The sequence below is a fragment of the Amblyomma mixtum genome, chromosome 7 (assembly GCF_055824585.1).
Source record: "Amblyomma mixtum isolate Tamu chromosome 7, ASM5582458v1, whole genome shotgun sequence".
NCBI classification, from domain to species: domain Eukaryota; kingdom Metazoa; phylum Arthropoda; class Arachnida; order Ixodida; family Ixodidae; genus Amblyomma; species Amblyomma mixtum.
The window spans coordinates 65,110,221-65,181,703 of record NC_143018.1 but is presented as its reverse complement, the minus strand read 5'-3'; the positions used below and the strand labels follow the sequence as shown (position 1 = coordinate 65,181,703).

At 47.4% G+C, this 71,483-nt stretch overlaps 3 protein-coding genes across 3 annotated transcripts in view; all 3 read left to right on the top strand.

The window, feature by feature from the left end:
- The window catches only part of LOC149336333 (uncharacterized), a 6,325-nt gene extending 5,157 nt beyond the window's left edge, over positions 1-1,168 (top strand). The window contains exon 3 of the mRNA XM_089554129.1: positions 1,024-1,168. Coding sequence (XP_089410255.1) covers positions 1,024-1,168 — 145 coding nt within the window. The remainder of the gene's footprint in view (positions 1-1,023) is intronic.
- Positions 1,169-3,661: 2,493 nt separating this feature from the next.
- On the top strand, positions 3,662-31,967 carry LOC149336332 (uncharacterized). Its single transcript, XM_089554698.1, has 6 exons — positions 3,662-3,863; positions 15,776-16,055; positions 18,567-18,727; positions 22,723-23,072; positions 27,684-28,026; positions 30,347-31,967. The coding sequence occupies exons 1-6, from the start codon at positions 3,699-3,701 to the stop codon at positions 30,671-30,673; spliced, it is 1,626 nt and encodes a 541-aa protein (XP_089410824.1). The 5' UTR covers positions 3,662-3,698; the 3' UTR covers positions 30,674-31,967.
- A 13,032-nt stretch (positions 31,968-44,999) lies between these two features.
- LOC149336331 (uncharacterized) lies at positions 45,000-69,098 on the top strand. Its single transcript, XM_089554128.1, has 10 exons — positions 45,000-45,216; positions 46,840-47,095; positions 50,574-50,709; positions 50,891-51,061; positions 52,553-52,705; positions 56,329-56,608; positions 58,318-58,478; positions 62,496-62,842; positions 66,343-66,688; positions 67,439-69,098. The coding sequence occupies exons 1-10, from the start codon at positions 45,000-45,002 to the stop codon at positions 67,763-67,765; spliced, it is 2,394 nt and encodes a 797-aa protein (XP_089410254.1). The 3' UTR covers positions 67,766-69,098.
- Positions 69,099-71,483: the final 2,385 nt, after the last annotated feature.

Below are 71,483 nucleotides of genomic sequence, written 5' to 3'. Positions count from 1 at the left end.
AAAAACGCCCGCTGACACAGCAACATGAAAACAATACAAGACATTGTCAAGTTTGGCTAGGCTGTGGTTCCTCATTCTCGTTAGAGTCGTGACTGCGAGGCACGCTTGAGTATTCGCGCATTCCTATTTATTAGCATGTCGCTCTGTTGCATCTTGACAGCACTGCAATGCAATAAGGCACTAATGAGCGGTCACTTCTTTTGGGAGAAAAGGCAATGCGAAAAAACTGAGGGCGCTGCCGTAAGTCATTAACCGTATGCCTAAGGCGCACAGCACCTCCGGTTCCATTGGCAATGTGTGCGCTTTAGCTTGTTCCTGTAGCCTACAGCATCAGAAACCGTCTATTCAAGACCCACAGCGACCAGTCAACTGAAACTTCCGGCATAGGTATTTTAACGAAAAATGATTGGTCATCCGTTAGAAAGCGCACGAACAGCGGTGTAAATTTGGTTATTGGGAGCCAGGATAAGACAAAAGACGATACGTAGTAATGCGCTTCGACCTGTCATCCTTTCCTGTTTTTTAAGGCGAAAGCCTTTCATGGCTCATCGGTTTTAGTCCGTCCGTCCGCAAAAACTATAGCTATATTTGTCACACTATAGCTGCCAATCATACTGAGGACATCATTAGTGGTGTAATACGCCTTAACCAAAAATTATTGAATTCATCGTGGCATAGTATGTCGTAACTATTGATTAATAATTGGCCATTAATTAGTAGTTAGTCATTAGCCATTTCCAGACTGGAATTCAGCGAAGATACGTCAGCGGAATGATTCAGTCAAATGCGTCAGTGGAATGATAAAAATTGGCGACAGAAGCGCAGTCTTTCATGCGCAAACAGCGCGCAATCAGCAACCGAGGCAGTCTAATCGGCGCGAAAAGGCTTTCGCCTCGCTCACTTTAGGTCGTCACCTATTTTTTCTCGTACTGATGCCTTTTCACTACGCCTAACAACGATCTCAACAGCAAGCATTCAAGTTATTTTATTCTTCATATTTGGTTTTTCTGGACGGTGTTTCAGGTGTGTGACCAGGGTCGTGATGAACGTACCTTTCACGAACATCGAAATGTCCATCTTCTGGCATGCCCTGCAGAACGGCGGCGAGGGAGTGCGCTACTTCGAGTTCACTTCTTCAGTGAGCTTTCAACTCAGCCTGGTGAGCTGAAAATTGCCAGTAGATACGTACATGTATCAGAGCGTCCCCACATACCCCAAGCGGCACAGCTAATCGGCCCAATATAGGAAACGTATTGACAAAGACCGGCCCAACAAAGGACCAGAGTGAAACCGTTCATTTGCAATACTGGACCGATTACCTTTGCTGCTTGAGACCGCGGCATCCAACCGCCAACAGCGCATGCGCAGATAGGTTCTATACGCCAGATGCTCCACGCCTGGTTCCTCGGTGGCCTCTGCGTATGCCCTCTAGGCGGCTGGCAGTATTCGATGACGCTACGATAGAACTGTGGTAATCCTGGTGGAGAACGACCCATTCTAATTTTTTTCCTTCTTTCCCTTTTGTCTTCACTTTAATTAGCTAGAGTGGATGGGCATGGAGTTGTGGTCGCATTCGGTGGTCTGCCTCCCTGCCCTGCACTCCCTGCACTTATCGCGCGTCCTCTTCAACGAAGAAGTGGCTCGCATGCTGAGCGCCTACTTAGTGTGCACCACTACTCTCAAGTCCATCGCCATTCACGACGTGGAGGTAACGTACCCATGTTGTAATCGTATTTTGTTGCTGCGATGATCTGCTATTTTGCAGTCTGCAAGCCCAGATAAGGAAGCATCTTGTCGTTTTAACTGGGGTTTGTTTTACTTCTGCATATACATCGATTTGTCTTTTAAATGTGACCCCTACTCAATGCCATTGAGTTGTGGACGGAGGGTCAACAAAATGGCATGCTGTAAGATTCGAGTAAACTGGTGGGTGCATGAATTAAAGGTACCCTGACATGTTTTTGAGGGGCATATTCTAGTGCAACAGATATGTAGAGGCGGTCTTTGTGGGTTTTCGAGTCAAATTTGAAGCATCTAGCATGCACCCTAAAATTTTGAAATAATTGTTAAAAATCGCTGCTCACAGTAGCTCACAACCGATCAGGGCGACACAACTCACCGCGCGTCGCATACCACGATGACGTCACTGAACAGACGGGGCGAGCGTGAAGGCTGGTCCTTCTGCCCATTGACTTAAGCTTAAGCTGATTGAAGCGGTCGAGAAAGCTGCACGAGACAGTGGAGTCCTAGGCTAAGGAACAATCCCTGCTCTCTGATTAATAGTTTTGTCATTTCCAATAATGGTTTTCAATCAGTCAATCAATAGCCACAGCAGAGAAACTACGAGACGGAGACCAAGGATTCGTTTCTTCCCTCATGAAAATGGCCTCTCAGAATGAGGCTATCGCAGCAAGTTTCTCTTGTGAAACACATTGGGGGTGCCTTCGAAAGTAGTAAATATTAAGCAGTTGTGTTGTAACCCTGAGCCACTGAAAACCGAGAGGAAACAAGTTGCTACTTAGCGTCATTCTGAGGCATGGGCTCAGTTTGAAAAGTGAAATTGACAATTTGTTTTTGAGGAAAGAAAATGGCGCTGTAATGTCACTCATCTCGATGGACATCCGAACCGCGCTGTAAGGGAAGGAAGGAAGGTGAGAGTGAAAAAAGAGGTGTCGTAGAGGAGGTCTCCGGAATAATTTCGACCACCCGAGGTTCTTTAACGTGCACTGAATCGGACAGCACGCGGACGCCTTTGCATTTCGCCTCCATCGAAACAAGGCCACCGCGGCCGGTTTCGAACCCAAGAACTCCGGCTCAGTAGCCGAGTGTCCTAACCATTGAGCTATTGCGGAGGGTACTCAATTCAGCAACGCAAAACATATTTGGGGGAAGCAGCATTTCCTCTTTCATGCACGAAACTATCAGATACAGCTGCCAGGCATTGAAATCTTAATTGAGAGAAACATTTAGAAACGATGTAGACATCGAGCCACCCTAGGAGAAATGGACTCATGGCAGAGCATGTAATTTGGTCATGAACGCAAGAACTGCAATTTCGAGGTCAAGAATGCAGTCCTGAGTCAAAATGGAGGCAGGCTTTCATAATGCAGTTGCGGCGACGTTCCTTGAAAAGGAGCTATTTATTGCATCATTTCGGCCTGTGCAACTGAAGAAAAATGGAATATGCCCCTGAGAGTCTGGCTTAAGTTCTTGTTAATCCGAAATAGAGTCCGATAGTGACCTTAGTGACAAGGCTGACCACGTGCTAGTCAGTGTTCGTGCATGGTAGCGTTGTTTGCACTGTAACAGAACGACGTCCGGGCATCTGGTATTTGAATGCGGTGCGTGTGTTCAAAGAAGTACTGTAGATTTCAGAACCTGTGCTCTCATAACTTTTGCAAGCATTTAGGGAACGCAGCTATCTTTTTTTTTCTGTTAGCACGTTCTCAGAATAGGTACGATATGATAGAAAAAATATGACTGAATAAAATTTGAAATTTTGTGAGCTTTTTCAAGAGGCAGATTTTCCAAGTCCGCTGACCGTTTGCGGTCCTGTTTGCAGGCTAGTCGAGGTACATGTAACATTTCGATGTGCTAACTGCTGCTGAAGGGGTGGAAAAGGGATAAAGCTTTCTGCATTTCTTCCGTGCCACAGCCCACACCTATAAAGGCCTTAATGCCCTGCTCACTACCATTTAATGTTTGCGCAGGTTGAATGTAAAAACGCTACTGTGTTCCTGGACCATCTGGCTCAAAACACGACAGTCACAAGACTCATGCTGCAACAGAACTTCGTGAGGGCACACGGGGGCAAAGCACTTGCTCGTGTCCTGAAAAAACACATCGCCCTTGAGAGCCTCGAGGTAAGGCGTATGGTAGAGTTTTTGTAGAGCGATTATTTGTATATCCCATTCCGCACGCAAAAGCAGTCTATATGCCAGAAGTTTCTTCGCCTCGCCGGTTTTTTCGCCGGAGAGGCGTTCGACATGTTCCGATCCTAATTTAGACAGAGTAGCAGCACTCCATCATTGCAGTGCTATTTGCAATTGATTTGCTTTACTACCTTGTTTTATATCGCACTCCTTGAGCTTAAAGGGGTTGTGAAAAGAAAATGAAGCTACTCGGTTTTAATTTTTACTGCTTCCATAAACATTAGACATGCTGATTCCGAAATATTTCGACTCAATATTGAGTCTGCATTTAATAAAGCCCGTTCGAAATCGCTGCCTTTTTGTGCTCATGAAACGACCATGCGCCGCCGTCGGCTGGCACACGCACTACTCGACTACGTCATTTGAAGATCTTCAGAAACGTACAGATATCTTCAACTTTCGTTTGCCCTAAAATAATACCTTTATGAGAAATTCAGAAAGTGAAACAAAGTTTTCCAATTATTTGCAAGCGTAATAGACGATATGCGAAATGCGCAGCGCCATCTCTCGGCGCTCCGAGAACTAAGTCCTCCATGTTGGTACGGTACAGAAAACGAAACCACTGCCCAGCGTTGGTTTAAAAAGGCTGCGCTTCGTTTGAAAAGTAAAATGCCGATGCAATGTTGCGCTACCCTCTCCACTGTGAAAAGACACTACGATGCGTTCCAGAACTAGGTGCGTTCCAGCTTTTCGCTTTTCTATTTTTTTACTCCGTCCCAACGTTTTAGTAGCACAAAACGCCATGCGAGGTATCATGTGTCAGCACGCGGATCAGTGCGCAGCTTTCGCTTTCTGCGCTGATTTTTGACAAATCTCTCGAGGTGATTTGCGTTTAAATTAAGATAGGGACCACAGCCTTTGTTGTCTCTGATGAAAATTAGAAGCCGATTTCGTGCATTTATCAACTCTCCGGTCGGGCGTGAATATATATAGACGCCTACTTGAACAACGTAATAGAGAAGGTAATTTTTTTGAGCGGGCCAATCGCTCGTGCCCTGGCGAAGTAAGTTCACTCGAAGAACCATATGCCGATTACTGCTTAGTTTGCTACGTGTTCAGTCAAGTTTTTCCCGTGTTCAATTAGTTTTAGAAGGGCGAGCAAACTCTCTGTACCATACGCATATGTTACGCGCGTTAAGGAGTCTTTGTGAAGCAACACACCCTACGTATAAAAACTGAAGTGCGAATCCTTTATTTCTTGAGGATTCCAATACCTTCGATATCTGCGGCGACGAAAATCTATAAAATAAAGAAGCGAATAATATAGCTGCTTTATTATGAAGCAGGGACGCATTTCTAAGCTAGAAAGTACGTGCAACAGTGTTCTGAAAACGCTTCAGGCCATCAGATTTTATTATCGTTGTGGTAAGCTCAAACAGCTTGCTTCGCAACAAATCCATTTTTACAAGTTTGGGAGCAAGCTAGTTAAGTTTCGGAAGCCACCGAACATGCTAATTTCGCCCCTGCACACACAGCTTGACCAGCGTATTGAGTCCGTGCATGCACCTACAGCTGTAGCATCTTTCTCTAATCAAGCCGCCGCGGTGGCTCAGTGTTTATCTGAAAAAAAAAAAAAGCTGCGTCTTTGCTTACAATGTTTTGAATTATATGTGCATGCCTACTTTCCTCTTGTTAATGTCGACTGACTGACTGTGTCTTAAGCAGGACGCGGTTTCAACGAATTGTGGCGAAAATCAACCGACGCCGGGCTCTGAAACGGTGACGTTGAAAACCGCGGGTGCGCATTGCACATTACAGTAAAGGAATCGAATTACTCAGCTGGTCGAGGGTCTTGTGTGATTATACTGCAGTGCACGAAGCTCCTGGTGTCGGCGCGAACGAAAGTTCGCACTGTCACAGAAGTTTGTCAACACACGTGCGCACTCACCGCAAAATAACCGCTCGATACCCTACCAGATGAATTCGTGTCGACCTGGTAACAAAATAGTCATGATAATGCGTGATGCTTGAATTGGTGCTTTAATGCGAGCATTAAAATGACAACAGCACACGGTCACGACTTCCTAACCAACCGCACCTTCCGAGTCCGCCTAGGCGCAACCTTCTCCAACACTTTTATACAAGAAACTGGCGTACCCCAGGGGTGCACCCTCAGCACGACCTTATTCATCATCAAAATGAACTCCATAGGAAAAGTAATCCCAAAATCCATAATGTACTCAGTTTACGTAGATGACCTCCAAATAGCATGCACGTCTTCCAGCATACCTACCTGTGAGCGACAGATACAAATAACAATAAATAAACTGGCCGCCTGGGCAGATAGAAACGGATTTAGATTTTCTCCTCAGAGAACAGTAGCGGTTCTATTCTCTTTGAGACGAGGCCTACAGGCCGACCCCACACTATATCTAAACCAGACCCCATTACCTGTCAAACAAGAGCATAAATTTCTAGGAGTAACTTTCGATAAAAAGCTCACTTTCTTGCCACATATAAATAGCTTAAAGAAAAAATGTTCCCAGGCCCTCAATATACTGAAACTACTGTCAAGAAAACGCTGGGGGTCTGATAGGGCATGCCTGTTACATATATATAGTTCTCTGGTTCGCTCTAAGTTAGACTAGGGGTCCATCGTATATGGCTCAGCAAGACCATCCTACATAAAACGACTGGATCCTATCCACAATCTTGGTTTAAGGTTGTCTTCAGGTGCTTACAGAACTTCACCAATAGCAAGTCTGTATGTGGAAACGAATGAACCTTCCTTAGAAGATCGAAGAACTGCACTAACTTGTACATACATCCTCAAAATCCTTTCTCAGCCCAAACATCTGTTACCCAATTGTGACGAAATGCCCATCCCGAATACTCTTCAATAACAAGCCTCACGCGATTAAGCCGTTGCTCTTGCGCTTCGAAGAAAAATGCCAAGCTCTGAACATACTAAACGAAATTAAAAATATTGCCCCAAGACACGAAGCGCTACCACCGTGCTACACTCTCCCCACAGTGTGTGACGTCACACTAGCACGCTTCAGTAAAAACCTGTACGCCACACGACCATATAATACAAGAATATTTAGCACTACAAGAAAAATACAGAAATTACACTGCGTTTCATACTGACGGGTCAAAAACTCATGCTCATGTAGGAAGCGCAGTAATACAAGGAAAAAATGAAAATGCAGTACGACTGCCCTCATCTGCTACAGTTTTCACCTCGGAGTGTTATGCTATTAGTGTTGCGGTACAGAAAATAACAAATGAAAACATCAAAAACAGCATCATTTATACAGATTCACTGAGCGTCCTTACAGCATTAAACTCCAAAAATGCCACAGAGCCACTGATTGGAAGCATCATACACAATATAGTAAAGGTCACAACACGAAAACATGTTATAAAATTCTGCTGGGTTCTCAGTCACATTGGCATTAGGGACAATGAGAGAGCCGACATGTGTGCTGCACAAACCAGAACCATGGAAATAAAACATGTGAATTTGCCTCCTAGGGATTACATGAAGTTATTGCATAGCAGACTAAGAGCAAAGTGGCAAGCTACTTGGGAAAATGAAGGACACAACAAGCTGCATACCATAAAGCCCATTTTAAAAGAATGGAAATCATGCGCCATAAAGAACGTTTTATCGAAGTAATTTTATGTCGTTTACGCATAGGTCACACATACATCACCCATAACTTCTTATTAACAAAAAAAAGATAAACCTGTGTGTGAAATGTGTGGTGAGGAGCTCACAGTAAATCACATTTTAATTTCTTGTTCACATCTCGAAGAACTTAGAAAAAAAATTTTTACGGTATTTTACAATGAACACATTCCATTTCATCCGGCATTGCTTTTAGGCGAGCAAACACTTGTCGAATTTTCACTTGTTTGTAAGTTTCTAAAGAAAGCCAATGTTTTAAATCTATTATAATGTAACCTCTGTACACTTGACATAACATCATCTAACCTTGTGTTTGGCGCATGATAGCCCTAGTTGCTTATGCGCCATAAAACCCCATATAACTAACATTACAGTAAAGGAATCGAATTACTCAGCTGGTCGAGGGTCTTGTGTGATTATACTGCAGTGCACGAAGCTCCTGGCGTTGGCGCGAACGAAAGTTCGCACTGTCACAGAAGTTTGTCAACACACGTGCGAACTCACCGCAAAATAACCGCTCGCTATCCTACCAGGTGAATTCGTGTCCACCTGGGAATAAAATAGCCATGATAATGCGTGATGCTTGAACTGGTGCTTTAATGCGAGCATTAAAACGACAACAGCACACGGTCAAGGTTCGACTTTCCGACCCAATTTCAACTGCCGATTATTGCGATCATCAGCTGAGGACGCGGTAGTAGTAAGCTGGCGCTTATTGAAAGCACCTACATTTGGTCAAAGATCAGCTGTGAAAACAACGCAGCAGCTGAAGCTTGCCTGTTGAAATTCCACTCGCAAGAAGAAAGCGCGCATAGAAAACGATGCACCAGCTCGACGAGCTTGACCGACCTAAGATGGAAACCGGAAGTTGTGGGCGCGGTGTTGCCAGACCGCCAAGCAATTTCGTATATCGTCTATTCAACTCTGTTAAACTGCAGCGCGTGGTCATACATCAATCACTGACCTGGGACCAGTTTCGGTTTCGGTTCTGCTTCTCCATCCTCGTTGGCTTCAGTATCAGCGGCTCGACATAGCCTTGCTTACGTGAACCTATCTAGGTGGTGTTCCTTGACAGCGGTGGTTTGAGTCAGAGAATCGAGCTGAGCAAGGCCAGCCCATCTCGACGACTCCCTGTTTACATGAACTGGATACGAACGAGTCAGCCATCGCGGCGCGCATCGGCTCCGCGCTTTTGTTCTTTGCTGCAGAAAAATATATTCCGGAAGCGTGAAGAGGGTTAGGCATAATATGCAGATGGGGCTGCGAGTCAACCCACCCCTTGCGATAGAGATGAAGACTCGAGTCCACGACCGGGTTCGGAGGTTCACGGTCGGGGCTCTACAAGATCGCTTTGCACCTACCCAGGAACGCATCAAACGAAAAACTGCTCCAGCTCGGAGTCAGCAACACCTTCGACGAGCTCGCAGAGGCTCAAACGGGTGCACAACTGGTTAGACTCAGAGGCTCCCCCACAGGAAGGGCGCTCCTGAAGAGGTTGGGTCGGAACACCGGTGGTCTGGCTGACAGATACACAGAAGTACCAGACGACCTCAGAAGGACTTTCAATGTAGGGCCATTGCCGAAAAACATGGATCCCAACTTACACGAGGAGAGGCGGAGGGCTAGGGCCGAGCAGATGGACAAAAGGCTAGGCCGATCCGAAAACACACTATATACGGACGCTTCTATGTACGCAAGCGTAGAGAAGCGCACAGCCGCTGTAGTGGTAGTCAATGGTACAGGGGAAATGACCTCCTGCGCTTCAGTGGGAGTGTCGGGGATAGCGGAGGCCGAAGAGATTGCCGTCGCGCTGGCGGTAGCCGAAGGCTATAGAAGAGGCCGCTCCCTGAACATTCTAACGGACTCGAAAGAAACATGCAAGAGTTATACGAAGGGCAACATTAGCGGCATCGCCCTTAGGATCATCGGCGAGGCGGCAGCTTCCGCTGGAAAAACGCCTATACAGCATATCATCTGGGTGCCAGCTCACGCAGGCGTAGCAGGAAACGAAAGGGCGGACAGCCTGGCTCGAGGGCTCACTTACCGAGCAGGCTTATCGGACGCCCCGGAGTTACGGCTACTCACGTGCGAGGGAGGCTACGCAGAGACCCTACAACTTTATAGGGGAACTAGATTGAGGTATCCACCACCACACAGAGCACTGACTAGGGAAGAGGCTGTAGGATGGCGTAGGCTACAGACGAACACTTTTCCTAACCTGTACATATACAGCAAAATGTCACCAACGCAATTCAGAACAGACTGTCCCTGGTGCGGCGGTACACCTACACTCTATCACATTACCTGGGAGTGCGAAAGAAACATAGCATTCCACAATGATCAAACACCGAGTGAGGAGCAATGGGAGAGCTGTCTCTCCAGCAGCGAGCTCGAGGTCCAGAGGGCCTTGGTACAGCACGCTGTTGAAGCGGCACGACTCAGTGGAGCCCTGGACTGAGGGCCCACCCTTGCTCGAAGACTCAAGTCGCCAGCGCCCAAGCAGGACGACCAAGAAGTCTTCATCTCCGCGAATCTCTTGAAAGAGCAATAAAAGTTTTCTCTCTCTCTCTCTCTCCCGCAGGCAGAGGTGTCGCGGGCTCTCGGCATAACTGCTACTTGCCGGGCGCGCGACGTGCCGTTGTGAGCGGCGTAACAACGACTGACAGCAGCTCGCCGCCTGCGCCCAACCGATGTCAATGACAGGCCGCACGCGGCGCGTCGCACTGACAAGGGGCAGAATGCGAGCGCGCAGAGCGCCAGCGTCATAATGACGTGGGGCGCGTTTCTCGGGGCCGGCCTGTCAGCCAGGATGCCGGCCCCCGGAGTCAGAAAAACACGCTAGTATTATTTGTTCACGCTCATAACAAGCACTGGAATAGATGAATGCCAAAAATGAATCATTTTTGAGGATCGTTGGCTGATGCCGAGTTGCTGGCAGTATTTAATTCGGCGATAGAAGCAAATTTCATCCCATGACCGCATTATTTACTGCCTGGTCGCCGCTCGCATAGCTGGCATTTGCTAGCTCCGCTGTCATCGCGGAAATCGAGCATGTCTTTATTTTATTATGGGACAGCTTCACAGTTAAAGGGGTGACGAGAGTAGTAGCTTTTACAGCGCTGACCAGTTCCGAAGCTCCCTCAGCTGCGGTATCGATAGTATCGATGCAAAACCAGGTAGGCTTAGCGACGACCAGGGCCGCCGGCAAGCCTCGCAGTTCATCGCCCGGCGCGTCTGCAGGCGGCGTCGTTGCCGAAAGCTCGGCATGCTGCCACACCTTCCTCCATGTAACAGGCAGCCTTTCTGATAGCATGGCTGTTTTGTCTTTTCTGGTGCGAATGTGAAATAGCTGTGAATGTGAATGCAGGCCGGCCGGCAAACCTGGATCCCGTCCGCTGGCGTCATAAAAATGAGCTAAAGATTTTTCTTCACGTAAATAATAAACTGTGCGAGCAAGAAGTGTGGAAAATAGATCATTTTTAAGGATCGTTGAACAATGCCGAGTTGCTGGTAGAAGCAGCAGCTGTAATACGAGCAAATGTTTTGCCACAACCGCCGCTCAGCTGCCGCTGCCCGGCCGTTGCGGTCCGGCTTGCTCGCCTAGCGTCCGCTATATAGCTCCGCTGCCGAGCGCACCGCAACAATGACCATATTTTTTGTCGTGAGACGATGTTGTTGACAGTAGAGCGATGCCAAAAGCAGGCATTTTATTATAACCCAGGCTGCTTCCGAAGCGCTGTCCACCGCGGCTTCGATGCGAAGCAGGCCTAGCGACGACCAGGGCAGCCAGAGAGCAGTGCAGCTCGTCGCCTGGCGCGCCCGCGTCCAGCGCCGGCCAAGTTTTCGCACCTTGACCACGACCCCCTCTATAAACTTCCGACCTGCTCACTGACGTCACCCCTACGGCGGCGCGCGGACCTAAAAACTGTTGTGTAGGGACCGAAGTTACCGCCAGGTGTCGCCTGGACTAACCCCCACAGCAGACGATGCGATGTCGTGCGCGACGGTCCTGGCTGGTCCTCACGCACTGCAGTGCGCGTTCTTCTGTTTGTTTTTTGTGTTCCTAGCGCGTAGATTGACTGATTCATGGGGTTCAACGTCTCAAAGCAGCACTCGGGCCATGAGAAGCACCGTAGCGGAGGGTTCCGAAATACGATTGACTACCTGATCCAGTGCACGAGCGATTTTGCCGTGGGAACGCATAGGTATGAAAAACAAACAACAGTATTATACAGCGCATGGCCTGGAAAATGCAAGTCTTATATTCCTTTCCTTGCTTCATTTTGTGCAGCAACGCTTCGCTGTCTGGTGCAAAAGTAATTATTCGTGCATGGGTAGCCAATACATTGATCTTGAAAACCATGCAAGTTCCTGCAGCGCGAAAAAAATACAATTAGCGTACACTGTCACCCGTATAAGTCGGTTACCTTTACGACCTGCTCATTCCAGGTTCCGTAAACTTTACCTTTATCATCCTGTCCAGAAGGGAGGATAATAGAGAACGGCAGGGGCGCCCGCGTTTTATGCGTCGGGGTCTAGTAATAGCGACCTTCTAACAACGAAAGCAACACAAGTCGGCGTGCCGCTACGTGCTACAGCGACTATTCGCGCCTACAGTATCTTGAAAATGACCCCTAACAGCGTTAATTCTCGCGGTTATGGCCACTGTTTGAGCGTCGGTGGAGCTTCGCTGGCATTAACTGCCGCGTATCTCGATCGCATCGGAGGTGCCCCGAGCTTTCATTACTGCGGCTACATAGAGCGTTAGGAGGCAAACTGGACTTCATTCAGCAACTCTTGTGAGCGCTTCTCATCCATAGGAATGTTCCAAGCTTTATGTAGTATAGCTATGAAACTCTTGTGCTGAAAAACTTTATTTCCGTAGGATTTTCATCTTGAAAAAGGACATGTGTTCTGGTTGAACACTTTTAGACATCCTGTTGTTTGCAATACTAGATGAACCTGGGTGGTTAATCTTGATAACCACTATTAACATTAGATCCACCTAAAAGCCTCTGCAGAATGAAACTCAGGAACGATATTCTGCTGCAGCGAATGCATTTCTTCTCAAAGTGAAATGCTTAGCGGTTAAATCTCGTTATGACTGCGACAAATTTTCACGATTTTCATGCTCAGTACTAATAGACAAAAATTTGGAATTCCATGCAAGTTCCATGCTGCAAACCTTTTGCACGCGGCTGTATGTAGTAGTTTTGCACTGCACGAAATAGAGGTAAAAAGCAAGCTCACAGTTCAATCAAAGTTTTATTCCCTGAACAGATGGTACATTCTAGCACCAGTACTTGTAGTGACCATTTCTGTTCACAAGCATCACAAATGCAGGAAAATCAGTAATCCGAAACTGAAATGTTCAGACCAGCAGAACATATTTTATTAATGTACCATCATTAACACTGCCAAGTACAACCAGTATACTACCAGTTAAAATTAGGCTGTATGACTAAGGACCTAATCGAATATATACAAGCTCCAACTACCTAGCCCCCAGCAATTTACCGACAGCCCACCAACATCACATCTGAAGCAAGTATACAGGCATCAGTTCCCCACTTCCTCTGGCAGAATAAAATCAACCCTGCTCTAGCGGCTACAACATACTGACCTAGGACGACAAATTCGCAAATGAGACCACACAGAATAATAATAGCTCCTTTAATTTTCATCATGAAGGTGAGGGAGAAAAAGCTGAGAAGCAGCCTGACCAGCTCCGGCTTCCCAGAAATACACACGATCATCTCCGAATGTCACAAAAGCAAACACCTGCGGCACGCAACAACAAGCGGAGCACGCGGAGACAGCCGTGCGGAGAGCGGAGAGCAAAGCCGGCAAGGGGGTAAGTTGCAGCGCCACTGCTTGCGGCGGCAGTTTGGCGAACTAAAAAAAACTAGACAAGCAAAAGCAAATCTGGCGACAGGGGGAGCGTCAGCATGAACAGGTCGGAAGTTTATAGAGGAGGTCGTGCCTTGACAGCTAGCAGCTCCATTCTGAGCAGACGACGGTGTCACATTCGAGTCAATATGCATGTTGTAACCTCGGTCAACTATGGCTAAACAGGCCTCGCTAAGCCGCCATGTTGTGTTGACGACAGAAGCCTCAGATTGGCTTCTTAAAATGACGTTTGCTGTGAGTTGAGGGGGACGCGCGCTGGGAAACCGAAATTTAGTTTTTTTCGCTATTCAATCAACCCAGACGAAGAAACGAACCAAGGTATACTATAGAATGAAGGGTTAGAATTCCAAATACACACGTCGTTCAAAATTTTCGGAAAACATTTCACGACCCCTTTAATGATCGCTAGTGGGCAACCGTTGCAAACAAAAACATGATTCATTGTGCCATAATCAACATTCTAGTGACAGAACAGTCTTGGAAAGTGTTCATAATCGCGTGCGTAATGTACAGAGGGTGAGCAGATCATCGTATGGAACCCTTCACACGCGACCACTCTTGCTGAAGCACGGGAGATATGTCTTGCACACCATTGCACACCATTGTCCTCCGCCACGTGAGAGGAAGCTACGCCAGCAGATTTTCGAATATCGTCCCAAAACATGAGTGTTTGCGCCTGGGAGCTGAGATTCGTTTCCCGTGGTACCAACTCCGTTGCTCTGACAGACCACCGGTTAGCGTCCACTGCACAGTAATCCTGTAAAAGTCAATGTTTCTCATTTTTGTTTCATGCTGCATTTTGAGCAGCGTCTGTTATCAAATCTACGCCATTATCCTTACTTTTACTTCACTTTACCCCTACAGCCCCAGAAACGCAGCTAATAGACCCAATATTGGAAATGCAACGGCAAAGGCTTACAAACGACTAGACTGAAACCATCCATTTCCATACTGGGCCGATTACCTGTGCTGCTTAGGAAGTTTCCTTTCCACTCTAGGCGCGCTCTCGTTTGTATCGTGGCTTTCTCATTACCCTGAAATTTCTTGCCGCCTATACACATAAGAACGGCGAGGACATGGCTACTGTTTTTTTTTTCCGGGCTACCTCTAACCTGTCCACATAGGTTGGAGGCAGTTGCCGAGCGTACACCATACCAATCTATTCACTTACTCTTCTTCGTGGTCAGACGTTGCTGTTACTACCCCGTCTAAATCGATACACCTTTATGCTTCTTCCGCCACCTCGCCACCTCGCCATCTATTCCATTCTATTCTTCCTTTGTAGGTGTCACATGACACTTACATTTTCAAGATTCCTGTTTCACAATGATTGCGAGTGTGTGGCTATCTACTGGAAAATCGCATTGCCATCGAAAAATGCCGTAAAAGGAACCAGCTACTTTCGAGTCCTCTGCTCTGAAGGTGGTTATCAGGTGTTCAAAGATAAGATACATGTTATCTGTGGAATAGCCATTTTCGATGGTGAGCCATTCCATACTGTGTAATTCAGGCTACCTGAACGGTGGGTGCTTTTATAAAAAAATGTTCTACAGCCATCGTCAGTTTGTCGTTTATTTCAAACAATAAAGTGTTTGGGTTTTAATGCGGTTAAACCGCGAAGACGTGCGAAAGCATGTGTTTAGCTTAAATGGCTAACAGTTCTTCTTTTCTTGGTCGTTGGCACATCTGGCGACGATATTATTTCGATAGCTTTAGTTGAAGATGACGACTTGCAATGTACAACGTGAGAGTGTGTATATTAGTTCGACAGTTGATGAAGAAGACAGTGCGAAATGCGCAGTGCGACAGTGTGTTGGAGTTGAACACGAGGCACGACAGGCTGCGGCAATAGGCAAGTGCTCTCGTGCAGTCACCAGTGAAGCTAACCTGTTCGCGCAAACCGATGAGGTGAAAAAAAAAGGCAATGCACTCATGAGCGCTTGTCTGTGCATTCTATTTCTTTGCTTCCTTGTTGGTTTCCGCGGAAATCTAACTGATAGTTCGGTGCTTTCACCAGGGATGATTTGTGGAAAACTTCAAGCGATCATCTTCCCCATTAGTAGCCGAGTTCGTAGTGCTCAGGGTATTTTAGGAGCCGGTATGCCTCCCATTAAATTGTGACGTTTCCTTGAGAGAAAACGACGCCCTGCAGAAAACCAGCTAGCCAGAGTGTCTTCTGGAAAGAAGCGAGCGGGGAACGTCTCTTAGCATTGCCTCTAATTCCTCTCCCATAATAAATATGTTCGTAAACTTCGCCCCAAATTTTATGCATTTTTTTCTTCATTTGTTACGGCGGCAGATCCACGGCAAAGAGGAGTTCTCTCCTTCGGCTGTGCTTCGCGCTGCAGTGAAGAGCTCCACTCTGAAGTCCTTGTCCGTGCACACTTTCGCCATCCGAGTTGAGGACATTGAGACCATGGCCACCGCCCTGACACGACGCCCGCCTTCGTACGCGAGAGTGCCCGGCGCCGCGGAGAAGCCATCAAGGAGAAAGACAAGCCGCCTGGAAAGCCTCGAATTCTTCGACTGTACCAAGTACGAACCGCGCCTGCAGAGGGCCTACGGAACACTCATTGGAGGCAAGGACTGCGTTTCCCCCTTAACGTGGTTTCATTACAAGTTGATGTAGTTCGAAACGACCAAGGAACGAAACAGAGGGCGCAAGTAGAGCAGGTGTTCTGCCGTCTGCCGGCTTTTTCTGTACAGCCTTTACTTGCGCTTGAGTTCAGCGCTTAAAAAACCTCTATTGGACCTCGACTGGCCTAAACTATGATCTTCATGAAAGAGTCGAAGACCTTGTGTAACGACAAGAGGTCGAGGCTTGTGGGAACCAGTGGTAGATTAAGCTTGCGCTGACGAAACCTCGACAGTATTGGGACAAGCACTTTCCCGAGTGTGAGGGACTGGAATAGATAGCACGACGAACAAACTGTGTGCGTTATTGGTTATTTTATCCTGGAATACACGAGATCTATAGTCTCAGCTTGATTGGCAAAAGTTTAAGAACCGGGTGTGTTTGAGAACTGTGCATTGCTGCCATCCAGTGAAATAGGCCGGAGGTGTTTCTATAGAGCAATACTTTAAATCCCTCTAAAGCAAAAAGCGTCCTACAGTCCCCTCCTTGCATATTGCAGATCGCACTGCTAATTGATGTATGTGTTCCTGCATCAGCGCTAATCTCTCATTCACTGCCAAGCTGCCAAGAATTTTGTGCAGAATGAACTATCAGCTGCTAACGAAAATTTCAGGTTAATTTAATTCATGCGTTTTGCGCGACCCTTGTTTAAGCAGTGAGGTTTTAATGCTACAGAACTTGAGGCGAGGGGAGTGTATGTGCTACCGACTCAGAATTAATTTTTTACGCCCTGCATTACCTGCTTCGGTGCACTTGCGTGTGCGCATAGGTTTCAAGTGACTTCAACAAACGACCTTCCAGCTTACGAGTGCCCTTAGTTGCAGATTGTAGTCTGAGGGTCAAGACGAGAGACCTCGCCCGTACCACTAACATTTGAAGGGTAATCTGAGTTACAACCATATTCTACTTTGGCCACTCATGCCTAATTTGTAATAAGGGAATAATTACATCTGAGCATCTACCCAATCGCATCCATACGGCTACAGAGGAGATATGCAACTTTCACAAACTTCACAGCTCAAAAAAATTAGTACTGGCCCGAAGATCGAACTCGGGACCGGAGCCTGTCCGGGGAAGTCGCCCTACAAACTAAGTTAACCGGGACGGAAAGCACGTAGATGGTTGTGCGAAATGGAATTGTTCCTAGTCAGCCATCTCTGTTTGCTTAGTTGGTAGGGCGACTTCCCCAGCTAGGCAGTGGTCCCGAGTTCAATCCCCTGACTAGAACGAATTTAGCTTCCAATAAATAGTTTTCATTTCAGCCGTATAGCGGCGCTTGGGTGGAGCTAATGAGTAAATACTCTCTTATTACAAAGCGGTTCCAACTTAACGGATTCACCCAAAAACATTAGACGAATATTGCTGCCGATTCGACTTGATCAATTCGATCTCGCTCCACCTTACACACGTTCGATGACCTGGTTAGCATGGTTAGTAACAGCGACCGCCTGAGATGGGCAGTGGTACAAGGATTGTTTCCCATACTAGGACGAATTTTGCTTCTAATACGGGATGGAAACCGCGTCTTCTGGTCATCAGCCGGGCATCATAATCACTGAACGACAACGGCATCTTTAAAGTTGAGTTGTCATTACGAATTCTATTGATATATTTTAATAAAAGAAAGGGTGCTGAAACAGAGCTTAGAGGTACCCCTGAACTCTACTGTTGAGGGGTTCCTAATTATTATAAATATATGACCTCAAATTGCAATGCTTCCTCCCTTAATCGGGTCCCTCAGTTACAATGCTTCCTCCTTTAATTTGTTGCCTCCTTTGATTAGGCGTCAGCTGTCGCTCTTGATGTTGGCGACTTGTACGGGTGTCGAACCTTCTCCAGCAGTCAGTGTGAACCGCTTTTCTTCGTCACCCGCGGTTTTTGTAAGACAAAAATGGAAAGCATTCATTCATTCGTTCATGCACTCATTCGTTCATTCAGTTTTCTTAGTGAGAGTGTGTTGTCTGGTGAAACGTTTTATGGATGCCTGGAAGATATCGCAACCCAAATCAGATGACCAAATGTTCCGTATCCTCCAGAGCAACCACTTTGGCGCCTATGCGCTTATATTGCCCTTACGATCAAGACTAGGATCGATAGCATTTTCTGCGTACACAGTGGGAGCTCTGGGCTCCATGGCGCAGTGCAAGAAACCATGCAAAGTTGCTCGACTTGAGAAAAACAATATTTCGCAACATAAGCACGGAACTTTTGAAGGTCCTGTATGAGACGGCGGTTGTTGTGGCACCGCACGAATTTCCGACGAAATGGCAACTAGGTCTCCAATGGCTTGTTTGTCGTTCCAACGACGCAAGTCGCGATCGACTTTAGTGATCATTACTTTAGTGATTTAGGCATCTGCTTCATTTTCTTCAGATCAGCGTTTTACGCAGAACGCGACAACCAGAAGCCATATGTTCACATGTCCTTTTATGTGCGCGCGTCTGTCCCCTCTCAGGTGTCCTGTTGCAGCTCCGGATTAAGGGGTGCCTCTTGGGTGAGGTGTTCGCTGTAGTTGCTGCCTGCCAGCTGCGCACCGACTCTAGGCTACGCGTCCTCGACGTGATGCAAAACGGGCTTCCCGTCTCCGCCGCCCACGCCCTGGTTCAAGCTCTCGAGGTGAGGAAAATTGTTGCTTGAAAGCTTCTCACTTACAGGACAAACCCTTCTATTTTCTTGGCAACAAGCCGAGAGATTTAGGAGCCATCTACCTTCGACAATAACTGAAACTTCACAATAATTAGTATTTTTTTATTTAACAATGTATAGGAGCAGCCATTGGAAATAAAACTGGTTATTTTTTATTTCACAAGCTACTGCTGCGCCTTATCGCTTTGGAGGCTTGAAGCCGTCATAGTTATCGCTGAAGAGACAGCTATGTGACATTTTTCTGGCGGCAGTTACGATCAAAATTTTGTTAACCATTGCTCAAAGTGCCAACCTGATGCCGTATCGTCAGTAAAACTAGCGAAACGACAAAAGGGCAATAAAAGTGCGATGCCAGTGTCAGTCGCAGTTCCAGTTGCCTTCAAAGTCCGGCCGTGCTGAACTTCGCAATCAGTACCCATCAATGGAAGGATGAGCAGGAGGAAAAGGATGCGGTAAAAAAAAAGAAAGATGTAATGTTAGTCATGGATTTTTTTTTGTCAACATTAGAGCAAAAAATGGCTGAGGCTTGACTTGGTTAATCCTGGAGAATGCGAAGCATCATCGTGTCGCGTAATTTGGAGGCGCACAACCACAGCGACGACGCGAGGTGGGCCCCCGTTTCTCCACTGTCGTGACGTCATCAAGTCACGTGGTGTGACGTCATGTATCACGTGATTTGGAGGCGCACAACCACAGCGACGGCGCGAGGTGGGCCCCCGTTTCTCCACTGTCGTGACATCACCGTGTCACGTGGTGTGTCGTCATGTATCACGTGATTTGGAGGCGCACAACCACAGCGACGGCGCGAGGTGGGCCCCCGTTTCTCTACTGTCGTGCCGTCATCGTGTCACGTGGTGTGACGTCATGTATCACGTGATTTGGAGGCGCATAACTATGGTGAAGGGCTGAAGTGGTAGCTAAAGTAGTATGCTTCGCATAAAAAATTACGAGGAACTTTAGCGGCTAAAGTGGTGAAAGGCGAAAGCCTGAGTGCTGCATTCTGCCATGCGATTGTTCACTTCACATTCTGTTGGTTCATTAATTACCTGCCAATTATTGACGCTTAATCTTTGCCTTTAGGAGTGGAACGCGAAAGCGTGTTGTAGCGCTGCCAGAGAGTCCACGAAACGAAACCAGCCGTTCGGCGTGATGCGTTGCCCTTCGAGCGCAGCGCTTTTTGAGGAAAGGAAATGGCGCTGTAATTCTGTCATCTCGGTGGACACCTTAACCACAGCGTACAGGAAGGGAGAAAGTGGAGTGAAAGGAGAAAGAGGGGCCGTAATGAAGAATATGAAAATTGTTAGGAAAGGAAATTACACGGTAACGGTCTCACGTATCTCGGTGGACACCAGTCTAAAATTGTATTTGAGGAAATGAAATTGCACAGCAACTGTCTCACTTATTTCGGCGGACACCCGTCAAAATTCACGCGCAGTGATGTCACGATCATTTCGACCAACCTGAAACGTGGACAAATTTGATAACATGTCTTGGTCACGATAGCATGAGCCATTAAAGGCTTTCGCCTTAATACATTACAAAACCATCCGGAGCCTCCCTTTCACGGCAGATCCGACGCACAGCAATCCCTTTCCAATATCGATAACCGCTTTATTGTAGGCCTCTTAAGAAATAAGAAAAAGAATAGTTTAGTTTAGTTTAGTTTATGGGGTTTAACGTCCCAAAGCGACTAAGGCTATGAGAGACGCCGTAGTGGAGGGCTCCGGAAATTTCGACCACCTGGGGTTCTTTAACGTGCACTGACATCGCACAGTACACGGGCCTCTAGAATTTCTCCTTCAAAGAAATTCTAGCCGCCGCGGCCGGGTTCGAACCCGCGTCTTTCGGGTCAGCAGCCGAGCACCGTAACAACTGAGCCACCGCGGCGGCTAAGAAAAAGAATAAGAATAAAAAGTGGCTGAGGCTTAACTTGGTTAAGCCTGGAGAATGTGAAGCATCATCGTGTCGCGTAATTTGGAGGCGCAAAACCACAGCGACGGCGCGAGGTGGGCCCCCGTTTCTCCACTGTCGTGACGTCATTGTGCCACGTGGTTTGACGTCATGTATCACGTGATTTGGAGGCGCACAACCACAGCGACGGCGCGAGGTGGGCCCCCGTTTCTCCACTGTCGTGACGTCATCGTGTCACGTGGTGTGACGTCATGTATCACGTGATTTGGAGGCGCACAACCACAGCGACGGCGCGAGGTGGACCCCCGTTTCTCCACTGTCGTGACGTCACCGTGTCACGTGGTGTGACGTCATGTATCACGTGATTTGGAGGCGCATAACCACGGTGAAGGGCTGAAGTGGTAGCGAAAGTAGTATGCTTAGCATAAAAAGTGAAAGGAAGCCCGCACCCAACAAGAGGTTATCGCAGGTGAACCAATTGAAAATAAAAGGGGCCAACGTGAGTGCAAACCTGGCCGAGGTGAAGCCATAGTGTGCTCCTGTGTGTAAATTTCTTCTCTGCTAACCTTTATACGCATGCAACAGGGTCCGCGTTGTTTGGACAATGTACTCCTTGAGCCATAAAATTTTTAAAGCACATGATCTCCCAAACACAACAGAAACACTTGAAACAGTCACACTTAGTGTTTCTTTGCTGAGAGCTGCTGTCCATGCGTATGTCCCGAAACAGCTAGGCCGAGGCTGAACATATTCCAGCTGCATAAGGAAAATATAGATTACTTGCGCTTTCTTGACGCTCATTCCACGCATTCGGAGAGGAAGCTTTTGGTGCACAGAAAGCGGAAGCACACCGGGCGCTACGTGGGATTTTTGTCGCGTCCTTAAATCACTCGCTAATAATTGACCATATTTTCAGTGAATACTCAAATCAAACGCGTCTACTCGTCTCAACTCCTATAGGACAATTGAGAGAGATGTGAAGAATAAGCCGCGGACACAACGCTAAGAGCTGTCTTGCTAACATCTGGATCCCGAGTAAATCATACTTTATGTCGGAACGCGTCCAGTGTGTTACCATTCGCATGGCGGGATTAGTTGTGCCCGGAATAGGCGAGGTATTCCGCGTTCTTGCCAAGTATTATCTTCAACGGGCATCCGACTCCTCCAGATACTTGCTGAAACAGGTACTCAACGTGGATCCCGTTCGAATTTATAAAATTTATTACGTTCAATGTAGAATTTTACTCACCCAGTGCAGCGTATCCATTGAATGCGATGAGAAACAAAAATCGTAGTCAAATGATGTTCACACGATTAAACGGACTCGTGAGATGAAACGCTCGACATCAGTATTTAAACGGAATCCTCGTTTTTGCTTGGAGACACCACTGCAACGAAAAGCAGAGAGATAATGATGTGGAAACGAGTTTTCGTACTTCATAGTTGCGACACACGAACAAACCTGCACGCGACTGTTGTGGCAAATGGGAAAACGTTCACACAGATTGCCTGCTTCTGTTCGGATTTCCACTCCCTATGATTAACTCTGAAAAAGGTCCTAATGAGGAAGGAAAAACAGCGCCTACAAAGAGAAACACGGCAGAAGAACGACGCAGGACAACCACTAGTCCTGCTTCCTCCTTCCGCTGTGTGTCTTTGTAGGCTGTGTTGTTTCCAATTCAAGTACTATGCACTGTTTAGACCAAATTAAAGGCCTTAATGAAGTCTACGCATCAAATCTTCAGGCTGGTTGCCATATATATGCAAGCTGCGACCGCTAGTGACTGTACCTCCCCTCTTTGTAATGAAACAGTTCGCTTCAAGGGTTGAGTACATCTAGCGTCAGCTGTAGCTTGCCATAAACCAGCATTCTATCATGCAATGGTTTTCGTAAACATATGGTCCCAACTTTCGCCGCTTATTTTGGAGTTATGATTGGCTATCTCTCTGTGAGCAGCTGCAGGGCATTCATTTTTCTACTTAGACGCACAGGTGTAAACGCTACCGTCTTGTCTTTGGAGACCAGTACGTAATAAACACTTCTGTTTCAACAGGTGAACTCCACGCTGGAGAAGCTGGCCTTCGACTTGTTCGGCCAGCCGCCAGAACCCGATCTAGGCACAATGTTCGACACCATTCGAGAGATCGACGTCCGTTCGCGCATCGAAGTCGACTGGTACGTGCCGAGCCCGTCAGACATCTCCCAAGGTGGACGCTTGTGCAGCATCGCTAGCTTCTTCGCGGAGTTGACGATGTGCAGTCCAGAAGACGTGGCCACCATTTTGGAACCGCTGGCGTCCGGTACCAATGTGATTGCAGCGTGTATTCAGTGTACCAGACCTGTGGAAGACGCTGTCGTCGTTCAGCAGGTGGCCGATGCACTCGGCAAGACCAAATCTTTGAGGTAGGCGCAGTTCGCATTCGTTTCATATCGCCCTCGTTCAGCCGTTTCTCGCGCAGTGTGCGGCAGTGGAGAGCTCGTTGTGCTCTTAAAGTACGGCGAGAGATCAATCAATCTTTAGTTTGCATTTTTAATGCCGATAAATATTCAGGGAGTGGGGACAAAAAGCTGTTCTCAGGCAAGCTTGACTGGTTCCCCACTCCGTTTACATGGCACCTTGTGCAGTAGTTATGCATGAAATGTGGAATGTTAAAAGTGAACAATTTACAGTACATGCGATTTTCGCGCAGGACGGGAATAATGCTGCAAATACAATCTTGTTACAATATAAAAAAAATACAGTAAAATGCAACAAACACTGGCGTGACAGCATTAACACTGACCTGAAAAATGACAATGACTCGCCTGAATATAAGGAGAAAAGAAATAGTAAAGACAAATGGACACAGCTACAGTACTCTGGGTTGAAATGGCGTATGACAAAAGCTCTGGTTTTGGTTATGAAGATGATTGGCACTGGTAAACGCCATGAAACTGGTTGATGAAATGAAGTTTGATATTACTTTTAGTGGCTGTTTGCAAGTTGATTTCCTTCATTAATAATTCGTTCAATAATCTCGGAAGGCGATTTTCGACGCTATCTAGCCCGTGTGCTAGCTTGGTGAATGGCACGTGCCATGTTCTTTTATTCCTAAATACATACCCCCTATCAGGAAGGCTTTTTAAACTACATAAGGAGGGCTGTGTACAGGGGTGTGTCTGTAGCGAATTCCGCAGCGATGGAAATTCGAAATTGCGGTCCTTTTGCGTACATCATTCCCTGAACGGTCTTCGCGAAAAAACGCTCACTGTTTTCGAATGGTAATTCTTTTGGTTAAAAAGCCGACCATAGAGCCCATCAATCCGACCATAGAGCCTGTCACACACTTCACATTCAAAGTGTCTTCCAATGAAGGCTGCGAGAAATATGCCGCACATGAGGGCGCACTCATGCACGATAAGGGCAGTCATCTTTCGCAAAAACGTTTCCTCTCTCTGTCGAATCTTCAGAACTGGTAGCAGTACGCGCTGTTCACTGCTAGATTATCATCAGCAGCAGCCTGACTGCGCCCACTGCAGGGCAAATGCCTCTCCCATGTATCTCCAGTTAACCCTGTCCTTTGCCAAATGCGACCAGCGTATCCCCGCAAACCAGCTAATCTCATCCGCCCGCCCAACTTTCTGCCGCCCTCTGCTACACTTACATTCTTTTGGAATCCACTCGGTCACCCTTAAGAGACAAGCGGTTATCTTGCCTTCGCATTACATGCCCTTGATTTCGTCTAGGATGTCATTTATCCGCTTTGTTCCTCCATCCGCTCTGGCCGCTTCTGGACTCTTAACGTTACATCTGTCGTTTTTCTTTCCATAGCTCGCTAACAAGTCATACAACTGAAAGGTGCTCTATGATGTGGATACTAAAATACTGAGATTGAGTACAAATTGAGTACAGAGGGTACAAACTGAGTACAGATTGAGTACTTCCCATTACATTCCAAGCCCATTTCTTCCTCTTGATTTCAAATAGGATGTCATTAACCCGTGGTTGTTCCCTCACCCACTCCGCCCGCTTCCGGTCTCTAAACGTTACACTTGTCATTTTTCTTTCCGTAGCTCTCTGCGTTGTGTTTAACTTAAGCTGAACCATTTTCGTTACCCTCCATGTTTCTGCCCAATAGGTGAGTACTGGTAAGATATCTGTTTGCTTTTCCCTAGAGGGATATTGCTAAACTGCTATTCATTATCCGAGATAACCTGCCATATGCGCTGCACCCCACTCTTATTCTTCTAGTTATTTCCCCCTCAAAATACAGATGAGCGGTCATTACCTGCCCTAAGTAGGATTACTCCTTTAGCACTTCCACCACCTCGCTACCAAATGTGAACTGCTGTTTCCCTGCTAGACTCTTGAACACTACTTCGGTTTTTTGCATGCTAATTTTTAGACTCACCGTTCTGCTCTGCCTGTCTAACTATTTGACCACTATTTGCAGTTCGTCTCCTGAGTGGCTTAGCTTGGCAATGTCCTCAGAGACTCGCATAATATTTAGGTATTCTCTGTTAACTCTTATCCCCAACTGTTCCAAATTCAGACCTCGGAATACATCCTGTCAACAGGTGGTGAATAGCACTGCAAGGATCGTGTCTCCCTTCCTGACACCTTTCCTGTTTGGAACTTTATTTCTGACTTTATGGAGAGTATGGTGGCTTTGCAGTCGCTATATATAGCTTCCAGTATTTTCACATGATTCTTCTGTACCGATCCCGTAATGCCTGCATGAATGCTGAGGTTTCCACTGAGTAAAATGATTTCTCGTAATCAATAAATGCTATATACAGGGGTTGGTTATATTCTGCGCATTTACCACCCGATTGATAGTGTGAATATGGTCTATTGTGGAGTATCCTTTAAGAAAGCCTGCCTGATCATTTGGTTGATTGAAGTGTAAGGTTGTCCTGACCCTATTAGCGATTACCTTAGTAAATACCTTGTAGGCAATGAACAGTAAGCAGGATTTCAAGTTCAGGAGTTTGTTGTTTTTGTTTGCGAAAAGCTGCATTGCGCAAGTACACCCGCCATCTTCTAAATGCCCTCTCAGTTGTGCAGAGCATGAGCCAGGCGGTTAAAAAAAATGCTTTCAAAGAGACTTATGCGAAGTAAGGTTCTAATCGAGAATTTGTTTTATATCGCAAAAGCATGTATCAATGTTTGCCTGAACGCCGAAAAGTTTTCAGTTAGAAAAAAATCTTCAACCAGCCTTTCCAATAGGCTCCCATCGCCTATTCGTTTCACAGAGCAAAGTGTGAGTAAGGAACTACTCAGGGTGCAGCCCAACGGTGTTTCAGTGTCCTGGCTCCGCTGGGGCAGAGTGCCGATACAAGTTGCAGATACCTCCATCGTGCAGAAATTTCCAGTTTCTTTGATTGCCTAGCGAATGTGTTGAGGCTTAAAGGATGACTTGTTCCCTAGCAGCTTTTTAAACTTCCCGGAGAGCTTATTTCTTGAATATGCAAATTGAGCGGTGTTGAACAGCAGGGATTTAATCAATATTCATTGCACTCTTTGAGAGGTGTAGATTATTACTCTTTCTGCAATTCTTTGCATAGCTGCTCATCCATTAATTAAACTCAATTCCGAAAGGACCCTTGTTATTGTCCAAAAAATTGCTATTTATCGGTGACACCAGGAGCATCCGAAATTTTTTGCATGAGAAGGGTTTGGCGAAGAAATTTCTACTGACCTTCTTTACACGCTTGTTCAAAATCGCAACAGCTTCAGCGAAAAATACCCCAGTAAACCGCACGTTTGACTCCTTTTGAACAGTATGTCTCGAAACCTAACAAGATATTACGAAACTTGAGAAGCGCGCGGGATGACTTTTCTGTTTCTAAATGATGGCTTAGGTAAAACACTGATATTTAAGGAGAACGCTTTGCTTGGATAGTTGGTCCACCCTATCATAAGTAATGCAGCGCAAATGTAGGTGCCCGATTGCGAAACTTAAATGAGACAGGAAAGAGCACTGAACTGACAAATGATTTTTATTCACCGAAACGTGCACAATACATACGAAGGCAGTGGCTGCAGTAATCAGATGCAGTCAACGTCATACGGTACAAAGGTCTGTGAAAGGGACAAGACACAGCAAAGCGAAAAGGTTAAAAGATGATGAAATATTAAAAGGTATGGTACAAGGAAATTAACCCACACTGGATGACTATAACAATGTGACATGGTGTAGAGATTCATGAAATCGATAAGACCTCTATATTAATGCTAGTAAAAATACACACCAGATGATTATAACAAGGTGTAGCTAAAAACTGCAACGACCTTAACAATCAAACCGATGAAACAGTGACTTTCAGTGAATAAGACTTGTGTTGTTCGACATCTAAAGTTTAACAATTCTCTTCTAAAAAGGCTAGTTCACTTCCGTACAATGACTTTGACGCGTCGCTGACATACACTAATCGCTTTCTTTTTACAAAGGCGTCCTTCAAAGAGTTTTAGGAAGCCTACTTTCTGTGCCGTGACATTAACTCTTAAATACTTGTTCAGTGTACATTAACTTTTTGTACAATCGTCTTTTATCCTTACCACCTCGTTGTGCCTTTTATTAGTTTTATGGTCTGTTCCACAAAGTGATGTTGACTGCATCTGATTACCACTGCCTTCTTATATACTGTGCACGTCTCTCTCATTAAGAATCAACTCTCAGTTCAGCGCACTTTCCAGTCTCATCTTCGTTTCGCCTTTGGTAACTTCATTTGAACTTGTTTACTTGTCTCTGAAAAAGTGACCTCGCCCATACGACAAAAGTTCTACAAATGCTAAATAAGAAGCTCCGGAATACGCCACATGAGAATTTTTTAACTGAAAAAAAAAACAACTTTTGTGACTATTTCCTTCCTGTGGTGAAGGGTAAGTTCATGCATTGCACCTTGACCTGCTCTGCTCTGTTTATTTCTTTTTGCTGTCGTGAATTGTCTCAGAAAATATTACTGTGCCACCCGGCTACTAACAGTTAACTGTCCGCTCGCTGCGATGGGATGGCATTACATTATTTTCAGAAGGTTGTCCCTGCTGCTCAAATGGCCTGAAAAGAGCATCATCGAAGTGCTGCGGTCAATAGAACGAAACCGCAGCATCCAGAACCTCCAGATAACGGCAGCCTTCACCAAGAAGTCAGCCAGGGCTCTCTCCCGACTGGTGGAGGAGAACCACACGTTAAATACCATTCACGTGTATCTCGACGAGCAAGACTCCGGCGAGTTCTCGCAGCATCGAGCCGTCTGCACAGCGCTGAAAGAGGCCGTGCGTAGCAACCGCTTCCTGACAAACGTGAACATGATTCTGCGAGATGGGAACCACGCAACAGATTACATCATCATGGAGGCTCTCAGGCGCAACTCGGTGAGGACCGGCTTCGCTCTCTGTGTGCACTCTCACTTCCTCCTGTCGTGATAAATATGGCATTGAAATGTTTGAAATGTTTCTTTCACTTCCTTCTCATCCCTTTTCTCATGGCGCTGGTGAGGTATCGATCGAGAAGTGATAAAGTTTCTGCGCATTCATTTCCTCAAAAACCAATCTTATACCGACCAAGAGAAAGGACAGCTCGCAACGCGTGAAGTTTACAGCGTGCAGCGCTCTTAACCATGAAACATGTGTAGGATGCCACTTATGTCAAAGCCATAGAAACCGCGGGCGTCAACGACTCATTGCACACTAATGTCTCAAAATTGTTTTTCATGGTGTCTTTAAATAGGACTCAAGGCGCCATCCAGCTAAGCCATCCAGCTAAGCCATCCAGCTAAGCCATCCAGCTAAGCCATCCAGCTAAGCCATCCTGGCGCCATCCTGGCGCCAACAAGGCGCCATCCAGCTAAGACAGGATGAAGGCGCCATCAAGGCGCCATCATGGTGCCATGAAGGCACCACCCAGCTAAGACAGGACTGAAGGCAACTGCGATACAAATAATAATGAGCGCCCTTACCGCGCTCCGGCACTGTCAGCATTTTTAGAGGAATGACATTTTTACTGTTACACTTGACACTTTATGTTCGCCGCAGCTCCATCTCCACAAATTTGCTCTTGCCGCGGACCTGGGTTCAATTCCGGTTGTGGCTAAGGCACCCTCCGTGCGTGTTAAATGTCCCTAGGTGGTCAAAATTATTCCGAGATCCTCCACTAATGGACCCCTTTCTTTCTCCTTCCACTCCCACCTTCCTCCGTGCCATTGAAGAGCGGTTGAGGTGTCCTTCAAGTAGTGAGACCGTTCACCGCCTTTCCTCGAAAACCACTAACCGCTACACCCCCCCCCCCCCCGCCCCGCACACACACCCCACTGTGATGCCTCGTTCACTTCCTTCTTTCATTCTTTTTCAACCACACTTCAGTGCGGTTCGAGTGTCCACCGACAAGTAAGACAGCTGCGTGTTTCCTTTCATCAAATGCCATTTGCATGTCTACTCGTAACCGCCTAAAATTATCGAATCTCTCCTCACTTTAGAGACAGTTCAGCTGACGTAAGCAGCATTAGTACCTCAACGAGTTCCCGAAGCTGCGAAGCAATTAGCAAAAACATGGAAGTCGAACACAGTCACGTGTCGGTCTTATCGAGGCACAGAAGCGCCGCGGTGCTCGGGGTAATCCTATTATTAGGTCCAGCTCTTATTTTCGCCGACATGATAATGCGGCGCTGCTGAGGAAATACCGAACACCTGCTGTTACGTACAGCGGCGACAAGCCCTTCTTTATTGGACTGGGTAGTTTTGACCTTCCCAACAATATGACGGCTACCGGGATAGAGTTGCTACGTAGGAGATTCGTATGTACAGGGTCCGTCAAAAGTTCCCAGGCCACAGGGTCTGCTTTCAAGCGGCGTATACTGCCACTTACGATAGCATCAGAGATCAAGGTTCTCAGAGGTGAGAATAGTACTTCTACTATCCTCTACAGTTATATTTGGCTCCAGGGGTGTCGTAGCTGCCCAACTATAGCGCTCTAAAGCAGACCCTGTGGCCTGGGAACTTTTGGACGACCCTGTACATCCCGCTAAAGTATTCTATCAAGCCTTCCGATGGCGCCACTGGCGACGACGGCCGACTTCTCCGTTGCAAGGGTATTTCCCCAGCTAGCTTTTACACTTCCTTTATGAGCTTGTGCCGCCGCGGTGTCTCTGTGGTTATGGCACTCGGCTGCTGACCCTAATGACACGGGCTCGATCTCGACTTCGCCGGTCCCATTTCGATGTAGGCGAAATGTTAGAGGCCCGTGTACTGTGCGATTTATGAACCCCAGGTGGTAGGTTTTTTCCGCAGCGCTCCACTACGGCGTACTACTGTGCAATGGCAGTAGACGTTAAAGAACCCCAGGTGGTCGAAATTTCCAGGGCCCTTCCCTAAGGAGTCTCTCATAGCCTGAGTGGCTTTGGGACGTTAAAGCCGTAAACCAAACCAAACCAAACCACTACGGCGTACCTCATAGCCTCAGTCGTTTTGGAATATTAAACCTCATGAAACGAAACTTCATGCGTTTTTAAATAAACGCCTTTTCCTTTTTGCAAGCATGGGCGTGGCTGTGAGTGCGCTTGTGTGGGAACAGAATTTCTTTACAAACCGTCGATATCCTCTCCTTTATTTAAAGAATGTTGCAGTGCCTTTGTAGCAACGATTAGTCATGTTCCTTGGCAACGTGTGACCTGACAACTTGATCTTTTCTAAAATGCAGATGCTAGTCAATCAAGCGGTGAATTTCGTCAAGGGTTCCAACGACAAAAAGCACGCTCAAGCATTCGAAACTCTGCAGCACTCCAGGACTTTTCTGGAAGACCTCTGCCCGGACGCTCACGATCGCGACGAGGCTCGTGTGAAAAAGCAGATTGACGAGGCCCGAAGGAGGCTGGATGTTAAATACTTCATTTTCACTGGCGTCGTCAAGGCCAGGGTAGTCTGCTACCCGCATCCTAAGAAAAAGGCCAGGTTCGACAAGCTGAGCAAAGATGTGCAGGCTCACATCTGCTCTTACCTCAACCTGACTGACGTCATGGACATCTAAGGCACCACCATTTCTCAAGGAGACCTTGCAGTACAAAAAAACTCGCAACCTCTCTACTATTTATTGAAGGCCTACGATCGGGCGCAAAAGTAAGACCCCCGCTTCCAAGTTCCGACCAGCGTCACACTACGTGGTGGCGCCACATGACAAAACACTTCTGATGTCGAGAACGCCGCAGTGGATCCGTGTGTACACCAGAAGTGCGTTGTCACGTGGCGCCCCTACGCAGAGCGGCACCGGTCGGAACTTGGAGGGGGGGGGGGGGGGGTCTTTTACTTTTGCCCCCGATGGTACCTGCAAGTGCCAGGAATGCTTTCACAAACCATCTCATTGCAACTGAAGAGAGCCCGACATGCCTTCGTAGGTGTACCCTTTACTCATCTCATCATCTCATTGGGTTGTCTGACAATGTCCTCATCCTGAGATCATTTTAGTACGTTTTAAGGACTTTGATCGTTTTAGTTGCCATAATTTTTTGGCGCCTGCAGCAATCCTGTTTTCCCCACGAGTTCTGTCCAGTGGATTCGTTGCTTCGCACTGGAGCGCATTGTCAGCAGGGCCCAAGCCTCATTTTTATCCTGAAATTTCTTGTTTCCATTTTATGACCGAGTAATGCACAAATATTTTATTGCTTACTATTGTAGCGTTACTTCGCGTGTACTATATTAGAGTACTTCATTTTCGAACTGTGAGCCTAAGCATTCACAGCGCTAACTTTTTTCTCATGTACCTCTTTGAATTCCTTTTATGCACCAGGATTTTACATGCCAGTATTTTTTTGTGTACAATTTTACATTGTTAATTGACAACTGTGAGTTTTAGCGCTCAGCGCTGCATTTTGCTAATGTACCTGCATAGAATTCTTTTCACGTACCAGGATTATACATGCCGATATTTTTTTGCATAACCTATCAATTCGTTAGTGAGCCTAAACGTTCACTGCTGCATTTATTTCTGATCTCATTTCATAATGTACCTTTATAGAATTTTTTTTAAGTACCAGGCTTTTACATTTGAATATTTTTCGCGTAGAATTTTACATTGATCACTGACGCAGCAGATTGCGTAGTCTCTGACATAATTCGTACAGCATGGATATCAACGAAACGTATTGCGTTGGCCCGAACTCTACGGCAGCCGTTAACATGTACAAATTTTTTGTCATATCCCAATTTATATCGGAGATGCATGTTCAATTTGTATGCACTTCATTGTCCGAATTTGTGCTGTTTGCTTCAAAAATAAATTACGTCGTGACTACTCTGGCTTTCGCGTGCAAATTTCGGGGCCTCTTTTTGATGTGCACACTACACACTAAACACAAGTCTTCAGTGCGAGGAGTATTACTATTTCAGAGGCAAACATGGCGCTCAAAGGAGAGCGGACCTTGGGGATAATAGCTGCATGAGGCCCAGGGAAGAGAAGGGCTTTCTTATATGGAGAAAGTTTGGATCTTCAGTAAGTTGTCGGTGATGGCTCTGTCCGTAGCACCCCTTTCCTGGTTTTGGGCATACGCGTGCAATGCAGGAATATCCCATGTCTGCACCCTCTTTGGCCACGATTGTTTTCATATTGTTTTTTTTGTTCAGGACGCAGAAGCTCTATTTCGTTTTAGACAGGGTAACTACGGTTTAATATTGTAGAAGGTCTCTTAAAATGCAGATGCAAAGCGACCATCTTTCTTTCAAGCGAAAACTCGGGTGTTTTGTGCTCATACTAAAAGTATGAGGAACGGGAGTGATGAAAATTCCGAAAAAAAAAGTTTTTTGTAATTCGAAATTCCTTTTTTTCTGAACGAGGTCATGGTCACTTCCGGTCAAAGGTAATTTAACTCCAAAAACTACGTGTACTGAAGCTTACTCGGTGACTAACCACGCTCCTTTTATACCTATGCGGGATGCGTAGCTATATTAAATTGCAAATAAACAAAACAAGCCAAATGTTTCTTTCCACTCTTGGAGGGATTGTTAGTCCTTATCAGGGTTGCCTAGAGTTCTTTTTTTTAAACCAAATTTAGCTCCAGACGCTGCCCGAGTTACTTGAAATACAATGTTTGCATTGGCGTTGCTTCAGCGAAATTTCACGACGAACGTCAATTTCTTCGTGATTGAGGCTTCAGGTCCAGAGTCAATAGAATGAGCTGCAGTAAAAGGGAAAGTTGGGCTAGTTTGGATTGTCATATTGATAGAAAAAGCGCTGAAGACAAATAAGTAGACTGTAAATACAAAATGTTCAGGCAACAAGGTACGCATTTTTGCGGATAAACTAAACGCTGAAATTCATTTAGGTTCGTCGAGATACGAGATTCAACAATCATGAATAATAAATGGGGAGTTTACGCAGCTGTCAGAATTTTTGTGGATGAGGCATGGTTCTTTCAATTCTCTTTTAAGGTGTTATTTTTGCTTGTACAACACTGAAGCCATGTCGTGGAAGAAGATTTGGGGCGGTATTTTTATTGCGAAAGCAATACTTGTTGCAATTTCAGCCCGTCGTGTAGTGAGGCCGGTAGCTATCATATTAGCATATTGGATTGGATTGGATTCATTTGGACTGGATTGGATTGGATTGTATAACCGATGCATCACCACAAGTCTAACCGCAAGCGCCACCACCAGCTACACTACCAGCTGAACGAACCATGGCGTAGCTACGGATATTGCTTTCGCAATTACCGGGCTTATCCAAGCTAAGCCACAGCCATTTTTTTTGAAGCAGTGCCATGTTTGAGAACGGGTAGTTATCCAAGGGTTCATGTTCGCGTAAGAGTGTGTTACGACAGGTTTGTTCTATGCGATTTTTCGGCACGTGAAAAGCACTCTGCGAAGAATACCTTGCATGCAAAAAAGAAAATACGCGTCATTCTTAGCACAGAATTCTCTATTGCCTAGAGGCTTTTGCCTTGTCTTAGCTTCTTCTCGAACATGGTACAAAACCTGACTATCATGCTGGATGCAGAGAACAGACTGTCCACACCAAATCTGTGTCTTACGTGTTTAAGATGGTGCAAAAATTCATGAAGGTACGGTACAACTACAATTCACTTCCGCTTTAGCGGTGTCTCAAACAGGCGGAAGTGTACCGTAAAAGTGCATGAATTATTAGTGTGCTTTAGATATTCGTGATGTGAGCTTTTTCTCTAGTGAGATTACAAAAGGCGAACGTCAAAAAAGAAGTTATAGTTTTGCTGCATATTAATTGCTAGACCAATATTAACCTCGCCCAAAATGACAGTATTACTGCATTGCCCCGATATAATTCAGCGAGAATAGGGTCAAATGTTTCGACGAATAGAGTTATCGATCAATTTCGTTAGCGACGCATTATTCGAACAATTAGCCCATCCGGAAGCTTTATAAAGCGTGCGTGAATGCAATCATCGCAAATCACAAAGGAGGACAGAGTGCAACCCCTCCTCCCCTCGTATTCGAATCACCAGGTGAAAACGGAATTATAGTCCGGAACAAACACTCTTTCTTCACCTTTGAGCCAGGTTTCGCTCACAGCTTTAAAGTCAAGATTATTCACCCGTGGTCATGTGTACAAAGAGTCTGTTAGGTGCACTGAATACTTCTCGCATTGGAATAAAAACTTGAAGAAGAGTTTCTATCACGCTTGATTTTTGTCAGCTTGACGAAATTTCGCGCAACGTAAAAGTCATGACAAAATAAACACACAATTTACGCAAAAGAAACTAAACACAGGGAAAACGAGAATCTCGAAACATTCACCAAACCTCCTCACTACTTGCGGGCAGCAAGGAGTTCTTTGTTATGCACATGAAAAGATTTTCATGTGCCCCGGGAAGGGAACAAAATTCCACGAAGTCTCGTGACTCACTTATTCTTTAGCTAGGAGCATTTTATTTTCAGCACAGCGCCGCTCACTAAAATCAGTGGTTCGTTTCTTCCGAAAACAAAAAATTGGCAGAGGCTCAGCTTGGTTAAGCCCGGAAATTGCGAAAGCAACTTCATCCGTTTCATCAGCCCGCATCCGCCGTGTCTACCGCCGCTCTGCGTAGACGGCTGTTGTTTTTGCACCTGAGAGAAGGATGAATAGCTCGCTGCTGCCTCTTATGCGCATTGCGACGAGCTTCCCTAGCGGTAGGTGGCATCGTCGAAGCAGATGTTAAGCCGCCGGCGGAGGCACCGCCACTACTCGCAGACGGCGCGAGATGGTCGCCCAGCTCTTCGGCGTGACGTCACAACACCTGTTGCGCTCCTGACGGACAGCGCGGGAGTTAGGCGGCCGGTGGTGGCACCGCCACTACTCGCCGACGGCGCGAGATGGTCACCCAGCTCTTCGGCGGGACGTCACAACACCTGTTGCGTTCCTGGCGGACAGCGTGGGAGTTAGGCCGCCGGTAGTGGCACCGCCACTACTCGCCGACGGCGCGAGATGGTCACCCAGCTCTTCGGCGGGACGTCACAACACCTGTTGCGCTCCTGACGGACAGCGCGGGAGTTAGGCCGCCGGTAGTGGCACCGCCACTACTCGCCGACGGCGCGAGATGGTCACCCAGCTCTTCGGCGGGACGTCACAACACCTGTTGGGTTCCTGGCGGACAGCGTGGGAGTTAGGCCGCCGGTAGTGGCACCGCCACTACTCGCCGACGGCGCGAGATGGTCACCCAGCTCTTCGGCGGGACGTCACAACACCTGTTGAGCTCCTGACGGACAGCGCGGGAGTTAGGCGGCCGGTAGTGGCACCGCCACTACTCGCCGACGGCGCGAGATTGTCACCCAGCTCTTCGGCGGGACGTCACAACACCTGTCGCGCTCCTGGCGGACAGCGTGGGAGTTAGGCCGCCGGTAGTGGCACCGCCACTACTCGCCGACGGCGCGAGATGGTCACCCAGCTCTTCGGCGGGACGTCACAACACCTGTTGCGCTCCTGACGGACAGCGTGGGAGTTAGGCCGCCGGTAGTGGCACCGCCACTACTCGCCGACGGCGCGAGATGGTCACCCAGCTCTTCGGCGGGACGTCACAACACCTGTTGCGTTCCTGGCGGACAGCGTGGGAGTTAGGCCGCCGGTAGTGGCACCGCCACTACTCGCCGACGGCGCGAGATGGTCACCCAGCTCTTCGGCGGGACGTCACAACACCTGTTGCGCTCCTGGCGGACAGCGTGGGAGTTAGGCCGCCGGTAGTGGCACCGCCACTACTCGCCGACGGCGCGAGATGGTCACCCAGCTCTTCGGCGGGACGTCACAACACCTGTAGCGCTCCTGACGGACAGCGTGGGAGTTAGGCCGCCGGTAGTGGCACCGCCACTACTCGCCGACGGCGCGAGATGGTCACCCAGCTCTTCGGCGGGACGTCACAACACCTGTTGCGCTCCTGGCGGACAGCGTGGGAGTTAGGCCGCCGGTAGTGGCACCGCCACTACTCGCCGACGGCGCGAGATGGTCACCCAGCTCTTCGGCGGGACGTCACAACACCTGTTGCGCTCCTGACGGACAGCGCGGGAGTTAGGCCGCCGGTAGTGGCACCGCCACTACTCGCCGACGGCGCGAGATGGTCACCCAGCTCTTCGGCGGGACGTCACAACACCTGTTGGGTTCCTGGCGGACAGCGTGGGAGTTAGGCCGCCGGTAGTGGCACCGCCACTACTCGCCGACGGCGCGAGATGGTCACCCAGCTCTTCGGCGGGACGTCACAACACCTGTTGCGTTCCTGGCGGACAGCTTGGGAGTTAGGCCGCCGGTAGTGGCACCGCCACTACTCGCCGACGGCGCGAGATGGTCACTCAGCTCTTCGGCGGGACGTCACAACACCTGTTGCGCTCCTGACGGACAGCGCGGGAGTTAGGCGGCCGGTAGTGGCACCGCCACTACTCGCCGACGGCGCGAGATTGTCACCCAGCTCTTCGGCGGGACGTCACAACACCTGTTGCGCTCCTGGCGGACAGCGTGGGAGTTAGGCCGCCGGTAGTGGCACCGCCACTACTCGCCGACGGCGCGAGATGGTCACCCAGCTCTTCGGCGGGACGTCACAACACCTGTTGCGCTCCTGGCGGACAGCGTGAAAGTTAGGCTGCCGGTAGTGGCACCGCCACTACTCGCAGACGGCGCGAGATGGAAGCCCCATAGAGTTTCTTACTATTAACTAGAGGGAAAGCTGGCAAGCCGTCTATTGGAGTTTGCATAGAGGCCCCTCGTGACCACTTCAGCCACCATGGGCGCTCAAAGCATCATGGGGCGGTAAGCTACCGACTGCAGAACTAGAACTTTTGGCCAAAAAATAATAGAAAAATAAAGCTATTCGATAAATACGAATGTCCTAACATTCAATATCCTGTCTGTAAATTGCAACAAACGAGCAGAAAATCCTTTAAGTGCAAATTTTGCCCAAAATAAGAGACGACTCGCTCTCCTATTGGCCAAGTATTGAAAATTATAAAAACTAATATTTCGTGCTCAACAGGCGCGCTTTTAAAAGGAAATATGTTTTCAAAAAAATTTAGTTGCTTAAATACTTCAAAAGGTTTTTTTAATGGCATTTTGGAAAAGCGAAACCTTTTATTGGCGTTGTGTGTCGTTGCGGTTTCACTACTATGGTTTTTACACACTGCATTCGCACGAAAGTCGTCTGCGCACACACGAACAGCGTTTTCGGAATGAAACATCTCAGTAGTGCCACTCCGTGTTCCCGAAAAACTACGACTGTCTCGAAACAAGTAGCTCACCGCTCCATGATGCTTTGAGCGTCCATGTTGGCTCAAGTGCAGCGCCGCCAGCTTTCCCTCTAGGTAAAAGTAAGAAACTCTATGGGTGCCCAGCTCTTCGCCGTGACGTCAGAACACCTGTTGCGCTCCTGGCGAACAGCGCGGGAGTTAGGCCGCCGGTGGTGGCACCGCCACTACTCGCATACAGCGCGAGATGGTCGCCCAGCTCTTCGGCTTGACGTCACACAGAGGTCATGCGAAAGGTCAATGGTGGCACCGCCACGGCACGGCAAAAGGCTTGAAAGTGCAAGTGGTATTGCTTTCGCAATAAAACCACGCTTTCAACTTAGTTATTTTAGCAGCATTCAAGATCTTATTCCGGTCTCATCTTGCAGTAAACTTGAGCACGACATTTTGCATTTCTTTATGTTCTATATCAGCATCAAATTCGGAAAGTCTGACTTCTGGACAAGCAGCCGCTTTCTAGAGTATTGACAAAGTTTAGGTTCGGAACTAACGGGCGCCCTTTGATGCCCTTCCTATGGGACCCATGTTGGGTCAACAAGGAAAAGCCCAAATTGACCTCGCCAACACGTTCCTCAGCCCTAATTGCTGTAGTGGGACTCACAGTTAGCCAACTAAGTGCGCTACCAGTGATGGAGCATAGGGTGGAGAGTCCAAGGGTACAAGAAATGACAAGGTTAAGAAAAAAAATATATTTAGCTTTACGTCGAGGGCGAATAAAGGCTAGGGTTAGAGACACAGGGGCGATGGAAAGAAACGCGAACAGAGCGGAACCTAGGCACTCCGCTGTTCGCATTTATTTTCATCACGCTTTTACTTCTGCGCAAGCAAAAAGATGCTAAGTCATCCGTGACGCATTCTAGGATGATTTAAGACTTTTTTACAACCCAGGGAACAACGCGGTAAAATAATATTCGAACTGCAGAGCGCGTAGCTTTACTCACCGGAGTACAACTTCGAAAAACGCCTCGTGCCAGTACTCTGACCTTCAAGATCAGCCAAGGTCAAAAGGGGACTTCGTCGATTTCGCAACTGTCTAGCCATGTGTCTAAAACAAGTATACGTGAGTTGAGACTATTGGTTAATTATGCAGTTATGTCGACTAATTACTTTTGCGAATTAGCTAGCGTTAGTTAATTGCAATCAAAACCAAACTTTGCGTTATAGCATCGAGTCCTATGCTGTTGAAAAGCTTAGGATGAGTGCAAATTCTCTGTGCCAATTAGCGACCCGAATTATCGTTAATGAGTTAATTGCAGTTAAAACCTAACTTAGTGCAATAGCACCCAGTCATATAACGTTGGAAAGCTTGCGTCAATTGTGAATGCACTGTGCTACCCAGAGAGTCAAATTAATTAGCGTTAATTAGTTAATTGCAATTAAGACCAAAACCAATCATAACCACAGAGCTAACGCTCTACTAACTAGGTTTAACGAAGTTTAACCGTTCCAATTTGTTGTTTGCGTTTCCTTACCCCATTTATCATACAAACAGGCAGGAAACAACATTGAAAGTTTGGTTGGTTGATTGGGATTTAGCGTCCCGAAGCAACTCAGGCTATGAGGGACGCCGTAGTGAAGCGCTCCGTAAATTTCGACCACCTGGGGTTTTTTAACATGCTCTGGTATCGCACAGCACACAGGCCTCTAGAATTTCGCCTTCATCGAAATTCGACCGCCGCGGCCGGGATCGAACCCGCGTCTTTTGGGTCAGCAGCCGAACGCCGTAACCACTGAGCCACCGCGGCGGTCAACATTGAAAGATCTGCAATGTTGTTTTGTTCTTTTCATCTTTCAGATTGCGGATTGCATTAGTTACGCTACAGTCATCCGGTGATATCTTCATCTTCGTCAAGCTTTGCATATTGCTTACAATGCATTAAAGAACCCCGACGCTTGTTGCGCATGCGCAAGTGTGCCGCTGCCTCGAAAGATGCCCGTTTCCTCGAGTAATCTCCCACACGTGTGTCTGTAACAGCACGAAGTGCCTCTTTTTGAAAGGAGACGCCCACCGAAAAACCGTCACCACCTGCACATTCGACGACGTTGCCCTTGCCGGGGCCGGCAGCAGCAAGTTTTCGCTAGGTGCATACACCAGGCAGACATCTATTGGACAAAGGGCTCCGTAGCAGCGCGTCTGAGCACCACAAAACAGCAGAGGTAAGCCTCATTCTGCGATTTTATTTTACATCCTCTAGGAACCTCCTAGTTGCAGTGAAAGCGGCTAGCATGATAACTAAAGGTCTTCAGATTCTGTTGGAGCAGTTCGATCTGGGATCGAAGACAGCTGAGAAAAGGCAGCGAGGCAGAAGACAGCTTCTCGCGCGTTGCCGTTTTGCTGTAGAATTCTAGGCTTTAGTTTTTGTTCTGTGTTACGCACCGGCTATTTTGCCGTCACAGGGGTTTCCACGAGTTCCAGCAATTTCTGTAGGCTACAGCATACCATTTCAAGAGCTTTTGTTATGTGCATATTGCTTTCGTGTATCCCTCCTTCCCACTTAAAGAAATAAGCTCTGACGGGGCTTTGCGCACAGAGCGTGTCAGTTGAAATGGTTGCTTCGTCTCAACTAAGTTTCTCGACTTAATTTCGTTTCGAAGTGGCGGATCTAGATGAATATCCAAATGCGGTGGAACTAAGGTTTCTAAAAAAAATGCCGAAATAGCTCGCTGTACTGGTCGTAGCACAAGTTAGCTGAGTTTGAAACAGTGCCTACTGGTTTTGCAAATAGTGCGTGGGTAGATAGCAGGTGTTCTGCGGTTAGGCAAAGTTCGGTTGAACAAGGTGTGGGCCATAACACATACTTTGCAGCATTCTTAATACTGACGTCTTGAGCACTACTACTGCGTGATATGGGAACGTTTAATCAAAGCGAATCCTGCTTAGGCGGCTATTAGCTACTGTAAACATTCCTCATATAAAGTTTTGCTTCGAGTGAAACCAAAACGCATGTTTAGATCAGCCCCAACATAATGGGCGGCAAGAGAAACTTTACCAAATGCCTCGTGGACAGAATGGAGATTTTAATATGAAGGCGTCAAAAATCGCACACACACAAAGAGAACTGGAAAGAGTGCCACTCACAACTGGTTTATTTTGCAGAGCCCACATTGATATAGATACTCAGCCAGCGCCTGCGCAAGAAACAAATTTAGGCATCAGTTTCTACATGATGAAGATCGATAAAAAAACGGTTCAGTCAGTTTGGCTTTCGTATTGCGGCTTCTGGCAAGGATCCGCACGGCTGAGAAGCATGGCTCACAAAAGCGTGGAGCCGTGCGGATCCTTGCCAGAAGCAGCAATACGAAAACCAGAGAACTGATTGCAGCGTTCTATATCAACAAGAGAGGCAGTTTGTGTGTCAGCGAAACATCTATCTTTGTATCACGCGGAAGTTTTCTGAACGATTGTTATCATGTAGAAATTGATGCGAAAATTTGTTCCTTGCGCAGGCTCTGCCTGAGTGTGTATATGTATGTGTGTTGTGCAAAATAAACCAGTTTTGAGTGGTGCTCTGTCCCGTTCTCTTGTCTTGTGTGTGTGTGTGATTTTTGGCGCCTTCATATTGCAATGAATTACCAACTAGCCCAACATGAAGTTCTCTTAAGAATGGAGATAACTGATTGAATTAAACACCGACAGCAACTTAGATATATATAGGGGAATATACTCCTAACACAGTGTGCATTCATTGCTTCCTTTGCGAAACCGTATTACATTTGAGTTGCATCACTATTTTGTTAATGCGGATGCGGCAAAAGCAGAATATGCTTTTCAGAGTTTTTTTTTGTGCAAGAAGAGCGTTCGCAGGACAGAACGACGTGAGAGCATAGAACCATAGTTTCTGCGGTCGTTCCGGCTTTTATATTGTGCCGTGGACTTGTGCACAGAGTGAAGAACTTTACCACATGCTCGTTTGTTGTACTTTAACCATAATTCAATCATCGGATATTTTCACTCGTTTTAATTTTTGTTGTATTTATTTCTTGCGGTGGTCCCTTTTCGACTCTCCCCAAACCTTTCTCCCACACAGAGCAAGATGTCAACGCTATATCAACGCTAGGCAAATTTTCTGCGTTTCATTAGAGAGATGTCTGAGCATCCGCCTCGCGTGCGGAAGATGCGGGGGTTCGATCTCCAGAGCTGTCGGGTACCCAGAGGTGGTACAATTGGTAAAAGCTTTACGCTGGCCGTAAATCGTCGGAAAATGAGCCTTTGGCCCCTTCCTTGTGCAAAACTAAAATTTGGCAGACACCTTAAGGGTATGACTAAATAACACCGATGAGTCTCCTCAGCGACTACAATATATCTCATTAGCATATTACGTGATCACATGCTGTGCTACTGTTACCAGATCACGTGACACACCCGTGTAACGTGACATAGCTGTACAGTGGCTCAGAAACTCATCCCTCACTGACCTGAGCTCTTCTATTGCCTAATTGCTACTCTCTTAATTAGTGGCCCTGTAATCGGTTTGGTTTGGTTTAGTTTATGGGGTTTAACGTCCCAAAGCGACTAAGGCTATGAGAGACGCCGTAGTGGAGGACTCCGGAAATTTCGACTACCTGGGGTTCTTTAACGTGCACTTACATCGCACAGTACGCGGGCCTCTAGAATTTCTCCTCCAAAGAAATTCCAGCCGCTGCTGCCGGGATCGAACCCGCGCCTTTTGGGTCAGCAGCCGAGCACCATAGCCACTGAGCCACCGCGGCGGCGGTAGTGGCCCTGTAATCATACACCGCATTAGCATACAGTCGTAAGCTACCACGTTATATGTAAGGCCACTCGACATATGTACGAAACTCCGCTTTAACCAAAACGTACGAACTTGTCTGCTTGGCCTAAGGGTAGTTTTCTTTTCAGCACTATTCTTTCCCTTTATATACTTACATGTCGTAATGACCTTTGAGGCATGTTGCATACATGCATCAAAATATATGAGCTTTTTTAATCACTTTTCAATACCGCTGCTGCTCGTGTGACGTGAAACCTTTTCGACCAATCGGGAGTTTCGTAATTTAACAACGCCGGACGCCGAAAGGACGACGCCGAGTTTTGCGCTGAACGGGAGCCTAAAGCGTTAAAGCCTCGGGTTCGATCACGGTCGCGGCGGTCGCATTTAGATGAAGGCGAAATTCTAGAGGGCCGTGTGCTGTGCAATGTCAGTGCACGTTAAAAAAACCCCAGGTCGTCGAAATTATCCGGAGCCCTCCACTACGGCGTCCCTCATAGCTTAAATCGCTTTAGGAAGTTAAAGCCCACAAAACCAAAACCAGATCTAAATCTATCGTATTCCACACAGGGTGCGTTCCGGTCCTTTGAGGGGTAGAGTTTGGCCAAAGGCCATTTTTCCAAGCATGGCACCCCACAAGAGCCGAAAACCAGGCCGGGGCAAATCTTGTACCAATTAGAGTACAGGTGGGCGCCCGGTTACAGTGAAGATCTAACTCAGCTCTCCCCAAATGCGAGGCGGATGCTCTACCGTAACAAGGCCACCACCTAGGCAAAAAGAGCAGCCTCTTCCAATGAGCCTATTCCCAGAACTACATAAGTCACGAAGCCTTGGCACTTTGCGAAATGTGCTGTTTCTGGGAGTTAACCGATGTGTACTGCAATTATTACCGCATGTTCCTAGTTTTTCGGTGTCTAATGTGAGGCTGAAAACCAGATGGCGGCAACTCGCAACAGTGTTCGTCGAGGAATTTTTTTCATACCCGGAAAAGGCGTGTTGTATGACTCGCTATGGCATCTGGCTCCGGTTTGTATCACACCAAAACCTGCAGTAGCCGAAGCACAGCGTAGACATACTCGCTGCTCTCAACCACGCAGCTTAATTCATAGAGCCGGAGATCAAGCTTTCCGAGCCATACCGCAGCGCATCCGATGGTTGACGTGGCTGGGATGCTCAGAAGTTTCATGTAGTCTGCCCTAAAAGCTCACTACCTCTAAATTCCTGCGCGCAGCAAAGCTTAATTTTTTTCATGTGCTGTCATAAGAGGCCCCACGGTGCCAAAATGCATCGTCGGTCATAAAATTCGACCATCGGCTGGGGGAAACTGATGTCACGAGACGAAGTGACGTTAATTCCGGTGATGGCACCAACACTTGATAATGGTGTCACTTTAACAACACACCACGAAATTAGGCATCCCTGTGAGTTCTGCTCACCTGTATGGTTTTTTTTATGGTCGGTCACTGTGGCGCTTTTTCCGTTCTTTCGGTGTTCACCTAGACTGGCTCCACGCGATCATTTCAGCTGCAAAGCAACATGTCGTACAGCAGTAGATTACATATACATAAAACTAGCAACACAAGTTACCTCTTCTCCCCTGTAATCCCATCCGACAATAAATTTCCTTTTAGAACATTTTTTTTTGCATGAGGGTAGTGCCTATGGCGTGGACGTCACGGTACCCAGGGAAACATTCAAGCCATTCATACAGGACTATTCAAAGTACAGGTGCAGTCAAAAGTAAATGGAAGGCGCGACAACGTGGCAAACCATGTCGCAGCGCTTTCTAACGCCGGCTCTGGAAACTGATTAGCTCGGTCGCCAGGAAGCCGCGCGCGCTATCAGCAGACCCTTGTCTCGAGCGTACGGCCATCACTTTCGGCGGCTCGAACGGATGCTTGTTGCTTTTCAAATGTGAGACCACGGATTTCACGGGCGCTGCCTGCCGCTAAATGCGTCATCATCACTAAGCAATCAAAACACGCCGGTGATAACGGCGTCCGCTCGTCGCCACAAGGAGCACGGGCCAGCTGCTGACTATTTTCAAACGGCGCAAATCGCTCTTCAAACTAATCGCAGGCAGCGCCCGTGAAACCCGTGGTGCCACATTTGAAAAGCAACAAGCATCCGTTCAAGCCGCCGAAAGTGATGGACGTACGCTCGATACAAGGGTCTGCTGATAGCGCGCGCGGCTTCCTGGCGACCGAGCTAAGGAGTTTCCAGAGCCGGCGTTAGAAAGCGCGACATGGTTTGCCACGCTGTCGCGCCTTCCATTTACTTTTGACTGCACCTGTACCTCTTCTAAAGGCTGAGGTGTGGGTCCCCTCAGTCACACTAAACATGAATGCGCCTTTAAGGGAGTAAGCTGCCCTCTAGTGCACTCTCTCTTATAAAAGGGAGTGCTCTAGAGGACAACTTTACACCCTTTTTACTCCTGTCTGTTTAGAGTGATTGTGAGGCCGGTAAAATATATTACACTAGTTTAAAGCCACGGGGTTTGAAAGCGGTTTCCTGAGGGACCTTGCGCGCTGAGGGACCTTTAGGGACCTTGTACCTGGTGCTGGGCAACATTTTTTTATTGCTTTTTCTTCTGCCCAAACTAATTTATGTATCTGCTTTTGTTTAGCCACGTGGAGGGTTTGATCCCGGCCGCGGCGGCTGAATTTCGATGGAGGCGAAATTTCAGAGGCCCGTGTACTGTGCGATGCCATTGCACGTTAAAGAACCCCACGTGGTCGAAATTGCCGGAGCCCTTCACTACGGCGCCATTCATAGCCTGAGTCGCTTTGGGACGTTAAACCCCAATGAACCGATAAACCAAACTATCCGTAGTCCCAATGGGCCTTTTTCGACCGATGACCCTTTTCCATGCCTTTCTTTTCTCCATTTGATGTGCAGACCATGGCGATGGCAGCAAAGAAGGACCAGAGCTTCAATGTCATCACTGCTAAGGACGCACACATCCTTCAGGCGTTATGCACGTTTACTGGCTCCACTGTTAATGACATCATCGACACTTTCAACGAGTTGCGCTGCTCTCTTAGTAGAGGAGCCACAACAGCTTCAGCCTCAACGTCGTCTTCATCCCGTCGTCCCAGGAGACGTCGCAGTGACGCCAGTAAGGACAGGTCTTTTCAAAGGGCAAAGCGTCATCTTGAACGCTGCAGCATAGGTACAGTCGCGAGCAAAAAAGGTTAGCACAATGACGTCATCAGAGCGGCGAAAATCACAGCGCACAGCTGGCGCGGCGTGGTGCTCTGCGAGCACTCCTGACACTTTCTTTATCAGCGTGTTCGTAACCGCACCGCCCAGCGTTGCTATCTGCCGCTTAGGTGGCACGTGACTAGTGCTAAATGTTTTGCTCGCGACTGTACGAGTGGCGCTCAAAGTGGTTGCTATTGCTGTAACCTTTAGGACGTATGAAGAACTACGCAACCGGCTATGCAAACGGAAATTGTAGAATCAACGTCAAACAACGCCTAGATGCCTAGACTGCAGAATAGACAATTTAAAATTGTCCTCCCCTGAAAGTTACGCACGCAGTTACCTCACTTACAGTCTCATTACATGCATTGAAGGCTTTTGGCCTGCATTGGATGGCAGGTAGAGGATTCACACCAACACCGACGCCGAACAGATTTCGCTAGCAAGGTCCTCTTAACGATATCGCATTAACAAGTGTAGGTCATTATATCGAGCAGTGCTGAGGTGGCGTACCCTTCGCACATTGCTTGACCAAAGAAGAGGTTGAATGTTTAGATACGAAGGTAATCGCTCTCGCGTTAGCCAAGACCAGACCATTTATCTTGTGACATTAACTTGGCGTTATAACCGAGGCAATGAAGGGTGGAGGAACCGAGGGAATGGATACGTTTCGGTTTATTTCAGTTTTCTTATGGAGATACGGGGTCTTTGAGCATTTGTATTTAGTCGGACCAGGTCAAGCCACCAAGTGATCGTCATATTGATCCCCGTGCGTTATAGGGGGGCGCTCTTGTAGCTTCCAGAGCGGCAGCAGTGTCGGTTGAGAGAAGAAAACCTTGAAATGAGATAGGACCAGCATTGAGGGGGAGTTCGCATGCTCAATAAACCATTGTTTGTTGAAAGGGACCAAGAATTCCGCTACTTCGAGGTGTAAGGTGAGAAGGTTCAGCAGACTGATATAAGTTTCGAGTTTTGGTGATTTAAGTTTCAAAATGTGTTTACATGCAGGACGCGTACGTAGTGTAGGAATTCTGTACCGCTGACCCACGGGCACCATTCGACATCATCGAACGAGGCAAGCGGGATTAAACTGAACGCAGAACCCTCGTTTGTATACGACCAATTCAATCGAGCCCGATCTGCTGGACTGGAAACTAATTCCCAAATTGCAATCTCGGAATTCTACTCTCGTGCTCATGAAAAGTTCATTGCAAAATAGAAATGAAATGTGCAGAAATCTATTGTTTAAAAGCAATGCAATTTTAGATGGTTTACGGGGGTTTAACGTTCCAAAGTGACTCAGGCAATGTGGGACAATGTTTCCAGGGGGTAGATATTTCCGGAGCTCTTCACTACGGCGTCCCTCACAGCCTGAGTCGCTTTAGGACTTAAGCCCCTATAAACCATAAACCTATTGCTTAGGGATGCATTCATGATAAATCAGCACGAAGGAAAGTCATGTCGATGTCGTATTGGCGAGAGAAGCTCGTAATATGAATCTAATCTCTTTCGCTTTTTTTTTGCAACGCCACCGCAGCGCTTCTAGATGACAGTGGATACCGCGAGAACTACGACCGACCCTGCACCTGGGACCCCGGCGAGAAGCAGTGCTGGCTAGTGTCCGAGCTCGAACCCTGCAACCATGTTCTCTCTCGCAACTGCATCGAGCTGCGCGAACACTCATGGGGTGAACTGACGTTGTTAGGGCTCAAATGGCCTTTGGGCAACGCTCCGCAAGTCCGCGAAGGCCTCCGGACCTCTCTTCTCATGCATGTGCTTCTGCGGCAGCACAGGCGAGTGGCGCATGGGGTTGACCTAGAAAGACGTGTCTGTCGCGTATTGCAGTTCGCTATATGATAGACTGGAATAGATTGTTCTTAGGCGAATTGACTCTTAATCACACCTTCCTGGCTTGCGCCTTATCCCAGCCGCGTTTAATGCAAAATAGATTTAATGATTTGGCCCAGCTGTGCTCGCGCTGTTACCGCTGGACTCGTCACGAACAAGGTACGCGCTTGGGCATGTTGGTTAGACATTATCGGTGCAGCGCATACGACGAGGAGAAGAAGAGACACAGACAGAACGCTGAACTTACAACTAGCGTTTATTGAGGCTATGCCTCTGTTTAAATACAGTGGAGGACAGTCTTAAAAAAGGAAAAAAAACACACACATACAGTGACATAAAATACATAACCGGAACTTTGCACGAGGCAACAGTGTCTCATGGCAGGCAGGGAGCATTTCCTTATCGGTGGTTCAGAAAACGTATTTCTTTTTCACACAGAGCAATTGATGCGGTGCTTGCGAACTGGTTTTGTTATATTTGAACTTTATAGGCTTCGTTGATTACTCTAGTAACCTTAACGCGGCTATCGGTCAAGACTTAGCACTGGTGGAAAATGGGGAAACATGGTTCTTTCTTCTGTGCAGCCTCTGCAATGAATGCCAAGGTGACCGGAAACATTGTTTTCTACTTTGTTCTTGCGTTCTCGTAATCGGTCATTGAAACATCTACCTGTTTGGCCCGTGTAGTGCTTGCCAAAGAAAGCGGAAGCCTGCACACTACATTGTCGGTGCACTCTACAAACCTGTTCTTGTGCTTCTTGGCGCAGCCCCTCTTGCTCACCAAATGACAAAGCTTTCACCAAAGTGTTCACCAAGTGACAAAGCTTAGACAGCTTATCGGGCGCAGAAAAAACTACATTCACATTGGCACGTGCGCCAATTTTCTTGAGATTGGGAGAAATCTTATGTAAATAGGGGATAACGCGACCTTTCTTTTTTCTTCTTTTTTACCGTTCAATGGCTCCAATGCGGACTGAGGTCAAGGTGTCTTTTAACAGGCTCTCTGAAGCGGATGTTAACAGACAAGTCGGTTATCCTGCCGCTTCTGAACACTCTACTTGATTCTGAAAGCTGGGTACGATTGTGTGACGGCACGACTTCTCCGGCCATTGCGGAAACATAGCTTGGCTATACCACGCTTCACGAGTTTCGAATGCGCAGACTGGTAAGGCGTGAGAGGCTCCTGGATCCTTGGCTCGTAGCGCCAGCACACGTGGTCATCAGAAAGGCGCAAGGAAAGGTCTAAGAACAGTAAAGTTCCTTCAGAAGGCAATTTATGTGTTAGGACAAGCGGGTCAAGGCACTTAGAAAAGATCGACAGAACTTTCCAGGACGAGGTCTCTGCTTCAGAAACTGTACACGTCATAAAAACTAAAAAAATCAACAAATCTAAACACTCGCGCAACACCTGTGCCGTTTTAGTTGCTTGTCAAGAAGCCGGTCATGGTGGGCGAGATAAATGTCACTTCAAAGCGGAGCTACACATGAGCCAATGCACTCGCCATTCGCTTGCAGGTGAACAGATTCTTGCCAGGTAGGAAACGTCGTGTCAAGATAAAAAGTCAGGAGCTCAAGGAAGGCGCCATTACTGATGTCTGATGCCATACTGATGTCACGACAAGGCTTTTCAGCTTGTTCTATTAACATTGTAGATTTATATGATTCCCTTCCCCAAAAGATATTGCTGTCTTGTGTAGACGAATCTATTGACTGTTATGGTGCGGTAGCGTTTCAGAATGCTGCAGGCATGAGTAATGGCGGCTTTGTGTTCTACAACAGAGATTTTTGTGTTCTACAGTGCATGTCAATAAAAATGGAGTTGTATCGGATGTTTAAGCGTGGGTCAACCTAAATATTAAAGACGAAAGCTTTTTGAGATATGAATATGGCTTTAGCGGCATTTTAAAATAGTGTTGGAGAACATCGAAAACACGTATACGTCTTAGCCAGTAAGCTGTCTAACTAATTTTTGATACCATATGCCAACTATTATAATTAGATGCTTGATTTGAATTGGGCCCTTGAAGCCGGTCGTTAGTAATGGCCCTATCAGTTTTTAGGATCTCGAAAAGGTGATTTCTCTCGGTGCTGTCGGTCCATAAATTTCGGCTGCCAGGCACTAGAAAAGCGCGCACCGCGATGCGCCGTCTATTAGTAGGAGTCACATCGTGCCGCATAGACCACGTGATCTTCTGTATTCCGCTCCTGCTGTGGTACTCGCCGTTGCTCACTGTCCAGCCAACAGAAGAGAGAGAAGGTCATGTGACGTGTGTTCCGCGCAGTGACGTGTAGCGGTATGTAGTGGCGAAAGTTTGTTCTGCGATGGCACTCAGGGTAATTGCGTTTCCGAAATTCCAGAAAGTGATGCAGCTATCACTTATGCCAGGCTACAGATTTCCGCTTGCAACCAGGCGCCTAACTGCAAGAGCTAAACAGTTAAGTATTAGACATTAGTTGACCACCTTAATAATTCACGAGATTCATCTGTGTTCTGATTGCCGCCAACACTGGTAATAAGACGCAGAAGAGTCCGCCTTGATATCTCAAAATGACTAATCTAGAAAATTCTGGCTACCTTTGGCTGAAACCGCTGTTATAATAAAATAATGACTCTTTTTGGCAAACAGGATCTTAGTTTACAAAATACGGCAATAACTCTTGAGATTTAAGAGACGATATGAGCATTCAATGACAGCGCCTGTTCAAACAGCACACCAAGGCGTTTGAGGACAGGCACAATGCTTATATCAAAGTTAGCTCCAGTGAATCGGCTGGGGGCCGCGCCCTTAGGGGTGGCCGTGTATTTTACAGTCTCAAACGCAAATAATGTCAATATTATGCCAAATGAAAAAAGGCAATGGGTGTTTCCTCATTTCCCCAATACGCTGGTGAGCAACATTTCACGTCAAGGCTTTGTAAACGAAAAGTACCTCCGCGGGGGTTTTAAAGAATTGGAGAATTAGGGGCATTACATTTGTTAAAAGGAGCCATACACAGAAAAGACACGTAGGGGGAGGACGGGATGAACTGCATCTCCTCCCTAGCCGCCGTGGTGGCTCAGTGGTTATGGTGCTCGGCTGCTGACCCGAAACACGCGGGATCGATCCCGGCCGCGGCGGGTTGAATTTCTTTGGAGGAGAAATTCTAGAGGCCCGTGTACTGTGCGGTGTCTGTGCACGTTAAAGAACCCCAGGTGGTCGAAATTTGCGGAGCCCTCTACTACGGCGTCTCCCATAGCCTCAGTCGCTTTGGGACGTTAAACCCCATAAACCTAAACCTAAACCGAACTGCATCTCCCTGTTCTCCCTCTGCGTTTTTTTTCTCTTTCTCGCACCTATTCACTAATGTGAATCCCAACCAAGTAGCCGAAGAACAAGCCTTTCTTGAGGTGCAATGTTTCTTCTGACTTTTTGCAACCGTGCAGGTGCGTGACCCGTGTTCAGATGGACCAAAGTGTCCCGTTCTTGGAGATGAATATCTTCTGGCATGGCTTGCAGAATGGCGGCGCGGGAGTCCGCTACCTCGAGTTCACTGCTCCAATGAGCAGCGAATACCCCGCGGTGAGCTGCAATGCTGTCGCTGCCAACAGGTTTACTAGCACAGCGTTGTAGTGTGCTGTTTCTACCATCTGAGAATTGCCCCTATGATAATGCTATGCTTAAAATCTATCCTTAACAAGGACAGAGGGCGAAAGACACTAAGTACGTTTTCGCCTCTCTACCTTCATATCTCCGCTTCCAGCACCAGAAGGGGTTCGACATGCGGATGTGGTCCCACTCGGCAGTCCGTCTTCCGACCCTCCACTCCCTGAACGTAACTGGTGTCCTCTTCGACGACGACGTGGCGCATACGCTGGGCAGCTACCTGGGGCGCACCACCACTCTCAAGTGCATCGCCTTCCACGACGTAGTGGTAAAGCACCCACATCTTAATCACTTCCGTTCTGTATGATCAACGGTCTCATTTCCCACAGTCCATAAGTGACCGAAACAGACGTGCTCGTTCGTTCGACAAGAACGAGCACGTCTGTAACGGTCACTTTTATTTTATTTTCATAAAGACTGCTGTAGGTCATCACGGTGGCTCAGTGGACATGGCGCTCGGCTGCTGACCCGAAAGACGCGGGTTCGATCCCGGCCGCGCCGATGGAATTTCGATGGAGGCGAAATTCTAGAGGCCCGTGTGCTGTGCGATGTCAGTGCTCGTTAAAGAACCCCAGGTGGTCTAAATTTTCTTAGTCCTTCACTATGGTGTCGAACATAGCCCGAGTCGTTTTGGGACGTTAATTAACCCATTATAAACCAAACAAAGATCGCTGTACATATCACGTTCTCTGGAACAAAAGCTTGGCATTGCCCATGCCGTCTAAATGCCCACCGCTCGCTTAGCCCATTCGTATTGTTGTAGAGGGATGCGGAACGATCTGCCTTATGAGCATTTATTGCGTGGTAGCATCAATTGCGTTAGCTTGTAGCTGGAAAGCCGTTGCTCCAGCTGGAGACTCTTTGGCACTAGAAATTAACTTCAAATTTACGTAGCGTAAATAGAGCTATAGCAATATCGGTTTTTAGAATTTCGAAAACTCGATTATCCTAACCGCAGTGCCTGCACAAAATTTGGCTGCATCGTGCGAAAATACACGCATTTTCGAAAGAATGCAGGCAAAGCAACCCCTCCAGGGCACGTAACAAGTTGAAAAAGCCAAAATTTGTCGAGCCCCAGCGGCGTCAATATTCGCGTTTTCGAAATTCTAAGAACTGATATAGCTGTTACTAACGGCAGGCTACAAGTCTCTAATTGCAGTCAGCAGTCTGGTATAGTTAAAAAATGAATTATCAGAAATTAGTTAAGCGGCCAACTAGTTCACATCATAAACATGTTTTCTGATGTCTGCAAAAATAGGTATTATTGTGCCACAGAAGCCACCCTCATGTCTGAAAAAGCCTATTTAAAAAAAATTGGTTCACTTGTGTTGAAACACCAGGTAAACTCGCTTAAGCTTTTGTTTGAAACTCTACTTGTGTCGCTAATGCGAGGTTCTGGAACAGAATGCTATAAAAGCGCTGACTCCGGCTAGGTGAGGAATGGGTTTCTACTTCAGTAGGGTGGAACATCCAAGCAGACGGCACCTCAACTCTGGCCTAAATGCTACGGAGGGAATAAAGGGCTGGGCCAACGGAAAGACATGGGCTAGGGATACATCTTGAAGGGTGCGATCCTCTGCGGTCTGAAAAATGCGGGCGATCGAGTTGTACCCCTTAGCGCTTGAAGTGCTATTTGCCGGGAGGGGCGATGCATGCTCTCAGCACGCTAAGCAGCAAAGAGTTTTGTCTTAATTCCACGTCCTCTACCTTGGAAAATGTAGTCCTCATGGCAAGTTGACTGGAATTTACGTTTGCGCAGCCCGCAACTGAAGACGCTATCACTTTCCTGGAGTACCTGGCTTACAACAACACAGTTACGAGCCTCAAGCTGTCAGAATGCCTGGTGGTTCCACTGGGAGGCCAACTTCTTGCACGCATCATGCGAACCCATCCCTCTCTTGAAAACCTAGAGGTAAGGAGTCCGGAAGAATTTGGTTTTGTTTCCTATCTGTTCCTTTCATTGGGGCATTGATAGGCCATGCATACAGCACTGTGTCGTCGTTCAGTGTTAAATGTCGTAAGCCCATGTTTTACATACTGGTGGCACAGAAGCATTGCATGTATATTTTGTATTATACGGAGTGTTTCACCTTGGATTTTACACAATTTTTAAAAATAGACGGTTTGAGTTACAATAGCGCATCTTTCGGCGTAGCTTGGTCAGCTGTTTAATACATACGAATACAGCTCAGACGTGCTAATCAGCTGACTGCACAACTTGTATTTAATAGTTAACTTCTTAACTATTACTGTTAGGCTCCATAATTGTTGAGGGGCGTGTAGCCTACCGTAAGTAATATTCATATAAGATTTTAGAATTTCGTAAGCGCGGTTACTCTCGGTGCTGTGGCCCAATAAATTTGACTATTTCGACGAGTTACGTGCCCTGGAGAGGTTACTTTGCCTTCAAGTTCTCAAAAGGTTGTATTTTGGCCTGATGTAGCCGGAATATGTTGCGCGACAGCGCCGCTTGCGAAATTATAAAAGCTGAGATGGAGAATACTTACGATGGGCTACACGCCTCTCAATAATTTAGGAACCCAACAATAATACTTAAAAAGTTACCTATTCAATGTTAATTAACCAGCCTGCTAGTTAGCAGTCTTAGCTGTATATGTATGTACTACACAACTGCCAATGCTGTGTCGAAAAAAAAGCGCTCTTTTTTTTTCGAAAAGCGTATATTTATGGAATTGCCGAAGAAACTGAAAATTCTAGTGTGCTCGGCGAAAGCCTTGTGGTCAACCCACTGCCGCTTCCCCGAACCGCTTGGCGCGGAATCACTGGGCCGCTTCGGAGCCATGCGTCTCACTGCCTAGACTGCAACGAGACGTCTGGCGAAGAAGCGGCGGTGCAGCTGCCACCGCTGACGCGCGCGCGCTCGTTCTACCTCTACTGTGTGACGTCACGGTTGTTATGCACAGCTGCGCCCCCCACCGGCGCACCGGTTGCTCAGGAAGGGAGGAGGTTGCGCCGCTGCGCGGAGGAGAGTCCACAGTTTGCACAATTCCAGCGCACGGACGGACACCGCCAGCATGAGCCATTAAACACTTTCGCACGACAAATTATGTAAAATCTTAGGTGAAACACCCTGCATATCAACGACGCGTTGTTTTTCCAGCGTTATTTTATATCGCATCCAGCGCATTTTAGTGTCACTACTTGGCAGTGAACTTGAAGAGAGATGTTGAAACATGGCATGATCACTTATCAAGGCTTATTACAAAAAAAGTATCGATTGGTAATCATGGGTGCATGAGGGCGCCTAGAAGGTTTATCGTCACATGGAGTTATCAGAGCGTGTCCAGCTTTGCTGAAGCACGAGAGAAAATCTTGAAAAGTTTAACCATGGCCTATCGCCTATTGAAGTCTTGATGAGGCTGGTTAAATGCACTACAGAACGAATACTTTGCTCACTGCTGTCCCCTAGCCCTGTCCTAGGCCTGGTGCTACCGAACCATTCGATCACATTTTCTAATGCCATCTTACTATGCGCGCTCCAATGGTTTCGTTTAAGGCGAAAGCCTTTAATTTCTGAAACTGTCGTCCGTTAGCAGAGGGTGTCACACCTTTTGCAGCGTTTAACTCGTGTTAACTCGGGAACTAAAAAAGATAGGATAAAACGAATGGCTGCTTTAGATAGAGGAGGAAAAAATAAACCTAGAAACCACGTTTGATGACTATAGAGTAATTAGCTAGTTAACTACAGTCAAAAATGCCAATTGCGTCGACATAGCGCAATCGTCGATAAAGCTACGGAAACGCTGTGACGTCACATCCACCGGAAGTCGTCACGGCCGAGTGAAAATTGTCACAGAATGGTCGAAAAAACGTCCGATTTGTGTCAAATCAGATGGAAAATGTGTAATCAAGCGCAATTAACACTTAAGATCTCCGAAATATGGGTAATTTGGGTATCGATTTAGCCACGGGAATGGTGTGACGTCAGATCCACCGGAAGTAGTAACGGCATAGTGTCCTCGGCTTTCGCCTCTCAGCACTTTAGTTGCCAAAGTGTCGTCGCAATTTTTACCACAGTATCCACTCGATTACCCTAGCCTTTCACAACCCTTAAAATGACCGTTACTTGTTCTGTCCAAATTTATTTCCTCCTCCAGATTTGAGTTATATCATTATATCAATCGGATCTCTAGTGCGCGGTGCTTCCTTCTTTCAGTTCACGTTGCTCATATTGTATTCGGTTTGGTAACTGGATCGGCTCTTATTACTCTAAAGCCGTCTTGATAGCCTTAAAGATCTGGCACCATAGAAACATGCGAGGGCGGGCAGGATGGGAATGTCGCGTACTTTATTAAAGCGAAGAGCTGTTATAGGTAGGTCTACCGCGGCGGTCATCACGTCATCAGATTTAAATTTGTGTTTGGGCTAGTTGTCTCATGCTTGACTCATAAGAAGGCAGCGCAAAAAACGGTACGGAGCACAGCAGTAGCACAGAAGACAGGACGGGCGCTTTCCGGTCTTCTGTGTTACTGCTGTGCTCCGTGCGTTTTTTTTTTTGCTTTGCTTTGTTATGTATCACGTCATACGACACAGCACACAAAATGATCGCAGCTCACGCACCCGTGGCGACTTCGTCTCCTTCCTCACTTAAGCAGTTGTATCATTTCATAACTTCCAGTGCTTCGCTATCTTTCTTTTTGTGCTGTTGTTCGTGTGGAGGTTACAAACTTTTGCTTCGTTTTTGTGAGAATTTTTTTTAAGCTATAGGTTAGTAGTAATCGCTTTGCCCTCGCCATATGGCGTAAATGAACGCCGCTAAAATCCCATTCCCTCGGCTGAAAATGTTATACAGCTACATGGATTCGAGCACAGGAACAGCCGCTCTTGGAGGAAAAGTTGTTAGCCATGGTTTTAACGTTCGGTCGCCGCGTAAGCGATGCGATGCCGATATCGCCGTCACTCCTCCGCGGTTTAGGGCTAAAGCTTTTGCAGTTTATTGGTTCTAATTAACTCGCATGAGTTCCTTAACCCAATCTGCTTTGCTACTCTCTCTTAACGTTACGCCTACAATTTTGCTGCGTTGCCCTCAATTTAAGTAGTCCCCTCTCCGCTAGCCTCCATGTTTCTGCCGTATAGGTGAGTGCCGGCACGTGAAAGACGATAAAATCAATGTTGTGGTTGAAGGAGAATTGCAGTAGATTGTCGGAGAGAGAAAACTGCTGCCGCATTTCGAAAGCATCAGTTAAATTGTTCACCCCCTAAATTGTTTTCTTTGTTTCTTCAAATCGTTCGCGGTAAAATTGAATGTTAATCTGTCTGTTTTTTTTATGATGTCACGTAGACCTCAGAGATTTTCTAGGTAGTTGTTAGGTGCCTCGCTGCTAAAGATTCGTGTTCTGTATTGACGCAATAAATATTCAGTAGTGTAGACAGCTGGGCGAGTTGGTACATATTTGGAAGAGCATTCTCCGTGGCGCTGCTTCCTTCCAGCAGGTTTTATTCTTTTAAGCATTACATGTCGTCGGACACCTTCCCGAAACTTAGTGCACGCATTTATTCCTTCCGGCTGCACAGATCAGCGGCACGCACGTGTACACTCCTTCGACCGTGCTCCGGGCTGCTGTGCAGAGTCTGAGTCTCAAGTCCCTAACGGTGCGTGCCTTCACCATCCTCGCCGAGGACATCGAGGCCATGGCCGCCGCCTTGACACGGCCCCCGCCTTCGTACGCGAGGGTGACTCCCGCCGCTCCGGCGGCACCACCGACACCCACCAGCCGCCTGGAAAGACTGACATTCTTGGGCTGTGAGAATTACGATGAGCGCCTGCAGCGGGCTTATGCCACCCTCATCGGAGGCAAGAAAATGAATGAATGAATCAATCAATGAATCAATCAATGAATCGACCAATGAATCAGAGAATGAATCAATGAATGAATCAATTTTCAATACCATTTGTTTAGTTTGCTTGTTTAGTTTATTTTCATTATCATTGTCTCATATTACAAGAAGGGGTCGGCACAGAGAATAGGGCGAAAAGAACGAATTGGGGGCAATCAGGAATAGTCCTCTTATTTTTTGTTTCTTTGTTTCTTTTGGCAGTAAAACACACATATAGAGAATGCCGACGAGCCTAAGCATTAACTCTGAAGTATAAGTGTGCGACGACGCTTGAAAACCTAAAGGAAGAAGGACCCTCACAACTAAAGCAGACTGGGATGGATTAAATGAGAAATATACTGCGGATTGTTCTTTGAGTATTACTCTTAACGTGCAAGACGTGACTGCTGCGTCCCTCACAAAACGCATGCGGTCCCGGTAGAAATGCGGACTCGTAGATCTATTGTTACCTAGTGAAAACCGTAGAGGTAAGAGCATCGTGTACGCGCACATTCTAATTTCCCTCTAACGGAAACTGAACAAATGTTCTCTCCTACGCTTTCAACTTTTACTTAGAGCAAATGTACAGTCTTTGTCAAAAGTAACCAGGCTTCATGGTTTGCTTCTAGCTTGTATAGTGGAGCCCTTGTGGCTTTCCTAAAGATCAAAACTTGTTGGAAGGTAAGAAGACCGCCAGTCCTTACCTATAACGACTATTTCAGCTTCAGGGAAGCTGTAAAGGCTCCACTGTACGAGCTAGAAGCAAACCATGCAGCCTGGTTACTTTTGACAAAGACTGTACGGGTGTCTACGCCTCTCCGAGTCTCTAATGCACATCAGCGTAAAAGTGGCCATCACAGGCCAAAAAGCTCGCTTAGTGTGACATGTTCGTTTTGCCCAATCAAGTTTTTGGCAACGCCTCTGTACCATCCACAGTGTTTGAGACAGCAATAATGTCGAAGCTGGTGGCCAAAGTGCATTCCCTAAGGCTGCGTTTAGCCGCCACAGGGCTTTCTACGTCTGCTCAACGTTCCAGCGTGGTCAAAAAGCTGCCTGTCAAGACTAATTTCCTCTTGCAATCACACTGAGCCTCGTGACCTGAATTTTGTTTGTTTTTAGCAGAGATGCTAGTCTCACTCATATTGCTTGTGCCAGCTAGACTTTTTAGACGAAGCAAAAATGATAAACCTTAAGAAACAGCCGCTACACGGAGTTGGCTAAATACTGCGTTCCATCGAGATACCGAAGCAGTGTGATGTTTTTTAAGGCAACGAAGACGGCCTCCTCGACGAGAAAAATTCCAATTGCGTCTAGTGCAGAACTTGACAGCGTGAATATTGGTGCGACGTGACATTCCTAAACCTGTTGTTCGGATCCCTCTAAAACATTTTCTTGCATGATTCTAGCCATTTTCAACACCTCTGTTTAACTTTTCGTTTAGAATACTTGCTTGTCTTCACCTATAGTTCGTTTTCTCCGTCAAGTGATCTTTTTCCTCAACTACTGTCAGTGTTAGTCGGTCGTAGTCTTAACTATTCTCGCCACATTCGATTCTTACTAGAAGTAGGCTGATTTGCATGACCATAATTTTATTTTCTCGGTGCATTTCTTTTACACTTTTTTCTAATAATATCTGGACTTCTATATACGTGCGAGCTTTTTACGCGCGTCTCTGCCCCCATGCAGGTGTCCTGCTGGAGCTGAGGATTAACGGCTGCAACCTGAATGAGGTGTTTACTTTCAACGCGGCCTCTAAACTGCGCGTGGACTCTCGACTTCGTGTGCTCGACGTTAGGACTAACCACCTCCCACCCACCTCCATCTGTGCCCTCGTCCGGGCGCTCGAAGTGAGTAGGGTATATTATTGTTAATTTAAATGTTTACTATTTAAAGCCACTATACACTTCGCGCTTTCTTTGTGTGAGTGCGCTGTCCGGTGAAGAAATAATGGTGGAGTTGAAGTGTACAAAGAACGATCATTAAGTGCAGAGATTCCGCAGCGGTGGCTCAGTGGCTATGGCTCTCGGCTGCTGAACCGAAATACGCGGGTTCGATCCCTGCCACGGCAGTCAAATCTCGATGAAGGCGTAATTATAGATGTCCGTGTAGTGTGTCAGTGATGTCAGTGCAGTGCACGTTAAAGAACCCTAGGCGGTCGAAATTTCCGGAGCCCTTCACTACGGCGTGCCTCATGGCCGGAGTTGCTTTGGGACATTAAGCCTCTATAAACCATCAAATGCAGTGTTGATGCGCACACCGTACAAATAGCCTCTAATAATTGTGTTTGGTATAGCTTATAGGCATGCTGAATTGATTCAGGAGGAAAACGGCTCAAAAAAAGTGGACAAAAGAGACAAACACGACAGGACCAGCGCCATACTTGCAACTGAATTTTATTTCGCACCAACCCCGCCTTTATGTAAGCCAACACGCCGTAACATCCGTGTAACCACGCACAGGCAGTAGAATAGATCACTGTAAGATATCTAACACATGAAGCGCGATAGCCACCACGTAACATACTATCATGTCTATCCGAAAAAAACTCAACAAATGTATAGCAAACAACACTAAAACGGTCATGACCAAGCAACTCTTAAACACCGAAAATAATACAAACTCATGAGTGATAGGAGATGACCAACAAGAAACGTGGAAAAAAGGAGAATGAAGCATTAAGACCAAAGTAGTGTCAAAGGTAAAAACAGGTTGAAATGGATGAAGAGCGCAAGCCTTAAAAATTGGAAACGAACAACCAGCAGCCACATGAATGATAACCGATGACCAAACAGAAACTTGAAAAAGGATGAACGCGGAGCTGAGACCAAAGCCAGCGTCAAAGGTGTAAAAACGATAACATAAATCCGCGCAAACAACCGTACATGGTCAAAAAATTGCACCCAATGCCCAATGAGCTCGTCCTGTCGTGTTTGTCTCTTTTGTCCACTTGTTTTTGCGCCGTTTTCTTCCTGAATCATGAACCAACTAGCCCAAACTAGAGTTCTTCTTGATGCTAAATTGGTTTCTTGGTTTCCAAGACAGTCGAATTGAAACAACTATTAGATGGTATTTTTGGCTAGAAACCGAGTATCAATCACGAACTAGGCAAAACTAGACGCAAAAATGTTTAATACTTGCAAAATTTCGCTGTCACTTCCCCCACACATCCTTTCCAGCTGCTGCCCGCGATTTTCCGTGACACCCGTGACGTCAGAACTGGGCTGTGTGACTAGAGGACGTAACTTTCTCTGCTACGTCGTAATCTTGGTCATTATGATAACTCCGCTGTTATGGACCGCTTCTGACACCCACAGGGAGGCTAAATTTTACCGTATCCTCCTGAGCCTCCGCATTTCAAGGCGCCGTGATAAACCTGGCAACCGGAACTAGCACTTTTTGAAGCGAAGGCTTTGCTACAGGACCTCGGGCTTCAATCGCGGACTATGTAAATTTGACCTTGAGCTGAGTTAGAGGTCCAACCATGAAAACGAGAAAAGGAAATTTAATCATAAATATCCACGACTGGGAGTCGTACCCGCGGCAGTGCGAACATATCTGTCTTAAGGGCCGTTTAGCAAGACCACTAGGCTATTGCCGCATTTTCTGCAGTGAGAGCTACGTTACCCGCAGCGTCGCTGTTGAGCTGTGGGCCTTCGGTGCCACTTGTGCGCATGCGTGAGGAGCCGAGTGACGTCACAGCAGCGCCGCTGGTGCGCCGCGCGCCGCGCCGTTCGCCTGCTGCCGAGACAGAGAGACTGCGCATGCGCGACACGCAGCTGGCGCGCCGTGTTCTGCTGCGTACGCGCAGCAAGAGGAGGAGGAGGGTCGCGGTACATAAATGATGGTGATGCTGCGGAGGTAAAGACACACTGTCATGGCGGCCCAGGAGAGCGAGGTCGACGCTGTGCGGCGTAGGAGACGGGAGAAACTCGAGTTGTCGGACCATGACGATGAGCAAAATAACTGGCCGTAACCAGGGATATACCGTACGTCTCGCTACGTATATGCGGCATAGCTGAGCTAAGCCACTGCCAATTTTTTTCTTCATTGCATGAATATAGTGCCGAAAAGAAAACTCTAAGCATGCATGCTTACGCCACAAAACACCAGGGCACCATACCCCTGCATTAGCCGGCCTTTCAGAACATCAAAAGTCTGGGAGGCACACACATGCATTCAGATAGGGGAGCCAGCTAGGCGGCTCTTGCAGGGCAGTATATACTCCCCGCACCAAAAGCGCATGGTTCACGAAACACAGATTTCGACGACCGAAGGGATTCGGCGTGGCGGTCTCCACAGGCAAGAAACAGATGCTGTAGGGTGTGATGTCAATGTTCCTAATTGTTCAGTGTTTAAAACGTGTTAGGCTAATGTGCATTTGTTCTGCTGCAAAAACATTCTTCCTTAAACTGCACACACCTACTTCCTGTGAAGGCACGGCTTCATGCTAAGGAGGTGCTTGCGCCATCAAGAGTGAATTGCCGCCTGTGCATACCACCAGCGACAGTTGACCATTGTTTTATTATGTGCATTGATGCTGCATTCTTTTGGGACATATTACAACAAACAGATTAAGAAGGACATTGACATCACTAGGCTATCGCCGCAGCCAACACGCCTCGTGTTAAACTGCACCACACACTCGCACAGTGCATTGGAGAGCGTCGTCTTCATCCATTTCCATCTGCTCCGTCCCGCAGCACTGCCTGCTCACCGTCGTCTTCTACGCAGCACAAATCCGTGCTTTCGCTCCGATTCGAATATAGTAAACATTCTCTGTAGCTTTTTTCTTGCTAACGCTTCCCTCTACACTTTCCTCGCTATCATATTCCTTCCCTTTCACCTTCGCTGGCTGCAGCTCGTGTGCTGCTTCAGATATTAAATAGTAATTGCCCCGAACAGCATCAGTCTTTTCCTTCCCTTCTTTTTTTTTTTTAATCAGCCACCACCACTACCACCACGGTGAAACGAAAACGACGGAAAATAAGTTAGCATGTATACGGGCTTTTGGTACCTTCTGGGCAAGGTTAGGAGCTTGAAAAGCCAGCATCTGAAAGTATTCATATGGCGGCCGAGCAACTCAGACGAAAATGTTTCGGCACGAACGCGTTTCACTTACAGGAGAGAAGCACGAAGGAAATGACTTCGGTAGCATGCGCAGTATCTGTGATACGTAATGGGAAAGCGTACTGCATTGGCAGGCTTACGACCACCTTTGAAGGTCGCGAGGCATCCGCCGTAAGTCACAGCCTTCAGTGCAGCCAGTGCCATGAGCGTCATTTGTGGAAGGGAGAGGAACTAGTGTTCAAGGCGCGAGGGAAAATTCTCCGCTGTCGGATGTTCTGTCCGCATAGAGCGCGTGAGCATCATGCAGTGAGCGCCGACAGCCCCCCCCCCCCCCCCCCCCCCTTCCCCAAAGCGCCAGTCAGGTCTCCTACTGCGTTCAAAGCACGCGGACCTACAGCGACGTGCACTTCTCCTGAACAAGCGAATGTGGAAGTCGTGGCGGCATTCCGCCACGCTCGGCGAGTGGTACAACAGCGTCTTCGGCGCCATAAAGAGACAAGGTGACTTGGGGTGTTGCTAACGCAGACTTGGTGTACCGCACTGTGTGATCGTTTGGAATCTTTTTATTTCTGTTTCGTTTTGTATCGCAAAAATATTTCATCCATTTTTCATGCATTTATTGCATTCCCGTGACCATACCATTCCGTCCTAAACTTGCCATTTTGATGAGTTATGCTTCCTCATGTATCTGTGAGCAACCATGGCAAAATAATACTTTCACCCTGACACAACTATGAGAGCGCCAGTTAACAACCTTTTTGCCGTGTCGTCGAGTGATAAACGCTTTGCGACTGCAGGTTAATTCTTCCCTGAAGAGGTTGGCCTGCAACTTGCACGGCCGGATGCAAGACCTCGAGCTGCTCACATTGTTCAACACTATTCGGGAGGTTGGCGCCTCGTCACGCATTGACGTCTACTGGTACAACCCGCGCCCGTCGCACGTCGCGCAATCCGGGGGCCAGTGCAGAGTCTCTACCCTCATCATAGACTTGAGCAACTCCAGCGCAGAAGATGCGAAGAGCCTCTTTGCAGCGCTGGTCTCCGCCACCAAAGGGATTTCAGCGTGCATTGAGTGCGATGACCGCGTAGAGCCCGCTGTCGTTCAAAATCTGGTCGATGCACTCGGCAAGGCCAAGACCATCAGGTGAGAACCCTATGCTCTTCTTTATCAAACTCGTTTCAATCCTATAGGTGACCGCAGCGGTGGCCTAGTGGTCTGAGCATCCGCCACGCATGCGGGAGGAGCGGGGTTCGAACCCCAGTGCCGCCGGGTACCCACCGGTGATACATTGGGTAAAAGCTTTCCTCTGCCTGGTGCTCGGCTTCTTTAGGGTGAAATACTTGGGAAATGGGTCTTTGACCGCACCTTTAGTAGAAGAAAAAAAACTTGTGCCATGGCGCTCTTTGGCCAGAGCTGCTCTTGCGCCATGAAAATGCATCATCATCACTAGAGACCGGATTTTAGGCAAATGCCTATTGTTTTCAACGCTTCGTAGGCGCACTATTTTTACATATGAGCAAGAATTAGGTACTTCAAAAGGGTGGAAATTTGGGCTGGTTGGTGCATGATCTGAGGCTAAAAAACAGCGCAAACGGGGACGAAGCAGAGAGAGGGACACGACGCTGACTAACAACCAAGCTTTATTGCACGTTCACCGGTTAAATACCTCTCGTTCGTGCAAAAAAGGAAGGAAAAAGAAAAAAAAAGAGAAAGAGGGAAGGAGTGATAGACAAAAACCACGTGGCATGAGATTATGCATTCATGCATAGATAGTTAACAGCGTCGTGTCCCTCTCTCTGCTTCGTCCCCGTTTGCGCTGTTTTTTAGCCTCAGACGAATTAGGTGTTGACAATATGTTTATTACTCTTTTTTATAGTGCCTATAAATGCCTATTTTGGGTGTCAGTGCCTACAAATGCCTATTTCTGACGTCGGTGCCTAAAAATGCCCTATTTTACAGAAAAGGGGCCTGAAATACACTGTGGTTTTGCTTTCAGATTCTGTTTGGTTTCGAATCCATTTCGGTTTTGAGTAGAACACAAACGTGGCAACATTAGATGACCTCGTCAGTTGGCTATGGTGAACACTATACCTACGCCGGCTGTGTACACAATACCAACCACGTCAGCCGAAAATATCGAAGCAACCTTTTTCCTATTTTCTGCCATTTTATCATGGCAGCTTGTTCATGACTTTGGCTGTTAAAGTGGTAGTTGACCTGATGGCAGTACATTTCGGAAAGTATACGGAGTAAGTTATAGGTTCATCCAAATAATTCCAGTTGGTTCCAATTGAAACCAACTCTAAAATATTCCATAAACCTGCTGGAAACAGTTTAACTGATTAAAATTTCCACCTGAGTCACCTGCCTTATTTTCGTTACTTGTGCCCCAGATGGTGCTTGTCTGCTACTGCTTCCATAGCTTTAACAGTGATTTTTAGATAGATGATGTTTATTTTACCATGGATCCTCGTGGATGGACGTAGGCCCGTGCAGAACTGATTCTTTTCGGCATATTCCGCATCAAGCAGCACTGTGTGTAACCTTTTATAGCATCTCGTATTTATGGTTTCCAGACCCTTCTAATGGCAAGCACAAATTGATAGTAGCGTGGCTCCAGACACGTGAAGCCACAAACTATAAAACACTGTTTATACAAATGACAACATATTTATTAATGTTGAAGCATCGTGTATGCCTGCAATAAATAAGTTCAATTCCTGTGTGAGCGAAGACTGAACTCATTTGTCAGATGCTTTGAATTGACAATGTTTCTATCAGTTTCTAAATACATGGCCTCCTGTTAAGGTGTTCATTGTTTCTACTTTTGTACACTACAAGCGAATTTTTTGTTTCGAAGTATACCAAAGTGTTTTAAAAGGGTTGGTAACCGTCCCTTTTGCTCTGCTGAAGCGTGTGTATTGTACGAAAAGTTACCCGACAGCCTTAAAAAAAGACTTCTGATGTTCACACTTTGCTTAATGTCCCAAATCATTCCTGCTGTGTTTTTGTTTTATTTTACGGCAGATATTGCACGCTGAAGTTCGGAACTGTGTGCACTTTTGATAAAGATTATAGTGCCTATTTTTCTCCGTTAGGTGCCTAAATGCAATTTTAGCCGCCTATTTATGGCGCCTAAAGCGTGCTTTTTAGTGCCTAAAAATCCGGCCTCTAATCATCATCTATCCTATAGGCTTTGGAACGACACCTCTGAAGCAACTCACCCCTCAAAAATCTATTAGCCCCAGCCGCATTGGACTTTCATCGCTTAGTCTTCAGTGTGGATTAGCTGGAGAATATGAGTTATGCTCGAGTGTGATGCACGTTGGAGCTGTCCCATTTGTGGTGCCGCCGCGGTGGCCCAGTGGTTATGGTGCTCGGCTGCGGACCCGAAAGACGCGGGTTCGATCCCGGCCGCGGCGGCTAGAATTTCTTTGGAGGAGAAATTCTAGAGGCCCGTGCACTCTGCGATGTCAGTGCACGTTACAGAACCCCAGGTGGTCGAAATTTCCGGAGCCCTCCACTACGGCGTCTCTCATAGCCTTAGTCGCTTTGGGACGTTAAACCCCATAAACTAAACTAAACTAAACCATTTGTGGTAGTACTGTTCTTTATCCAAGGCAGTGCGGGAGAAATATGGGAGGCAGATTATTTGCAGGGTTTCAGTGGAGAGTCGACTGCGCGCTGGAAATGCGTCAGTCTATAGGTGGCAGCTGGGGGTTTATGGGAAACTTTTTTTTGGAGGGGGGGGGGGATGGTGGAGAGGTGCGGGGTGGAGAAGGCGAGAGGTGGCTCCTACTTCTAGAATGCATTGCTTGAAATTGGATCGTCGAAAAAGAAGCAGATGTCGTTTCGTTTTACCAAATGAAATTTTCCTGCCCCTCTTGCCCATTTTCTTCTAAATCTCCCTGGTTTTGGATCCATTAACACCTGACGCTGGAGCTCGCGTCACATTGGTTGAACAGCGCTTGCAATTTCTCTGCTTTCGATCTAAGATATATTGAATTAGCGCTCGAAGGTGAGATTCTTGGTAAGCAGTCTTTACCAAAAAGTTACCATACTCCATTATTCCCTTCACAGTTGCTTAGTGGAGGACTAATGCCGACCCAAGCTTTATATTTCTTTGAAATAAGGAGTCTCTTTCTGTTGCCTTTTGAGACCTCTTGATGTTTACTGAAGCCATAAGGGCTCTATTATACGAATGAGAAGCAAAAAATGAACGCTTGTAACTTTCGGTAAACACGGTGCATCTCTGGAGCGCGAAGTACTGCACGATGGAAGATGCACCACGTCTACGATGGGGCTGGCTCTGAATGAAGTATTAAGCCGATGAATCGGTAAACTGAGAATTAGGCAGCAGAGTGGAAGATAACACAAGCACGACACCTTTACTGCAGTTTCAAGCGTTACTTTGGGAAAAATTTGCCTCATGCCCCGGTATGGAGGGAAGTAAAAAGAAATTTTCGTGACAGCTTTTCTTGAGTTGATGAAGGGTATGGTGAATGGTTGTTTTCTCGCGTCCCGGTTTCGTCGAAGTTTCGCTGGCTGCCATTATTCGCTCGCGGGAGTTGTGCCGCTCCACGCAGTCACTGTTGCTATTTTACCGTCTTTATGTTGAAGCGGCTGGCATTTTGTTCGTGCAGGTATTTGAGCCTGGTACTCGACTGGCCTGAAAACTTCATCGTCAGCTTACTGCGGTCACTGGAACAGAACCGCTGTGTCTCGGAACTCGAGATTAGCAGGACCATGTTCAGCAGGAGGTCAGCCAAGGCTCTGGCCCGGCTGGTGGAGCAGAACCGAATGCTGAACAAGATTTCCGTGGATCTGGACGAGGACGACTGCTGCGAATTGCCGGTGGCTCGCGTCATCTGCCGAGGACTCAAGGAGGCCATACCCCACAACCGCTTTCTGACCAACGTGGCAGTGATTTGGGAAGACGGCAACCGCGTCTCAGATTTCGACGTCATGGCCATCCTGAGACGAAACAAGGTGTGTGCATAGCAATGGTACAGATAAAGATAGACGCTGTCCTCGAGAGCTGTATCATTTTGGTCTTTGGAAATAAAATAGGCATCATGCGGCTCGATGTTTAGGGTGGAGGAGAATCACAGGGTTGGCCGCTTCAGGGGTAGGGACGTCAGGCGCAACAAAAAGTGTACAGTCGATGCATTGTAGCACTCTGTTGTCTTAGAATATTTGAGGTTCCGCTCATGTGCGAAGAATACAGACCACCTCCAGTATCGTGTTGTGGCATTCGTCAATGCTTCGTTGGAGACCACTCTGTATTAGGTCAGTTTTTCACAGTCCTTTAGACTCGAGTCACGGCGCGGAAGAGCTGAAGACTGCAATCAAGGTCACTGCCACACTTAGACATCACGTGCAGTTCCGGGACACGAAACTCCATATATTCAATTAAATAAGATTAACTCACTGAATGGGATGACATGGGGTGCTGCTATCACAGAAAAGTATTCATCTGGAAGGAAAGCAAAATATTTCGGATTTTATTGTCCACTGCATAGGCGCGTGCTAGCGGACGTGTCGATGAACTTCTGTTATGTGATGGGCGGTCGAGTCACTTATACCAAACAAAACTTTGTATTGTCTTCGCTCAGCTGATTATGCAATTTCCGATTAAAGACGACCTGAAGCAGTTAAATGATTTTCGGCTCTTGCGCACGGATTATCTTAGTTCCTTGAAGATATAACTTGCTTAACTCCACTTTCTCCACAACGCAGGCTCTCGTCAATCAAGCTGTCCACTTCGTAAAGGGATCCCACAATACGCAAGACGCTCTCGCTTTCGAGACCTTGCAGTACTCTCGTGCTGTTGTGAAGGACCTTATCCAGGACGACAAGGAACGTGATGAGGCTTCTGCCGAAGAGGAGGTCGATGAGGCTCGCAGGAGGCTTGCTATAAACTACTTCATTTTCACGGGCATCATCAAAGCCAAGATAGTCTGCCGCCCGCATCCGAAGAAAAAGCCAAGGCTCGACAAGCTGGGCAAGGATCTGCAGGCTCGAATTTGCTCTTACCTCAGCCTGACTGATGTTATGGACATCTAAAATGACGGCGCCTCTGGAGGGGACATACTCTTCTCGAGAGGTAGTATAGCGCAACAGATGCACAACCTGATGCGAAATTCTCGCCACCACAAGGGCTTCGCGGCGGGCCAGCCTGGCATAACTGACCACCGAGCAACACCACCCCATGAGCACCATTCTTGCGTCTCGTTTAGTGTCTGCGCTACTTAGCTATCAGTGACTATTCCAGACCCTTTTAATACATCGTAATATTAGGCAACTTTACCGGCGTTTGCATATCTGATTATTTCACCTCCGCTGTTTTGTCACATGTGCGCTGCGGCGTTTATTACTTGCAATTTTTTGTCTTCCATTATGTATTTTCAGGTACTACTTAGAAAAGCAATTTGAGCAAGAATCATTGCTCTCTGTTCGAGACGCACGTATGGAAATTTTTCACACCTCACTTCACATGCATGGCTCCAACTGTATTGGTCAACAATTTTATTGACATGATAGTGGGTATCCCCTATTTGTATCTATCATTTGCAGCTCATCGGCTTGAATTCACGGGCTTTGCAAATACCTCGTCATTTTAGAACATTTTACTCATAGCTCAAGCACATTTAATTTACTCAATTGCTTTCCTGATTTTTTGACAATATCTTTCCACGTATCATTTTTTTATCTTTTTGAGCTAACATGATGATGGGACGTAACACGTTGTGTAGTTTCGGCATGATTGTTTTTAATTGCATAATTGATATCACTGCTATTGAAACTGTTACGTTTCGCCTCCTTCGTGAGAAAAAAATCGGCGTGGTAGCAGCGGAATGCCGATGAGTCACGAAAGGCACGCGGGGTCAACGCCTGAATTAGCCACGGAAGCGGCGTCAGTCATCCAACCCGCATCTGGCCAGCCAGCTCTGCAGTACGGAAAGAAGTTAGCTGCCACGTTCGGCAGTACTAGACATTCCAAGGGGCACATCAAGTTGACAGCAGCAACCGTCTTCCAGGGAGAAGTGGTCAACGACCGTTTCCCCTACCCCGAGCACGTGCGACCACATGAAAGGCGCAGGAATGCTGTTCGAGAGCCTTCCAGAATCTGCGCGACGCAGAGGGCATCCTTCTCTCCCAACACGTGACGGGGACGTGTTCCCCATTGAGAGTGTGTGTGTGTGTGGGTGCCACAGTGAACTTTCAGGACGCTCCTTTCCCGACAAGCCCGGCCCCCATCTAGGGAGCCCAGGGAAATGAAAGGATATAAAACTCGGCGCCTTGGACGGCCGAGTAGCTCCTGACCATCTGAGCTCATCGACATGTAGCTTTGCTCCTTGTTTTGAGACTCTCTTACTGAGACGTTCTCTCAGTTGCTGTTTATATATATATATATGTAAATTCCCTTGTATAAAGTTCTTCTCCCTGTCTTTCCCCGTCTTAAACCTCGCCTCCGACCTCCCTCATCCCCTCTTCGACCCGACCATGCTACGAGAGCCCCAATAACTGGTTGGCAGCGGTGTGATGAACCGGCTGACATGGTGCTGCATCTGCGGGTGAGTGTTTGGTTTTTGCTTTGGATCCTCCAGGCTTCAAATTGTGGGTTAACAATTTGAACTGCTGGTTGATCGGGTGTTTGTATGTCTGTAGTTGCTCAGAATCACCATGAGCGAGCAAAGCCAATATTTAAAAGCAGCGACCGTGGACCTGACGAGGTTGTCGAGGACAGAACTGTTGTTCTTGTGCGATGAGTTAGGAGTGGATGTGGAGGAAAGAGCGAAAGATTCAGATATTGTCCAGGCAATCTAAAATTTTGAAACGGAAGAAGAGGATGATTTTGAAATTCCTTGGAATATTACGCACGAGTGGGTAAAAGAAGAGCAGCTTAAAAGAGCTGAGGAAGCGGAAAGACAGGAGCGTAAAAGAGCTGAGGAAGCGGAAAGAGAGAAGCTAGAGGCACAGCACCAGGAGCGTATGGAGAAACTAGCAGCGGAGATAAAAGAGCTTAAACTCGAGGCTGAGAAATGGCGGCTCGCAAACCTCAACGGGCTTAATGGGAACGAAGTAGCAATGAGCGACGCTATCTCCGTCCAGACAGGGTCCTTAACGTTCCAGTCCATCGCCGAGTTGGAGAGACGTGACGCCGTAATACAGGATTACGAAATGGCGCACTACCGGCATGGATGGTACGCGACAGAGCGCGGCCAAAGTAGAGAGGCTACAGAGACAGTCTCAGAGTTAGCTAGGTGTAACTCCGCTAGAGCTCGTTCAGAAAACGAGTGGAGAAGGCACGGATGGCGTCGGACAAAGCCGAGCCAAAAGAGACCTCCCAAGCTAGCCATACAGCCCGTCGCCCAGCTCGATAGTCGCAAACCTGCGATTAAGGGCGGAGAAACGGAGTCTAACCGGCACCCGCGGTTTAGAAAAGAGAGACCTCCGAAGAGAGGCAGTGCAGTGAGAGTAGGAGCCGTCGCCGATTTGGTTAAGCGCGAGGACGCTAGAAAGGGGCCTGTACAGGCGACTAACCGGCACGGATGTGAAAGGGATAACTTCCCCAAAGGCAGAGGTTTCAAAAGGGAAACAAAGGGGAGCCCTTTAGAAATTGCGAATCGTGGCAACTCCGATTTGAGGCGTCACTGCGGTGCCAATGACCAGGCCAGGGTGGTGGCTACCTCGGCGAAGCTGGCGTATCAAGCGTGTGAAGCTGCTGTTGGGTTAGAACGCAGTATTGAACGCCATGCTGAGACAAAGGACGAGAGCCCGATTCGAGAAGAGCAGTGCGTTTCAGAGGAAAGCACTGAGAGCGATAAGTCAGCTGCAGAGGACTACCTTCAGGGGAGCGAACTGCTCATTTCCGAGGCAGCTGAAGGTCCGTCTGTCAGCTCTGTGGAGATGACCATCTGTTGCGAAGGCAAAGAGGTCAATTTGCCGCCTAAGGAAGGATCAGGCAAGTCATGTCAAGGGCTGGAGGAGACAGTCTTGGTTCAGGCGACGCACGCGGAAAGTTCTAAGCGAAAAAGGAAAAGGGTAAGAACCAACAGGAAACGGAGGAAAGGTCAAGCCCTAAATTCGCGTGCGCGCACAGGTGCTAGTGTTAGCATAGATGAAAATGCGGCAGAAGGGAAAGGAAAGCCTTCCCGCATTAGAGCTCGCAAGTTTGCGGCTAAAGTTACTGGTCAGGCGACACGCGAGGATTGTCCTAAACCTGACCGCAGTAACAGAAAGGGAAGACCGCACCTTCCGAGCAGAAAAGGAGCGCGGTTTTGCAAAGGGCATCGGCCTGCGAGAATGCTCAGACCACACCGACTTGACAAGAAGGCGGTAAGGAAAAGGGCAAAGCGGCCCGAGAGACCGGAAGACGCTAAGTTGCCTGACCCTCAGAGCATGCGAGCGCGGGGATCAAACAGAAGAGACGACGCAGGCAGGCATGTTCAGCGCGCGCCATTGAAAAAAAAAGGTGCGTCCTTCACTTTCGGCACTGGATTCCGGGAAGCGCGCAGGGCGAAAGGATAGCCGAGCCTCGTGGTGGGGGCGAGAACAAAGAACAGCTTCTCGCGCTGGTCGCTGCTCGTCGCCAAGGGCCGGTTCTCGACTTTGCATGCGCTACCAATGCTTTCTCAGCGCCTCGAGGGGGCGCGGAGACGACAGTGAGGGTAGGAGATGGCTTTTTTCAGGGGCCTTTTGTAACGAAATGACAGCAGTGTCATCAGCCAGAGCGCGACCCCAGCGGGCGCTTCTGAAGGGCTAATCTCTTCAACGCGGC

Coding starts and splice junctions, on each gene's coding strand:
- LOC149336332 (XM_089554698.1), top strand. CDS start 3,699: ATGTTTGCGCAGGTTGAATGTAAAAACGCTACTGTGTTCCTGGACCAT. Junction 23,073..27,683: donor GGCAAGACCAAATCTTTGAG/GTAGGCGCAGTT, acceptor CATTATTTTCAG/AAGGTTGTCCCTGCTGCTCA. Junction 28,027..30,346: donor AGGCTCTCAGGCGCAACTCG/GTGAGGACCGGC, acceptor TCTAAAATGCAG/ATGCTAGTCAATCAAGCGGT.
- LOC149336331 (XM_089554128.1), top strand. CDS start 45,000: ATGGCGATGGCAGCAAAGAAGGACCAGAGCTTCAATGTCATCACTGCT. Junction 50,710..50,890: donor TGAGCAGCGAATACCCCGCG/GTGAGCTGCAAT, acceptor CTCCGCTTCCAG/CACCAGAAGGGGTTCGACAT. Junction 62,843..66,342: donor GGCAAGGCCAAGACCATCAG/GTGAGAACCCTA, acceptor TTGTTCGTGCAG/GTATTTGAGCCTGGTACTCG.